The 72,089-nt window shown below is 39.7% G+C and overlaps 2 protein-coding genes across 3 annotated transcripts in view; one reads left to right on the forward strand and one right to left on the reverse strand.

Moving 5' to 3' along the window:
- Positions 1–15,958: 15,958 nt before the first annotated feature.
- On the reverse strand, positions 15,959–53,930 carry CERT1 (ceramide transporter 1). The gene is made up of 17 exons (XM_053447953.1): positions 53,648–53,930; positions 45,490–45,624; positions 38,278–38,394; positions 25,498–25,605; positions 25,191–25,329; positions 24,615–24,698; positions 24,248–24,405; positions 23,924–24,016; positions 22,911–22,994; positions 22,327–22,419; positions 21,100–21,195; positions 20,593–20,725; positions 20,439–20,509; positions 19,312–19,440; positions 18,374–18,503; positions 17,927–18,064; positions 15,959–17,653 (listed from the first exon to the last, which is right to left on the reverse strand). The coding sequence occupies exons 1-16, from the start codon at positions 53,741–53,743 to the stop codon at positions 17,937–17,939; spliced, it is 1,794 nt and encodes a 597-aa protein (XP_053303928.1). The 5' UTR covers positions 53,744–53,930; the 3' UTR covers positions 15,959–17,653; positions 17,927–17,936.
- A 3,542-nt stretch (positions 53,931–57,472) lies between these two features.
- Positions 57,473–72,089, forward strand: part of POLK (DNA polymerase kappa) — a 38,384-nt gene continuing 23,767 nt past the window's right edge. Inside the window, exon 1 of one of the 2 annotated variants that reach the window (XM_053447955.1) lies at positions 57,473–57,570. The gene's annotated coding sequence lies outside the window, so the exon portion shown is untranslated. The remainder of the gene's footprint in view (positions 57,571–72,089) is intronic. The other variant, XM_053447954.1, reaches the window with a different exon arrangement.

Genomic DNA, 72,089 nt, shown 5'->3' on the forward strand with positions numbered 1-72,089 from the left:
ACAATACTAAAATATGAACATTTCTGTGTCATGGCAAACAGTTGAATATGCAATATTTACCTAGCATTCATTTTGATCTTGTTTTTTGTCTTACACATTAAAGAATCCCCAATGTGCATTTGCTGCTTTCCCCGACCCCCAGCTGTTCGTGATATGCTTACATCCTTCAAGCTTCAGTGCTGGCTAAGAGAGGTTTTTGGGGCGAAGGTGTCTCACCATTCCCTGTGCGCACCTGTGCAGAAACCGTTCCCCATTGATTTCAGTAAACGAGTATCGTGATGGACCATAGAGGAGGCATTCTCCTGCGGCTCTGCAGCTGCAGATTCTCCCCAAATGTTAGTGATTTATTTTAGTTTTTTTAATTCTTTTCCCCTGTGAAAGTACTTTTATGCCCATTCATTTTTCAGAAGGCTGCCTGGAACACTGACCTTTAATAAAAGATGACCCTGTTTTTTTTTATACAAAGGGAGTGTTTCTACTGAAAGTTCTACTCTGCTTTACATACCAAGTGTAGCACGGTTTAGGATACATATTATGTGGTTGCGGACTGTGAATTCCACGCAGGTTGAGTTTTGAAACACTATTAGTTTGTTCCTAGCTTGAGACCGTTGAGCTCAGCAGTCACACCACGAGCTGGGCAGATGTGATGTCAGTGAAAGCCATTGGTTCCCAGTGCTCTGGTGAGGAACGTAGTCAGAGAGAGGAGGTCCTGCACATGCTGTACACAGTCTGCAATGAAATGTGTGATTGATACAAAAATAACTATAATCTACGCAAAATAAATGTAAAAGTAGGTGAGGCTACTTTGTATCATTACTTATAATTGTGTTATATATTTATATTTACCTATTGAGAAAATAAAAAACAAAAACAGCAATTAATATGGTTAACATTGTCAGAGTTTAAAACTAAATTTGAAGTGTTAGCCACAGATTTTATGAAGTTTAGGGGTCCTAGAATAACCAAAAGTTTGCCAAAACAGGATCACTTTTAAGGACATTTCAATGTTTTTTTTTTTTCTGGTAAATCTTTACTAACTTTTGTAGGACATTGACAAAAATAGATAAAGGAATGGTCTTTTTAAAATATCAATAATATTACAATTATGTAAATGCACGGATACATAGATGTACTTATAAATAACAGCATAAGAATAGAATAAGTATAATCTGCACATCGATTACAGAATTAAAGGCAGACCGGGATATCCATTAATTATCTCCAGGTCCAACACATCAAGAAAAAAGAAGAACAAAGAAAAAACACATTCATACCAAACACGAATTCCACTCATACACTCGGGGACCTCGACTCTTACAGTTAATAGGTTGGTCTACTATGTATATTAACAAGTAATTGGGTGCTTGGCCAGCCAGGGCTTCCAAATTGTATAAAGTTTGTGTATTCTCTGTTGTGCTTGAAAGAAACGCGTTCCATTAAACATTGATATTTTATTTGAATGATTACGTTCTCTATATTTATTGATGTCTTTTGTTGCCACTTCCTTGCTATGACTATCTTCATGGCCAATAAGCACTGTACGACCAAGGCTCTTTGATTAAAGGATATATTGACTAAGTCCAAGTGTAGAAGTGCTTTATCTGGGGTTGGGAAAATGACTATTTATGAGTTCTGAAATTATCACAGATAGTTCATGCCAGGATTGCTCAATCTTACTACAACCCCACCAAATAGGTCTAAATGTACCTTGGTCCAAGTTGCATCTTCAATTCGCAGGGATTAAGTACCAACGTAACATAATTTTATAATGTAATTCTATCATGTTTAAACAATGGGAAGCTCTGTTTATTTCCAATAGGCTAGTTATCCAGTGAATTTGATAAATTTGAACGCTGAGATTGTATTGCCAAGAATTCAAGGCATTAATACATATTGGGCTTTTTATCTCCTCCAACAATAGATAACATCTCCTCAAGCATTTGGTGATTGTCTCTAAGGAACATTTCATTAATCTGTTGACTCAGTACGGATGTTTTCGGAGTGCTTACATAATACCTAATCATTAATACATTAAAGAATTCCGAGTTGCCAAAAGTAAATTCCTCAGAAAGTTGAAAGAAGGGTTTTATATTTTTTGAGTTCAATATATCACAAATTCTTTTATTTCTAAAATTACTCCAGTTTCTAAGACTTAGCTGGGAGATATTATTGTGAAGAGTTTCTAAAGGGGCTGATGAAATAATTTCATTTTTCATTCCTATATGGTGCTTGAAGGAGTTCCAAAATTCCATAGAACTTTTAAGAGAAATAGGGAGAGACTTCATCATTGTAATAAACCTATCCTGATGCATCCATAATAGACATTCCAGGTTTGACATTCCCGTCAGTTCTTGTTCATTAAGGAACCAATCTTCGTTTTTACTATGTTTATTTTGTATCTTCAGAATATGTGTTAACATGCTAGCCTGAACATATCTCCCCAAAAAGGGCACATTTAAACCTCCCTTACTTTTCCTAGCATAAAGGATTTTCCTGGAAATTCTAGGTTTTTTATCTACCTAGACAAATTTTTGAATATTTTTTTAAATGTTTGTATCCAAGGAATCGGGAGTCTGATAGGTGTCATTCTTAACAGATATAGCCATTTGGGAATTATGTAAAATCTAATAATGTTCATTCTGCTTACCAACATACAAAAATTCCCTTCCACTGAAAAGGGATGAAATTTCGCCCATCAACGCATTTAAATAATTCACTGGATCGTAGAGAGATATCTGGGTATAAACTGATTTTATGGATGCAAAATGTACTATAGTACGAACATATAGTAGGGGTGCCAAAGGGCATCCCTGTCTAGTACCATTAATAACACTGAACAAATCAGAACTAAGTCCCTGGCCTATCACTCTGGCAGTCAGCTTAATATATAGGGACATAACCGAACCAATAAACCCATCACCAAAACAACGTAGAGTCTCCTCAAGAAAGGTCCAGCTGACTGTCAAAAGCTTTTTCTGCATCCAGGGCCAGGAACGCAGAGGGAACTTTATAGGCAGATACATATTCCACGAGATCAATAATTTTACCCGTATTATTGTTGGATTGTCTACCCTTAACGAAACCAGTTTGATCCTTATGAATCGTTCAGCGAGGATGGCAGAATATATCTTCGTGTCAACATTAATTAAAGAAATCGGCCTAAAATTGGACATTTTTGTACAGTCTTTCTCTGGTTTTGGAATTGGGAGGATAGTTGCCTCCAACATACAATTTGGGAAGGTCTTGGTTAATCTAATATCATTAAATATATTTGTTAGTCGAGGTGATAATTGTTTAATAAACTTTTTGTAAGATAATGCTGTATATCCATTGGGTCCTGGGGCCTTGTTTGTTTTCAGTGACTTTATCGCTCTACGTACTTCACACTCTTTAAATGGCATATCTAGCCGTTCAACTAAGTTCCTCGAAATTTTTGGCAAACTAGATTCTAATAGATATTTCCTAATAAGTTCACTGTCTTGACCTTGGACAGAAATATTGTACGAAGTTGAGTAGAATTCACCAAAGGCCCGTCCTATCTCTTCCGGACTATATGAGTGGTCGTTCCCATCTTTAATTTTATATATTCTAGCTTTTGAGTTTCGTTTTTTTAAATTTCATTGGGTTTTTTTAATGCTTTGTTGGATTACATATAAACTTTTGCTAAACTGAGTAATGAATAATTAAGTGAAGTTGATTTTCTTTTTCTTCCATAGCTTTAGATTCAAGGCTAGGTTTTAAAATACATATACAAAGATCTGTATCCTTTGCAATAGCTCTACATAGATCATCTTTGTTATATGCCTTTTGTTCTTTCCTCATCTGTCCTGTTTCTCAGTTTTAGCAGTTTCTCTTTTATTACCGAGTGTCTAAAAGGGATGGAAACGATGACTGTTGGCAAGAATAATGCTGTTATAATCAACTGTGTCTTTCTAAATGTTCTAGTCTGTGTCTTTTTTATTCTTTACCTGTGATTAAGTTCTACTTGGAAAAAAAGCATCAGGCTGCTCCCAGACGATCGTTATCTGCTCCCATGTTTTATTATTTTTACTTTTGATCTAATTAAAGCTATGTCTTAACTTGAAGAATTTCAGCCTCCCTCCCTTCTATGAATGCCAAATTGCTGAACCTCGGCCATTGCTGGTTCTTTTGTGACATTTTTTCATTCCTTATATAGATTTCAAGGTCCAAAAATTCAGTATTAGTTTTGGAAGATTTGTGTGTGACAGATGGTAGGGATTGTTATTGAGTTGATGAATTAATGAATAAATATAAACTATTTTGATCCCCCTTCCAAACAAACGGTCAGTTAACGACCGTTAGCTTCACTTAAACACTCTACATATTGGCATATCTTTGCCTTTCATATCGTAAGGAGCTCACTTAGTATTTATTTCTTCCGCAATTTTTCTTTACATATTAGCCTATATTTGTTACTTTTGTTTTTTTTATTTATGAGTATATTTAGATTCCCTACATCTACTGGAGCAGTCGTATAGAGTTATATTACGTTTTATATATTTTAGCTCATTACTATAAGGGACGCAGGGACTATTTTGGTGTGTTTTGTTTAGGCAATTGTGGAGTTTGTCATTGGTGGTTTTCACTGCACTTTTCTATGTTTTTGTGTTTATATTGGTTTCATTGGGCATCACCTATTTTTGTATTTTTGGTGTTGCTTTAATGCCTCAATGTCAGCAACAATGAGAACTGCAGCACATGTGGCCCCTGCCCCAGGCATCAGGGCCAGCTATATATAATATTGCAGCAGACATCTGATTTAAAAGTGCTTAGGAGGCGATCAACTACAGTAAGCTGAAACTCTGTGGTCTGATTTACATCGCAAATGTCCACCGGCACAGACAACCTCTGCTGCTGCCGGCACTTCCGCCAGGGCTTCTATGGTGGAGCACCGGAAGGTCATGCGATGCCGGTGCTCTGCAATAGAAACCCCAGAGGAAGTGGCATCAGCAGCTGAGGTTGCTTTTGCTTCGGGAAATGTAACCTATTATTCCAGAAAATACATTTGTGCATTGAACACATTGTACCATCTGTAACCCTGTCAAACCTTATACACTGTGTAAGATTTGTATTTAAGCTATTCGGACAAATTAACATACTTGTCTTGGAATGTGCTTTGATACCAATTATTTTATGTGTCCCTACGATGTACGAATCATATGAAAACAAAGCAAAAAGCTAAAATTTCCATCTGAACTTTATGGGCTCACACTCATTTGAGTTCACTCTCTCACGCTCTCTAAATGTTTCTCTACCTCGTCTGACGACCACTTCGCTTCAACATCTATCTTTGCCCACATCTAGAGGCGCCCGCCTTGACATTCTCTCGCCGACCCTACAATAGGAGGAAAGGATGTCACCAAACGCACCCTCATTTTGCCCTAATCTGAACTCAGGGCAATATGGAGGCGCTTGCGGTGATGTCCTCTCCCCCAATTGGAGGATGTTTTTTGGCCCATTTGCACATATCTTGTATACACACAAACGTTTCCCTCTTTATTCATCTTTTGACTTATTCATTACATTGATTGTGGTATTTTATTCAACCCAGGAAGAGTTATAAAACAAATCATACTATGTCCCTGATGACGTGAGCTGGGCTCACGAAACGGCATAGGCAGGGACTTTTATCTCCACACCATCCAGATACTGAGCTGCGACAGCCAGAGTAGCAGTGAGAAGTATTACAGTGGGAGATTTTTGGATATTCATGCAAATATATTTCTCTGTAAGTTTTCTATTAAAAGTTTGTGCAGGAAGCACTTTTATATGGTATACACCAAAGTGGCATCAAAACAATTATAAAAAGCTAAAGCGAACTGGCACTAACATGCCAGAAAAGGCGTTATCACTGTATACAACGGTTTATTACTAAAATGAACTCTATTAAAGTATATTAATTAAAAATAGATTAATACTTGCTTACCCTGAAGGGCAATATCATAGAGCATGTGTTCCTAAGTAATACAAAAACTGTTAAAGCACATAGTGTTCTAGTTGCAAGATTAATCATACTGTCATGTGGCATCTTGTGTAATAAAAGTACTTGTGAAGGTGAACATAACCTTAGATGTCATAATCTTCATTTTCTGGTTCAAAATGGAACAGCCTCTCAGCAGACATGGTAAGGGCTAATACAGCGAGAGAATTTGAAAGCTTCCCATAAGCTAAAACAAGACTGTGACGGACCAACCAGGGACCTCAGGTTGTCCCTCTCAGCCAAGAGCGACTTCTCCCTTCAGGACAATAATTCCCTGCAAACCGTAGGCAATATCCCCAAGCAAAGTAAAGGGATATCGCTATCCAGTACCCAAATAACCAGGCAATACTAGTCTTTAGGTACAACAAGAGGAGATCTGATTTATTTTAGACACAGACGGCTGGATATATCCAGCAAAACACACATTAACATAAAACAAGATACTGGGATACAAACCGCCCCCTTAATCTGCCTCCCAGTAAAGAGATTAACAATACAAAAGTACAAGGGCCAGCCCAAGACATAATGCCGCCTGGGGCGAAGTTTAAAATGCTACCCCCCCATTATCTACCCTTCCTCTCCCTCCCTATTATCTACCCTATCCCCCCATTTGTACTTACCTTTCAGCAGTCCTGCGGCGAGTCTCCCTGCTCGGTCTCGGTGCCGGCTTGTAATGCTGAGCGCCGGAAATTATGTCATCTTCCGCCGCTCAGCATTACCAGCCGGCGCCGAGACCAAGCTAGAGTCTCCTTGCTATCACTCTCAACCGGTTTCTTACTGAAACCTGGATCCCCCTCCCATGACACTACCGCCTCTGCCGCACTCTCCTTCGGAGGACTACACTTCAGCCACACTCCTAGGCCTGATGGCAGAAAGGGTGGTGGTGTAGGCATCCTTCTCTCATCTCACTGCATCTTCCAGAATATACCAAGCCCTCCCTGTCATTCTGTTCCTTTGAAGCTCACACAATCCATCTTTTCTCTCCACTCTCTCTTCAAATTGCTGTCATATATCGCCCTCCAGGCCCTACCTCGCGGTTCTTTGACCACCTTTCTGCCTGGCTCCCTTTCTTCCTCTCTCCTAATATCCCCTGTCTTATTCTGGGTGACTTTAACATTCCTCTAATAACTCTGCTAGCTCCAAACTCCTCTCCCTGACATCCTCCTCTGGTCTCTCTCAATTCCCCTACACACACCGGGGGACACTCACTTGATCTGGTTTTCTCCAGATCATGCTCCCTTTCAGATTTCTCCCTCTACCCCTTCCCTCTGTCTGACCACCACCTTCTATCCTTTTCTCCGGTGCTAACCCCTAACAAAACAAACTTACAGCGCTCACCTCATATTTGTAGGCCATTACCAGAAAATACCATTACCCAACTGTCAGCCTCACTTGAACCTCTCTTACCTTCCATGCTAACCCTTTCCTGCCCAGATACAGCAGCCTCTTTTTATAACAACACACTTGCTTCATCCCTCAACACCATAGCTCCAATTACTACACGTAACCCCCGACAATTTAAAACGCCAACCATGGCATACCAAAACCACACTGTTTCTTCAGAAGTGCTGCCGAACGGCTGAACGCTACTTCAGAAAATCAAAATCCAGCGAAGAGTTTAATCACTATAAATTCATGCTGCGCACCTACAACTCTGCCCTCTCTCTCGCCAAACAGCTCTACTTCTCCACTCTCATATCCTCTTTCCTCCAACCCACGACACCTCTTTTCTACTTTCAACTCCCTTCTCTGTCCCTCCACACCCACACCACAAACCCACACACACTCTCTCACTGCCCAAGATCTTGCTACCCTCTTCAAAGAGAAGATCGAGACTATTAGAAAAGACCTCTCTTCCTTACAACTCCCTCCTACACCACTCACCACCACTCTCTCCACTCCTCCTATACTAACTGCCTTTTCCCCTACAACCGAAGAAGAGATAGCCACTCTTCTTTCCTCCTCTCACCCAACAACCTGTCCCCTTGACCCCATCCCTTCACACCTCATAAAGTATCTATGTCCATCCCTTGGTCCATCACTTACCCACCTATTTAATCTTTCTTTATCATCTGGAACTGTACCATCTGCCTACAAGCATGCGCTAATCACACCCATTCTAAAGAATCCTTCCTCAGATCCCGTCTGTTTGACTAGCTACCGCCCTATTTATCTCCTTCTTTTTACCTCTAAGCTGCTTGAACGGATTGTGTACAATCGCCTTACTAACTTCCTCTCCTCTAATTCCCTCCTTGACCCTCTACAGTCTGGTTTCAAACCCCTTCACTCTACTGAAACAGCTCTAACAAAAGTCTCCAATGACTTGCTCTCTGCCAAAGCAAAAGTTCAATTCTCCATTCTAATACTACTGGATCTCTCTGCTGCTTTCGATACCATTGATCACCACCTTCTTCTAGACTCACTTGCTTCTATAGGCATTCAAGATACAGCTCTCTCCTGGATCTCCTTATATTTGTCTAACCGTTCCTTCTCTGTCAACTTCTCTGGCAAGACATCATCGCCCCTTCCACTTTCGGTTGGTGTCCCCCAAGGTTCAGTCCTTGGCCCTCTGCTGTTCTCTCTTTATACTTCCTCTCTTAGCAAACTAATCAACTCATTCGGCCTCCAGTATCATCTATATGCAGATGATACCTAAATCTACCTGTCTTCTCCTGATCTCGCTCCATCTCTCATGTCCCGTATTACCAATTGCTTGTCTGCTATTTCTTCATGGATGTCACAATGCTACCTGAAACTTAATCTTTCTAAAACTGAACTCATTATCTTCCCTCCCTCCATCTCCACTCCACTACCTGAATTCTCTATCACCATTAACAACACGACTATCTCTCCTACTAACCAGGCCCGATGCCTTGGGGTCATCCTTGACTCAAGCCTCTCCTTCATCCCTCACATTCAGTCCCTTGCCAGATCCTGCCGCTTGCACCTAAAAAACATCTCTCGTATTTGCCCATTCCTCACCCAAGAATCCACAAAAACTCTGGTTCATTCACTTATTTCCCATCTTGACTACTGCAACACTCTTCTGGTTGGGACTCCACTGTCTCGACTCTCTGCTCTACAGTTTATCCTAAATGCCGCTGCTAGGCTCATCTTCCCTGTACGTCACTCCTCTTCTGCTTCCCCCCTCTGTGAAACCCTCCACTGGCTCCCAATTACCTTTAGAATTAAATTTAAAATCCTGATACTGACATATAAGGCCATCCATAATACTGTTCCTCCATACATTTCTGGCCTCATTTGCAAATACTCTCCTACTCGATCCCTACGTTCTTCCCATGGGCTAAGGCGCTCCTCCTCACTTATCACCTCTTCCTTTTCCCGTCTACAAGATTTCACCCGAGCTGCCCCATATCTCTGGAATCTACTCCCAAGGAACCTTCAGCATTCACCCTCCCTCCCGATATTCAAGAAACATCTAAAAACCCACTTCTTCAGAGAAGCATATCATCTTAGCTGCTAGAACTTCCTTGTCATCGATACAACCACCACACTACCTCTCACCCTTTCTCTGTGCCTTATGTTTGTCACCCCATTTCCCTCTACATTGTAAGCTTGCGAGCAGGGCTCTCTCCACCAAATGTATCGGTTTGTCTTAGTCTGTCAATTCTTGTCTTGTCATATCCCTTGAATTTATGTATTGTATTAAGCACTGTGTAAACTGCTGGCGCTATATAAACCAGCAAAATGAAAAAGGCGCTATATAAACAAAAGATAATAATAATTAATAATAATAATAGAGGGCTCGCAGAGGAGAGAGAGGGGCGCCGGGTACTGAAAACCACTCTGCGCCCTCTCTCTCTTCCGCTTTATAAAAAAAAAAAAAAAAAAAAAAAAAAAAAAAAGGGGCTTGGGGCGGCAAAGTGCAATTGCCCCACTCTATGTTAAAGAAAAAAAAAATGTAACAGGCTTCGAGTCTTTGAAACCTACGCTACAGAAAATATTTTCATATATGGGGGATTTATTTTAGACATAAAATGAGAACATCTAGACTTTGCAGGGAGCCTACTGGACTTAAAGGGAAGAAACGGAGAAAAGCTTTGTGTTGGCCATTGTTGCCTCAGTTCTACATGTAGAAAACCCAATTTCTGTCGAACACCACTCAATGGAAATTCTCATGTGGAATGCCAGGGGGATTTAAACTGCTCCTTCTCGTGCCACCTTTATTGTTTAAGTAAAAAAGTAAGTTTTTCCTGTCCTAACTGGCTAGGAAGAAGGGTCGTTTATTACCACCGCCAAGGACAGCAAGACTTACCTAAAAATATGCAGTTATATCTCATTTTATCATAACAAACTATTTGGTTGTTTAGTTGTGTGGAATAAAACCTGATAAATGGATCCAAGCTATGAAATGTTTCAGTGCACTGTTCCATAGACTGCAATTGAGTGTTTCACCACTGTATAATCAAAGTGGTAACGATAACATGGGGTTGTCAGTACAAAAGAATATTTTGTTCTTTGATTGTTAATTAAGGGAAGGGCTCTTAAAACTATCTTTGATTATAGTTTTAATTAAAACATCACTCTGGGGGTAATAAGTTTATGTACCTGTTTAATACTGAAATTATTCATTTGTTAAAGTATTTTAATATAGATGAAAAATGTTTACACCCTTTAAGTGCAATCATTCTAAAATAAGTTAAGCGTCACGTACAGACATCCTCTGTAATAAATATCTTGGTGTACACAACGTGAGGGGCTACAATGGACATTCCCACTGCTACATGCACTCATTGATAGTGATGTCAAATTCACAAACAAATCGTTTTTTTGATCCAATTCTTTTCAATGATCCGGATGAATCGGTTCAGTAGACTGAACGATTCAGTTGTAACAGTTCAGTCTGTGAATCATGAACTGCAGTTGTAACCTGATCCTAGAGTGAGTCATCTGGACAGCACTCAGACACAGACTCTGGGTTCAGAGAATCATTCAGAGCAAACCGACAATACTTTTATAAATAAATGCAGGATTTATCTTCACTGCCCCCAGGATTTAGATTCCCCTTAGTTTGCTCCCCTTTACCTCTAACTGCACCTTAAATTAACCTTATTAAATTAACTCAGTCCTCAGCATTAAATTAACCCTAAAGACCCCATTGACCATAACTGCCTCTAAATTAACCCTAAAAACCCCAGCCATAACTGTCCCTAAATGTACTCACGTTAGATTAGTTGCTGAGCAGTGTGGACGCTATATGGAAAGGGGCGGGGCCAATTGTCAGTGCGACTACAGGGAGAGGAGGGACCGGGAAGTAGTAACTGCTGCGAGTGACACTAAGTGATCTGAAGAATCGGATCATTTCAATGAACAACTCAAAATGAACTGATTCACTTTACTGATCCGAACTTCCCATCACTACTCATCGACAGTAACCTACAAAATGGTATCTTGATTGGTTACATGGTGGCCTCTCTGAGTTAATGACACTTAGTTGCCTAGTCTGTTCAACTGAGAAAGTGGGGGCAGACTCTACACCCATTATCTATTGGACTACTAGTCTGGTTATAGGAAAAAAATTATTATGAAAAGACCCAGTTGACCCCACAGCTGATATTTTCTTTTTATGGTCAAGTTTAGTTTGTGGGCGCCTGCTTGACACATTAGTCCAGAGAAGTTTATTAACATAAAACCAGCCCACCGTACAAATTATCTCACCCAGTTAACCCCTTAAGGACCAGGCTGTTTGTTTTACCCTTCGTGACCAAGGCTTTTGTAACATTTCTGCGGTGCTCGTGTTTAGCTGTAATTTTCTCTCTTCATTTAGTGTACCCACACAAGATATATATTGGGTTTTTTTCCACAATAAGAAGGGCTTTCTTCAGATACATTTATTTGATATCATCTAATTTCCTATAAATGTAATAGAATATGGTTAAATTGCTTTAAAAAAAAAAAAAAAAACCCACTTTTATTTGAAAAATCTTTTACTCATCTACAAAAGCTAATGGAAAAAAAACTGCTAAATAGATTTTACTGTGTCCTGAGCTTAGAAACACCCAATCTTTTTATGTTTGTTTTTTGCAAGTTATAAGCCAATAAGTACAAGTAGCCTTTTTTCCCCCCTTAAAATCTGGTAATTCTGACCCAATGTGCTATTATGGGCACCTTTGAAGTTGGCCAATGCATGTTACCCCATCAATCTATTTATTTATAAGCCCCAAGGTATTTCAAATGCTGGTATTTTAATATTGCTAGAAGTAAAACGTTTGGTATGATCCTAGTGAAAAGCAGCATGAAATCACAGTTTGCAACTTTGAATATAAAGTTTACCCAAGGTCCATTAACATTACAAGCGTGTGAAACTTTGCTGTTGAAGGTTTTGTTGTTTTACTCATTCAATGCAGATACGCCATAGGAGCTTGTGGGGGCCCATTAACCCTTAAAATTCCTCAATCGTGACATTGAAGGGTTAATGCTGAGTGATCAGCAGCAGGGGAGCGTTGGGGCTGGTGTGAGAAAGCCTTTGCCACTGAGCCCCAGCAAGTAGCGTTGACCTTAGGAGTACCCGCTACACTTTACATATATACATCGGCCACACCTGTATGTCCATTGGGTGGCATTTGATCCCTCATCTAGCGCAGGATAAGACATCTGCCTGATTCTTGTGTCCTTGGACACAGTTAACAGGCAACAGTAAAGGGGTACAGTCCTACTGTCAGATCTGCCCAGACCAATTCAGATTAAGAACAAAATTAATTGTATTTCACTAAAAACTTGTTTTCTACTATGCTCCTCCAATGCACTTTTTAATCCAGGCGTAAAGTATTATCCCAATACACTCAAAATAATTAATTTGGAAATGCATGTTACGTCTCTTTAAAACACCATTACTATGGTAACCGTTCAAAGCGAGATACCTGTGGATAAGCAAAAAAAAATTATCCAAGCATTCCATTGCAACGGGAAATACGACCATGGTATTCAAGGAGAAGGCTGTCAGATATCAGGGTTGAGTGGGATCACAATGTAGTGTGGCAGCTCAGATGGTTGTGTTAGTGTGCGGGTATGTTCCATGCCACTAGCACATTGTTTACAGTGTGACCACCTTTCCAAACACTATGGTTCCACCTTCGGTACACCAACTTAAATGAAGTATTAGGATGATTTTTCCTTTCTACAATGTTATTTCTTTTTGTCCAGTAGTTCCTTCTTTTTGTGAGATCAAAAAGGGAACCGATACGCTATTTCTCCCACCTTTTATGACAGAAATATTCCATAAGGTACAAAAAAAAAAAAAAAACCCACTGTAAGTAACGCAAACAATGTTTAAAAAATAAGAGGGCTCCCCCCGACAGTGTATATGGGGACAGGACATCTGATGTATAACGATTGTGAAAACATCCACCCAAATTAATAAAGGAACAGCTACACCTAGTGGATCTATTTTTTTATGCTACTCATGAGCCACAAACTTTTACAGGATTAGGTTTTATTGCGCAGGTACAGCAGTGGATACTATTGCAATGCCAGCCCACAATATCTCTCTGCCTGCTAAACCCCCACCGCACTAGACACACAAATGGTTAAACCGGAACAAGGCTTAGAGCAGTACAGAAGTATTTTATTCATAGCACTTCCCAATTCTATCATACTACTGAATTACAAACGGTACATCAAAGTTTGATTCCGTATGATATTTTAACTCCGCCATCCAACCTACAGACCAAGATTGCTGCCTTGGTGTGACACTAGACTCTGCGCTCTCTCCTTCATCCATCACATCCAGTCCCTCTCCAAATTCAGTCTCTTTCTCCTAAAAGACATCTCCCGAATTCGCCCAATCCTCACACAAGACACTACCAAAATACTAATCCGCTCCCTTTTGATATCCCTCCTGGATTATTACAACTCCCTACTAATTGATCTACTCCCATGCCTGCTTTCCATCGCTCCAATCCATGCGCAGAATAATCTCTCATCGCTCATCTGCTGCTCCGCTGGCTCCCCATACTCTTCAGAGTCAAATTCAAACCTGTGAGCTACAGAGACCTTAACAACTCTGCACCCATTCTTATGTCTACCCTCCTATCCAAATACAACCCCTTTACCACCCTACCATCATTACCTGTTTCCACTCCCGCATCTAGGATTTTACTCATGCTGTACCCCTTTCTCTGGAATTCCCTTACCCGTTCTGTCAGATTATCTCCCTCATAGGCCAAAAACCTCTCTGAAAACTCCCCCTTTTCAAGAAGTGTACAACCTTTCCTTCTCAACACTCTCAGCCAGCATCCTGTCTAAGCCATCTGAACAACAACCTCGACAGCTCCTCCTGACTCTACCAACTCATCCTTATCCAAGCATTCCTCTCATGCGATTTCACTTTCTCCTCAACTGACTAGATTGTAAGCTCACAAGAGCAGGACATTTCCATTTGTACCAGATTTTTATTGTGTGATTTTATATTTAAAAACTGATTGTAAGGTGCTTTGGAATCTGCTGGCGCTATATAAATAAATGTAATGTAACACTCAAACCCAAAATCGATTACTGTAAGGTCATACTGGTTTTATTTTGGACAAAAAAAAAAAGTAAAATACTGAAACATGTAGTTTGCATGAGTCAATCCTCACATCCTTAATACTGGTTTAAACCACTTTTTGATGTATTAACTTTTTTGGGTCAGGATGTACCAGCGTTTCAGTGTCAGTGATTTTGTCCCATTATACTTAGTTTTCTTCTCTTTAACCTTACAATATACAGAGACAGAAAGTATTTCTTTTTGCAGCATCCATTTTTTAAACTAATGTGTCACTGTGAAATAGTAGAAGTTTATTTTCATTAAGAGCTTTTAGAATAGGAGAGTTTAATAGTTTAAGACTTCGAAATACAGCATTTGTGGCAACTAAAGCATTGTTCCACTAATCGTTATTCCAGAGGTACTTATACGGCATCACTATAAAGGACGGTGGGTTGTGTATCTTCCCTGGTGCAAAACAGTGAGACAGACAGACAGACAGAGCGAGAGACAAAGAAAGAGGGTGGGACACACACAGAGACAGAGAGAGAGAGGGAGAGACACGCACAGAGAGAGAGAGGGAGAGGGAGAGACACGCACAGAGACAAGGAGAGAGAGGGAGAGACACGCACAGAGACAGAGAGAGAGAGGGAGAGACGCGCACAGAGACAGAGAGAGACACGCACAGAGACAGAGAGAGAGAGACACGCACAGAGAGAGAGAGAGAGGGAGAGACGCACAGAGACAGAGAGAGAGAGGGAGAGACACGCACAGAGACAGAGAGAGAGAGGGAGAGACACGCACAGAGAGAGAGAGAGAGGGAGAGACACGCACAGAGACAAGGAGAGAGAGGGAGAGACACGCACAGAGACAGAGAGAGAGAGGGAGAGACACGCACAGAGACAGAGAGAGACACGCACAGAGAGAGAGAGAGGGAGAGACACGCACAGAGAGAGAGAGAGAGAGAGGGAGAGACACGCACAGAGACAGAGAGAGAGAGAGAGGGAGAGACACGCACAGAGACAGAGAGAGAGAGGGAGAGACACGCACAGAGACAAGGAGAGAGAGGGAGGGAGAGACACGCACAGAGACAAGGAGAGAGAGGGAGAGACACGCACAGAGACAAAGAGAGAGAGAGTCACAGGCTCCATTCCAGAACACTGGGTTGGACATGCTTTTAGACATTTTGGATTAAAAAAAAAAATGTCTAAGAGAACATTAAACCATGGGGAAGGCTGCTATGGGAGATGCTACTCAAAGGCATAAAAAGCTTTACTGCAATGGCATCACAGTTTTCATACTTACACATTTATTACCATTTTTCCATCCAACAACAAACCAGAACAGTCTGTTTTGTGATCAGGCAAGCGCCTTTTTCATGTGGGCCATCAAGGTCATAGATCATTAAGCAGGTTTAAACGTTCTAAAATCTGTGTATATCGAAGAGCAGAGCTTTAAAGTCCCTAGACAGTGGATCAGTAGGTAGTAGTTTATTTTGCAAAGTTGTCTTTTTTTTTTTTTTTTACACGAAAAACATTATATACATCTGTTTCAATATATTTGTTGTAACCCAGTTCATAAAAAAAATTAACATAACTGGCAGGTATGCAACACAGATATATATATATTTGTGAATCTTTGATAATAGATGCACAAGACTGATATGAATCAATTAAAGGGTTAAGAAATCATCCAGGATTCTTAGCTGCACTTACATCAATAAGGAAGAAAGACTATGGACGGCAACAACTATTAAAGCAGACTTTTGTGACACGTGAGGGATGTAGCAAGACTTGTATAACTAATTACCTGGTCAATCAGCATTTTTAGGGGTTGTCAAAATTTCACACTCTTTAATATCTAGAGTTCACAGTTTTTGTTTTAAATGAATGCGCCGACTGCTTTTCAAAAAACAAACAAAAAAGGAATTCTTAACACACAGAACTGTGTACAGTAATAAAATAAAACTTAAATCCAACACTGATAATGTGATGATGAAGACAGACTGAACCATGATTTAAACACCATATACGCTAAGCTTAAACCAAATATAAAACATTTTTCGCCTTTAAAAATAGACAATTCTACTTAGTGACGCAGGTAATGTCAGGAGTGGCCAAGCACAATCTTCATGCTGGTAACCTACGATGCGGCAGGCCAACAGCAATCCAATGGTCAAAAGAGACGTTACCCGCCACAATTAAATTGGCCGCAGCATACAAAATAATTTGACCGTATTTTAAACCTCTTTTGTGAAAGCCAATACCTCGACAAACATATTTCAACAATCTATTTAACTGAATAACGCAAAAGGGTTTGGACCTTTTGAACACCAAAGCATGGCAAGAAGGAATTAGGCAAAAAGACCATAGTGACCATCACCGTATTATGTCCTCTTTGAGAAAGAATATAGACCTTTCTGGATCATGTTCAAGAAGATTGTAAGCAACATTATTCACACAAACTAAAAATACAATAGAAATATATAGATTTCTGGAAAAAATAAAGCTTTTTTTTTTAATTTTGCAGTACTCCATCAGACAAAGTCTTCATAGGAGACTCACAAGGAAAGGCAAAGCCATAGAATATTAAGAGCCCTCTGATAATATCTGTGAAATTTTACAGAGCCACTGCAAACATTAGCATTTGGCTAGCAAAATATATATATATACGTATGTATAAAGAGGAGAAAAAAAAAAAAAAAAAAAAGTACCCAACTTCCCACTAACCTCTTTCTAATGACCTGAAAAATTAAATAACGGGTTCGGTTGTGCAAAGATCATGCTTCTTATCAATTTTTGCATCTGCTTTTTATGCACAAAACACACCCCACTTATGCCTTTTCTGTTTCTGTTGTTGTTGTTATTTTTGTGGTATGGCAGACAAGCAGTTTGTGAATCAGAGAAATTTAAAGCCCCAGTCCAAGTAATTGGTGATTTAAAAAAAATTCTCCTGTTATCCTTCAAAGCAAGCCGGCAAATAAAGACAGACCTGTACTTGGTTTAGTACATGTGGTTATAATAACACACTGCTAAAATACAACTAATATGAAGTCTTTGTAGGATCCACTTTTGTTAAATGCAGTAACGTGGAAAATGACTGCAGATCTTGTGTTGATTGAATTAACTTTCTCTCATCCAAGGTGGAATGTTCATACGGCCTTCGTTACACTGTGGGGGGCAAAACAGGACTTAGTTACCATCCACAATATATTCATAATATCCATACGCACGTATTTATAAAGAAAATCTCCAAATTCAATAAGTAGTAGCAGTATTTCACAGCATGAAAGGTCTGCTCTGACGTGATGGATGCACCGACACTGTGACAATACACCGAAGCACCGATTCATGGAAAGTCCTGCGACTGCTCGTTTAAGAACTTTACAAGGATACAGTTTGTTTTTACAACAATATTTATCTAAAGGATGGCGTTGACCTCACCTGGTGATTGTTAGAAAAATATAGGTTTGCCTGATGTTTTCTCTTGCACGTATGAAGTAAATCGTTTGAGAAATTTGGGATACTCTCGTTTGGCTACAGCTCTAAGTACTGATGCAGGAGCCCATCCTCCCGGGTTCACTGGAAGAAGAAGAAAGAGGCAATGGAAATAGTACGCAAACATGAACTAATAGCATAACTCATAAACAAGGAAGAACACTCAAACAGTTAATTATATCAATGCTAAATTTATCTAGACTTTAAGATTATTGGTTTTCCCTCTACATATTAAATTTCATTGTCCTAAAACCACCACTCTTGTGTTTCCTCCAACTTTTGAGGTTTAAGAAGTAGATGATGTCAAAGGGGAGAAATAATTAAGTTCTACTCTCTCTTGCTTAAAAGTCACTGTCATTTGCCATTAAATATGAATATAAGAGAAATTCTTACCATTAGCCACATATGTAATCTTGCACTGAATATTGTCTCTGCTTATTTCTTTGTTTCCTTCAGGAGGGCTGACCAGTGTTTGACAGATCATGGCAATATTAATTTTGGCACGAACACACCGATTATTAAGCTGAAGAAACACAAGTACAAAAGATGTCAGAAAAAAAAAACACATCACTTTAAATTTTCATATCCAAAACCTCAGATACTGCAGAGTTGGCGAACCCCGTTCAGGTAGGACTGGAAATCAATAAAACCAGCTTCTCCCAACTGTCCCCTCAGTGTAATAAAACCCCCAAAGTATTACGCAAAAGAAAAAAAATGAATCGGGAGGGAACAAAATACACAAGGAAAAAAAATCCCAGGTAAGAATATCCTTGTGATCCTAAGCAGGCTAAAGTGTATGTATGTATGTATATATGTATATATGTATATATATATATATATATATCTATGCTCAAAGGTTTGGGGAGACTTAGCTGTTATTATGGAAACAAAGACATTTCTAACTGTGTAATATAACAGTGAAAGGGTTTTCTAATGATAAATTGGCCTTTTAAACTTAAACGTGGATTAACAAAACAACGTGCCATTGGAACACCGCAGTGATAGGAGTGATGGAGATATTCCATTAAAATCAACTGTTTCCAGCTATAATAGTAATTTACAACATCAATATCTGCACTGTATTTCCGATCCATCTGATATTTTAATGGACAAAATTTGCTCTTCTTTCAAAAACAAGAGCATTTCTAAGCGACCCAAAACTTTTGAGCAGTAGTCTACATTAGCATTGCATTAGCACTTTTTAGTGATGTTGAGGGGGTTCACAAAGGAAAAGTGGGCAAACATTTGCAAGGAAGCACTAAAGTACTCGTAAATCAATCGAAGTTCTCAAAGCATCAGAAAACATCACAGAGTATAGTAAAGATACTCACAGGAGCGCCATCATGATCCACTGAGAAGTTGCAAACAATCCAAGTGTCCGTTTCATTCTCACTAGCAGCTGGTACTACTCGGATTGCCGATAAATACAGGACATCTCTTTGAGAGGCAGGCCACACTCTCTACCAGAAATATTGACAAAAAAATTATATTAGACATTCTTAGTTAATCAGTAAAATATTTACCCTGACTATGATACATCAAATTATTTTAAACATGCATCCTTCATGTACGCTCACTTTATTATCGAAATCACATATTGTAACACTCGGCCATCTATTACGGGCATTGTTTGTGATATTAAACAGAGTTGTAAAGATTAAAACATGAAACTCCCCTTTTATTGTAGCCCCAAATTTATGTATTATGAAAGAAAAATATTGCGTCTTATTTTCTAAATTTGCCTCCAATCAAAAGTAACAAAAAACAAAAATAATCAAACCATACAGAACTTCCCAAAATGCCCAAGGGTGTCTACCCAGGCAGAAATTAATGATATGAATATTGTCAGGTTTTATCAAACTGTTAGATTGTACTCAGATTGGGATGGATTGCGTTAACTCAAAAGTATACTTGCTGCTGTAAGACCTGGTCTAACATTAACGTGTGGGGGCTGCCAAATTCTGAAAGAAGCTTTTTTGTTCGCTTATCCTTGACCATTGTTTCTTTTTTTTTTAAACTCCAAGCAATACTAAATTATACGCAACCTTAGATGCCTTTCAGTTTGACATCTTACATAAGATGAACGGGTTTTTGGTTTGTTTATTTTTACACCACAAAAACTATTTGCACACATGACGTAGGTTAAAGCGGGACAATAGATTCCCAAACCCTCCATTCACATTTAAATGTCATTCTATTGTGCAGTGAAACCCCTGCAGACTCTGAAGTATTTAACCCTTTCAGTCCCATATGGATGTGGCCACACCTAAGTCATGAAGCAGCGGTACATCTAAAAGGGGCGTCTTGGTGCAGCTTTTAACCCCTTCACGACAAAGCCTGTAACATATACGGGCTCACAACACATTGTCATTAATGGGTTTAAGGACCACCCGTTGTCCTTAAGGGGTTAAGGGGCACAAGTAAGTTAAACATAAAACAAGCTCAGTGATATAAATACCTTGTGTGTTTGATATACGATGAGTGCATTCGGAGATAACTTCTCCACAACATGGAAGTTTTCAATGGTTGCTGTGTAAACAAACAAAAAAGTAAATACACAATAAACTATATTAAACTAGAAGCCATAAAGAAAAATACATAGAAATTCTTACTCTCCCAATCGTTGCGAACGTCAACATTCCAGAAGTATTGACAAACTTCATGACCAGTTACGCCTTTCACCGAATGAGTGGCTTTCAGGGGGTCCAAGACAATTCCGTTTTCCTCGACTTCTCTTCTATAAACCTTTAAACGCATATTGAAAATTATGAGGCTGTTCTACTGGTCAAAAACAATATTTCTGTAAAGCAAGACCCACGATAAGACTAGATAAGAACCTGGTAAACCTTTGGGTCTGTAGAGAATGCACCACAATAAGCAAGGTTAAAATATTATATATATATATAAATAATACATAGCTCCAACTTTTGGAGTTCTGGTACTCTACTGTTCTGACGGGCTGCAACCGGGAGGTCAATCGATAGGACCTCCTAAGCTTCCGTGTTCTTATTGAAACCATTAGCACTGTGGAGAACCCGGGAGTTGGCAAGAAAATGCCTGCATTTCTAAACATTAATATCCATTTAAAGTAATTTCTATTGAAGGTCTGCTGTCATTACCTTCATTTCACCTTCTTCTACAACAAGCTGCCAGTTGGCATCACCTCCCACATCTTGTAGTGAGTATGTTATGTGATTCTGTACCATCTCCTCCACCTACAAAAAAACCATACAAAAAGTTTATTTTTAAACTAAAAACCCAATTATATTAGTTTTAAATCACGCATTCATTGTACGTGCACATTAAACCTATAAATAAGAGATAAACAGGCACTGCCACGAGTATTTAGACCTTAAAACATGTAACATGCAGCCTGACATCTTACCCATCTTATATATACACACACTAAATGTTCTTAAACATCTCCACATTATATAAAAAATAAAAAATCTGCTAATAAAGTACTGAAGAAAACCAAACAGTTAGGTTAGTATTGTTACTAGTTAGAAACCATCACGTTATAATTAGTCCAATGACTTAGTAGGATGGGTGAGATATAAATATCATCAGTCTCACTCTAGAATATAGTACCTGGCTCCTGAATCTGTGGTCATCAGAGCCACTCACTACATCACTGGGAAAACTAGCAACAAACTACCGAGAGGAGGAAAAAGAGCGAGTGAACAGATGAGATGAGCAGCACAGAATGTGGGAACACCTCGCCACCATACTACACTCTACAGTCATTACCAATGTTGGAACAGCTATAGACCTACCTTCTACTGGTTGCTATGGTGATAAGACAACCTCTTTCAAACGATGTAAAATATTCACTTTAAATAACCTTCATGTCTCTGGGCTCACACGATTTATCCCGTACACATATCCCCTTTCTGACATTTTTTAGTTGCGTTTAAATGTTTTATTTTTTCCAGGCATTTTATTTATCATAAAATTAGCCAGTGTGTCCAATTATGGAATTAGCGGTTATGAAATAGATTTATAAATAATATTCTCAAAGTATTATGGGGCAGCTTCCTCCTGTGTGTTTGTCAATTCAAGAGCTTATTTATATTTTTATATTAGCCACTTGGAAAGTCTTAACGCTGCCACCTCGGATTACCATGATGGAATATAGTTTTGCATTACATTTTTGCTGGGTATTCTAAATATTCCTTTAAAGAAAAAAAGAGGGTTGTGACTAGTTGTATTAAAGGAATTTTTTTTTAATATGGCCAATAAAAATTAACTGATAAAAATTTAATTTATTGTGGTTTATGAGGATATTGCTTCCGCTTGAAGGAAGGAAGGAAGGAAGGAAGGAAGGAAAAGAAAGAAAGCCTTACCGTCTTCACAAATCTGTGGTTGCCTTTGCCATTGTATGCATCACTTGTTGGAAGAGTTGACAACAACTGTGATCGGACCTTTTCAGACTGAGACTTGGAAAAGAATGAAAGTCAGTTAGATTACAGTTCTCTATTGGAATAAGTGTACTTCTGTTGTAAAAAAAAATACTACAAATGTCTGAAATACTACAAATTAACGGGAAACTGGACTGGTGTGAAAATACGGTCCTGATCTGATTAAAGTCCGTACTCTTGCGAATGCACGAATTAGTGCAAAATGCATTTTTTATTCCCCCAGCCCCATTTCAAGTATGGAGCAGTAAAGAGACAAAGACACAGTCCTCAGGACTTCTGAATAACACGTATGAAAGGTCAAATGATGGGCTACATGGTAAAGTTACAGGAGTTAAATATAGTTCAGACCATACTAATAAGCAGTATGGAAAACGGAAAACATCAATTTGCAACACCTTCCAAACTTAAAATCTCGGAACGAGCGGGTTCATGACTGATTGTATGAGCAGATCCATAAAAGGCGGCAACCCAGGAGGCTTGCACATGTGAGGTCCTGTGAGAACAATTACCTGTTCAATTTTGTCCTGTCTGTCAAGAGCAGCTTCAACCGCATCAAAGAATTCTTCTTCATTTATCAGGCTATTGGGCCCTTCCTATTACAAAGTGAGAGAAACTGTAAATGTTTCCTGTTGGTTTTACTAAAAATTAAAAATACATCTCATAAGTTCATACCCATCGTGTAAATATTTAAAACAGTTTCGCTGTAGCAGAGAACAAGCTAAAGATGTTGCTATTTTTCTAACTAGAAGGTTGAAGCTATATAATTAACCCTATGGGATATTTATGGAGCCTGACAAATGTACTAAGGCACAGCTACCTGTTACAGTGACCAAAGGTGCTGCAGTGTAGCCGACCTTGTACACTTTTTTTTTATCTCTAAAACCCAAGAGCTATTTTTATTGTCTAAAACTACTTTCACATCATGTCACAATCCCTTGATTCACTGTTGCTAATAATTCTGCCACTTTAAAGATCTCTGGTCAGACCTCACCTGGAGTATTGTGTATAATCTTAATATGTATAGGTTTGAGGAAAGCAGAGAAGCAATGTTTACAGAAGCATTGGACAAGACCAAGGACTGATTTAGGCCTGAGTCTTTCCATCAGGATGATGGGCAGACTAGATGAGCTGAATGGTTTTTATCTGCCCTCAAATTCTGCTTTATCGCCACAGTAAGAAAAAAAGAATTTCACAGCAGTTACCGTATCAATTAAACCAACCAATTTTTTCCCCTCTGTAAAAACCTAAATCTTATGTGGCCCTTGGCCTTATGTCCACCCCATGTATGTTTAAGGTCTCTCTTTTATTAATAATTTTTGCTGGGAAGCTGTTCCATTTAGCTACCACCATCAAAATGAATTCCTTACATTAAATCTAAGCCTTTGATGTTCTCAGCTTAACATTTATCTTCCTTCGAAATACATTCACTCCAACACTTTGTTACCCATTTATGTATTTAAAGGTTTCGATCACATCACTTCTCTCCTTTGCCCCAAACTACATATTTTAGTCACTAACTGACCTCGTAATCTGGTCCTCCAAAGTGTGCTTTCTTCTTCAGTTCGGTCATTGCATTCTTGTATGCTTCCTCCACACGTCTCCTCTTTTCTATTTCCTAAAATAGAATGTGGTAAATTTTATTTTGTATATGAGGAAGAAGACTTTCAAGAAATCTCACCAATTTAATTATCCATTATGAAGCTCTTCTTGCAGCAGGAGCTCACTTTGGTTAGCGCTCCATAACATCAAAGGAAGGTGACTTTATACTACTAATACTGTTGGTAGTAAGCAAGAGTGTGGTGTTTGACACAAATTTTTTTTCTGCAAACATGAAACCCAAGCTTACCTTATCTAGCCTTTTTTGCCAACTGTCCTCTCGCTTCACCATAAGCTCAATACAATGTGACAGCGTAGCAAGGATGCCTGCTGTAGTAGCTTTGAAGGTAATGGCTTCTCCTTTAAAATCAATACCATTTATTCCTTTCGGAGTCACATGTTGGAACACTAAAAAAGGAGAATTATTGTCACAATACAAAGGAAGGTCACATCCCATAATTATTAAAATAAAATTTACTGAATAATGCCGTCGGAAGTACATATTTAACTCAAGTAGCACATGCTGATTTATCTAAAAAGGATAGGTGAAATGGCGGAGAACAGAGATGTAATTTTAAAGAACAAATTATATTAAAATAGCTAAAGAAATAACTTACATTTATCTTTATTGCCGTTACTGTTGTGAATGTACTCTCCATCAGCATGGTTATGGAGAAAATCTTCTTCGTCATCTTCAACAACTAGACAAAGAGCAGAATGGGATTAGAGTGAATTTAGAGCCTTGCTTCAGAAGCTTTCAAACACAGCAACTACACAAAGTACCCTATATATGACACAACTGTACAGAAGTAACTAGCAAACAAACAAGCCATTATACTGTGTTTAAGCAATCATTCTAAACTAGTCATTAGTCTGAGTTACCTAGCAAGTCAAATTACTAATACTATATTAAAATGCTGAGTAACATTTAGGCATGCACCCCATACTGAGACAACAATAGGCAATACCATTTTCAGATTTAACAAATTTGGCAGGCCTCTAGAGACAAAATATCACCAAGACCACACGGGGGGAGGGCGCTACACAAATGCGGCATTAATATGCATTCTTTATTGGTTTGGCTGCACTATATAAAACAATAATAATTTCCAATTTAAAATTTCCCCAAATATCATCAAAGGTGAGTTATTAAATACAATGATTTGGCAATTTTATTAATGATCTAATATTACCTTTATCCCTCTCAAGCTCATCTTTACAGACAGCATCTGCACATGCATCAAAGTACTTCTGCAGAGTGTCAACTTGTCTACATAAGATGTCCCTAAAGGTCTCCATTTCAGCAAGTTTCTCTCGCAGGCTGTGTCCTTTCTGCAAGCAAAAAAAAAAAAAAAAAGCGCCAAAAGCGTTGTATATAAACACACACTTTATAAAACAGATTGTCTAAAGATCACGATGCGAATATACTGTAGGTTAATGTGCAGTCAGTCACATTCCCAAAAGGTTATAGGTTATTACTTTAAGAATTGAAGCACCCACCTTGAATGATGATGTGGAAGTAGCTGAATAGCCACTGGCACCAGAAACAAGGGACACCATGGAGCCATGTCGCCGTAAACTGGACTCTGATCCATATCCAGATTCAGACTAAAATGAAGAGATAGAAGGGGAAATTAATATTTATATTTCAAGCTTATTGCATTTACAAATTAAACACATTAGTAGAATTTACACTTATATAAATAACCATTCCGACTTCAGAAATATGCGGTTATCTCCAAAAATCTATATACGTTTGTATTGTCACATCTTAATTGTTTCTTGCGAGCATCAAAGTCCTCTGAAACCAAAATGGAGGAATGGATTGTATTTAGGAAGAACTTAGGAGCAACTATACGGAAAAAGACAATTTACACAAGATTAAGGTGCCAGTAGTAAAACATTAGCCTTTGTGGCTATCCGGTTCCAGCTGCCTCTGAATGCAATAAGCTCTTCCAGAATTAGAAATGTAGTTAGCGATTGTAATGGCATCTGCTAAACAAAAAATTAGTTTATTAGTGTCCAGTCGCCTACGCAAGTGGCAGTCCTTTCAGTTAATGGAGAGATGTAGAACTTTTCTGCTTGCTTGTTATGGCGCCTGCTACAGGACATGGCACAGTATGGACCCGGCATGTATCGATGGCCAATTCTCAGTAGATGGAGACAACTACATCACCTAAATAGCACAGTGCCCTTTCCTTAGGAGAAAAACACTGGGAAGTATGTGCATGTTTTGGACACATCTGTGTGTACCTGCATTTGTATAACTCGTTTTATAATTATGGACCTTATAAGGTGTTATTGCCTCTTTTTTTCTCCTTGGATGAAGTCTTCCAATGTCTACAAGTGTCCCTTGCCCTTCATTTGCAACAGGAATCCCATCTGATGAGCAGCTAATACAAGACTGTATATGAAATAAAGCCATTAAGCAGCAACATGCACCCTGTTGCTCTAAAACCATTGGAAAAGCCTGATGGGAGTTGCTCTGCATTTTCCATGCTTTCCAAGATGCCGTTTATTACAGGCACCATCACCGAGCCAGCGTTCTTACTCCAGAGCATCCCTGGGAGCAGTCAGTGATGTCAATGCTATAATAAGAAGCTGAAGTCAGCAAGTGCTGCACGATGGACAGCAGTAAGCCATCACCACTAAACACAGGACACTCCTAGTATCCCGGAACGTGAACCTCAAGCATAAAACTCAACATTCTCTAAAAGCTTACATATGTAAACAGGCAGTATCTGAAATACTCAGACCAGCCCGTCAGACACCAACAACCATGCCACGTTTAAAGTCACTTAAGTTAAATCCCCTCTCTTTTTTCATTCTGAAGCTTAGTTTCAACTTCAGCAAGTTGTCTTGACCACATCTACATGCTTAAATGCATTGAGTTGCTGCCATGCGATTGGCTGATTTAGCCATTTGTGGTATCAAGCAATTGAACAGATATACCTAGTAAAGTGACCGGTGAGTGTATAAGCCAACTAGTTTATTTATAGAGTTAGAACAATTGTCAATACATGTGACCAAAAGGCATGAAACCAATCAAAAATAGAAAAGGGGCTTGCACACAACAACCAAAAAGGGAAAGAGCACAAGCAATATATGTATGCTAAAATATATTGCTTTAACGTTACAAAAAGTAGAGAGACTTTCATACAATATATATGACATAAGAGCACATACATACATACACATATATATATATATATATATATATATATATATATATATATATATATATATATATATATACACACACACATATATATATATATATATACATATATAATGTATGTGGCAGAACAGCGTAAACAGCTGGGATCACCCTTGGGAAAGACTCTTTAATTGGGGGCCTCTTCTGCCACACATGCATCTTATCTATATTGTATGCAAGTCTTTACATTTTGTCAGGTTTTATAAATTTGCTGCGAATATTTTTTTTTTTTTAGAGCATATATATATTGGTTGTGCTCCTTCCTTTTTTCATTTCGGTGCGCAGTCCTTTTTCTATAATAATATAGAAATGCATAAGCAATGGACTTGTGCACACTGTCCAAATTTTGCATCAGACACACTAGGCAATATAAAACTAGAAAAATCATTGAAGCCGAGCATATACAGATCCTATAAATAGTCTTAAGTGCTTCTATCAGACTGTAAAATGTAACGTAAAACAGACTATTTTCCTGCATGAAAACATCCCAATCACTGCCAACCTGGTAATAAAGCAAAGCCTGGCAAAAAGGTAGCTGAACATAAAACAGATGCTTTTACTATCATGAGTTTAATTCCTTCACAGTTTTACTGTAGAATATTTTTTTATTTTTTTTTTAGCCAAATAGACAAGTCCTTTGGCATGCTGGAGGGACAGCTGCTAGGGCAGGTTCAATTTTGATAAGAATATTCTAAAACTTATCAAAATAATTTTGTACCAATTAGTTACAGACACAGAATTCCTTTCTTACCCTAAAAAGATCTTGCAGCAGATAGACATCCGCACTCCTCAAAACAGATCTACTAAATAAGAACAGGAACTGCAGACATATAGACTGAGATTAAACAGCAAACATGGCTAGCTAAAGAAAATACAATTAGCCAGAACATGGACCGCAGCGTGTAAGCCAGGCCGAGCTGCACATATACCGAAAAGCAGGACCTCATCAGCAACTCCCTGCAGAAAAGCAAGTGAGACGATCAGTGATGAAGACTCGCCTCCACCAGAATACACTGCCTTCTATTAACACTTTAAATGCCAAGAGACAACACACATCTCCCGCCTCAACACCACTGTATGGGGGCAGGGTTGGGGTAGTGCCAGCTGTTAGCTGGCCAGTGACTAGTGCTCGTGGCACACAGATAATAGAGTGATGTCACCCCCAGACTAAGAAACATGCTTCACTGCGTCACCTTCTCCAGCACTTTTGATAAACGTGCAAGATCCATGTTCTTCCGAGAATGTTTTCCAGACAGATGAGAAGATGCATCCGAGTCCCACCCGACCTCGCCTGTTCTTCAGCAGCTTAAGAGGAAGCCAGCTCTATCCCCGACTGACTCAGAGGACACGAGTGAAAACACTTAACGCTCGCTCAGTCTGTCAGTAAGCTCAACCAGGTCAATAATGGCGACTCAGAGAATCATGGGAAAAGCATCTACTGCATTCATTGCCTCCATTTAGATGCTTTTTCATCTGAAATATGTACACATTTTGCTTTCGCCAATTTAAGAGCCATCTTTCAGATGATAGATGTATTGTGCCTGGGTATGATCTATGTGAAATTTAGGAGCCAGACGGTAAGTCACTTAAATCTGTTTTTAATGATTAGTTTGGGCCCAACGGAAAAATGCATTTTTTAACACGTTACCTATAGACTCTTTCCAAGACATTTAAAGTTCATTGCAGGGAAGTCTAGGTCAGTGTGTTAGAGCAGCAGGGCCCGCATTACCTAAGAATTTCCCTGATCTTACCATTAATGCCTGCTCCTTACTCACCCTTACAAATGCTGCTTGATCAGAAACTTGAGTGTACAGTGTGAAAAGCCGGTAGAGCAAACGTTAAAACAGCTCCCCTCATCTTATCTGTAAATACCGATATGTAAATTTAGAATGCAGAACTCAATAAGCTGGAAAAAGGGGACTGATCTACTTTAAAGTATATTTTTACAGCTTTTTTTTGTTTTCTTACCTGTACATTTAATCAGGAAGCACATATATGCGAATACAAGACCGAAGATATGCTAAGCATGCCCTGTACGCCTGGCTACCAGACAATTATGATGGTGTAACCTTAACTCCACAAAACATCCCCTTGTTTGTGCAAATATCTCAACAGCTATAATCATTCTTAACAGGAACACAATACATATAAGGTCTTAGAGGCACAGCTGAGACAAGGACACAACTTCCCACAGCAACCTAACACAAACGTAACAGCAGGAGGCACAATCCCCAGGCCACCTTCCGTAATCGCATACAATTTCAGCACTCGTTTCTCCAGTATTTAAATGCTGACGTTGTCTTGGACCCCTAACATTAACCTTAACAGCTTATTTCTAAGATACTGCCTCAGATGTATCACAGTAAAGAGGACCTGTTGATTTCCAAAATAAGCATAATCTACAAGCCTATATCATTGTCTCTTTAACTGCTTTGAATTCCAACACTCTTTGATAAAAATATATAAAAAAAACTGTAAACCAACTTCAGATCTGGAATATCTGGATATCGATTTTATATATTTTACAAACATACACAGAAACACATGCACACACAATAAAATAAAAAGAAAATCCTAGAAAAAAAAACAAAAAAAACATTGCTATCAACACCACAGTGCATTACCTGCTTCTGCTGCTAGAGGGCCCACCAAACTCACAGAAGAACAGTACGGGGTAGGTTCAAAACGCCAAGCCAAGAAAAAGCAGCAAAGGCTGTCTCCGTATGTGATTCCCATCCCATCACAACCCTACCACAGCAATGTGCTCCAACAGCTGGGAATCTCTTGGCAGCCTCTGCAAACGCCACACCCAGACAAAGCAGATGTCAAGAGGCTAAATCCATTCTGGCAGGAGCTTGAACACGCAACGCAATGCTAATATGCTTTTCTGTGAGCGGCGCAGTATTTTACACACAAGGGTGACATGGTGTTTTTCTTTATGATAAATTTGCTGATCCACTTTATAAAGAAAATTAGAACAATAGCTGCCATTCAGAAACAACACTCAAGAACATAGCCTGGTACTCCATCACTGTATACTGAGCCAGACATTGATGGTGATACAGCACAACTCCCATCTACCATGGTCACAATTAACACACTCTCACAATGTCCCCATGCCTTCTCAGTCAACCATTTCCACATCCCTGTATACTGAGCCAGACATTGATGGTGATACAGCACAACTCCCATCTACCATGGTCACAATTAACACACTCTCACAATGTCCCCATGCCTTCTCAGTCAACCATTTCCACATCCCTGTCTTTCACACAGCTCCGCTTCTTCTCTTGCCTCTTGTTCTTCTGTCTGCTTTTATCGTGCACTTCTCCAGGTGTTTTTCTTCTTTTGCTTCTCAGTTAATCAGGCCTCCCAGAGCACAGCTGAAAAAAGGCAGAGCTTCTCCCCCAATTGGAGCCATGGAAGTACTGCAAGAGGCCAGAACAACGGACACAACTTTGTGGAGAAAGAGGTGCAGAAACGTAGAAAAGGACGAAGAAAGAAGGCACAAGAACAAGACCCAAAAGAAGCAGAGCTGTGAGAACGAAGACAAGGATACATCAGCAGCACACATTACACGTGAATGGAACAGTGTTAATTGTAAGTATAAAAGAAGTCTTGTGTGATTACTTATTGAGCAAGACTTCTTGCCTGGAGAGGGTGAATTACAGTTCCCAAGGGCTGCATCTGGAAACGTTGGGTAGCCGTGTGCACAGGAGTGCGGTACTGGTACAGATAGCCTTTGTAGGGAAATGGACTAAACTATTTCCCCGATGCTACACATGAATCTTCTACACTATATAGATAAATAAAATCCTTGGTTGCAATAGCAAGAAGTTATTAAAATGGATAAGAAATTCGATTTAAGTGCAAAATATTTTGGAGACTGAGCAAATAAATATTGCGTAAAAAAAGATGAGGTGTGTGTTCTTTCATGGATAGTCTTAGCTCTCTGCAATATTATGAACAAAGTCTAATATACAATAATATTAAACTTCTACAAGCAGAAAAAAAAATCCTTAATGAAACAAGGAATTGCAACTGACTGAAGGAGTGCCGATTAATCATTAATTGCAATTAACACACACCACCTCTAAACAACAAGATTATACAACACTAGATGGCGCTAGAAAGAAGGCCAACGTTCATACACTTCGGGTTACTATAGGGCAAAGACCAAAAGTAACCTGGTTCTGATATATTGTAAAATCCTGGCTACTGGCATTTATTTTGCAGACTCCGTTATTGTTTAAACACTTAAACTACATTTGATTTAATCCGACTGCCATCCCAACTCTTATATGTAAAGTAAAAATGCCCAGATGCCCTGGTACAGAGATTTTTAAGATTTATAAATGTTACCCTGGAACATTATTGTCTGGGATAATTAAAATCTGCTAACGTTCCTAGAGCAATACATCTGCAGTAGAAAAGGAATAGGCATCCACTGATCTATGGATGACAAGGTCTGTTTCAAGTCTAAAACTGTATCAATGAGCTGTGCCATAAAAAGCAGGAGCGCAGTACAAAGTGTTCTACTTCCCCGAGGTTTAGGTCTACTGATGCGGCCCAACTGCTTTCACAGAGATGCAAGCTAAAGAAATACCTCAGTAACATTTCATCTATTAACAAACCAGCTGCATCATTATGCAGGCAAGATATAGAGTACAAAGCGTCCCCACATTCAAAGACAGGTGCGATCCCAAAATCCAATTTGGATACACAATTCACGAACAAGTCAATTTACTCAAAGATTGCAAGTTTACGGTTTACTCTTAAGATTGCCTCTTCTACGTTAAGATTCATCCCAGGAACAAGTCCTCCTTTTTCAGGTAGCAATGTCCACTCCTGACCTTTTTTTTGTTTTTGTTTTTATAGTTACAATGGGAAGAGGTGATCTGGATCGCTGATTCACCAAAATGATTGCAATAAAGTGACGGCTGAGTGATCCTATTCTTATCTAATATGATATCAGAGGTCACTAGCCCAGTGCGGCAGCTGTTAGTTTCAGGTATTCTCACTGCAGAGCGTTAAGTTGGCTCCATTATGATCATCGAGAAGGCATGCAGCCCCCGACAGGTGGAGCCATAAAAACCATAAAATCGGCTCCGTCCCGACAGTTTCACGGAGCGCAGGTTGGCTGTGAACATTTCAAGACAGAACAGGTTCCCGCATACGATGTCCTGAGTAAGGTGAAATAGATGCCTCCTACCATACATGGCAACAAACCCTGCTAAACTATATACGGTATATGAAAATATGTTACATATAATCTCTTATACAGCATGGCATAGGGTAAAGATTTGTATGCTGTTTAGTGGAGCTAAATGGTAAAACGGTACCGCACTAGAAACGGTAAAAGTTTCTAGTGCAGAGTCCTAGATTTTAATATCTTTTTCAGCCCCACAATACACCTGTGTGCAGAATTTGTAATATGTTAGGACGTCTTTGATGAATTATTGGTGGGGAATTGGAGACATTTATGTCAAGTGGCTATGTACTGTCAAATTCCTGGGCATCATTAGCCAGACCTGGCAGGCACTCGCTAGCTTTGCTCGTTAGCACCTGAGTGTTAAAGCAAAAAGAAAGTCATGATCAGATGCTCAGGGCAGAAAGTGGATTTAGGTCAGCAGTGCGCAGAACAGCGCATGCACAAAACTTAAGACTTTACTAGTGTATCTGAAAAAGCACGGCTGGAACTGGAGTCCAGACATGTCATGCAAGAGATTTCACAGACTGAATGCAAGACACGCACAGGGTGGATTTATTTACGGCAGAAGACATTATATCGTTATTGATAGACTTTACTCGCTAGAGGTTTAAGCTCTATAGAACATCTGGTAGCTCCTTGGACTCTATCTAGGAAACATGACTTATTAATTGCACTTTCGGCTAGCAAAGTAACGCAATGGTGTTCGGGACAATGTCGATGTGAGTTTGTAACACACTGCAGCCAACACCAAGCCTTGTGTTATAAACGGTATGCTATATACATATTTTATTTGGCAAAAACAAGCATCCTTCAGCTCGGCTTCAAACAATAAAATGTTTGTATTCAGAAATAGTTGTATGGAGATCAAATGAGCATAATAATAATTCTATGAAAACGCTCTGCCGTGAACACTAAACCAATCCACAAATACACACCACGATGTACACCAAGCAAGCAGAAAGTGGCAATAAATAAAAGCTCTATTCCATATGAGTTTAGCCCTAATACTGTTTTTTACAAGTAGTGTAAATAACTTCCTTATGGGGAATACCATGGTGGCTCATCCTGACATAACAAACCCAAAGTACCAACGTATTCCTTAACCACAGGAACATGGAAACAGAATGACAGCAGATCAGTCTCTGGTCTTGTTTTATATCTTGCTTAATAGAGCTGGTTCAATTTGACCATGGAGGAGCGTGCCCAAACTATACATGGTGCCACATATCCTTCTAAAGTCACATGCCGGCATGACGACTGAGGATACTAGCGAGCAGTTCTGTTCTAGCACGGATTCAGGACAATGTCTCACCTAATTACATTACAAGCTATGCAGGCGAAATAATCCAAAAGACCATTTTTCAGATGTTTTAAGGAGCGGTTCTCAAAACCTGTGCCAAGCACCAAACCCTAAGAGGAGAAATCAAGGGGTCAAACCGCAGTGAGTCAGTTTACAACCGGAGCGCTGCAGTTATGAGTAGAGGAAGGATGGGAAATAGAGACACGATTGCTTAATATACACCACTCCCCGATCACACGCTAATGTTCATTCATCACATGGACAGCATAACCTCAAACAATTGGAGACCAATGACTACATGTGCAAGAATGTGCGTTACTCATACACAAGGCGTTTCCCTTACGTTATCCAATTAACCACTTAAACGTAAAAGTGATATTTCCCTGTATACATCAAACCCACTTGCGACATTATAAACACCCAGGTCTCAATTGTGATAAATTTTCCTTACTGGCACACAGAGGACCAAGCAAGGCAATTAAACACGGATTAGCTGATTTAGCCTACGGCACTGTGTTCACCAATCTGCCAGCTCCAGTAGACATGACTAACCTGGATTAATTGGATTGTCTGTGGTCCAGATTATACAGATGACAGAGATTAGCATATCATTAAATCAGTTACATGTGTAACACGAATGGAACCTAGAACACCACAAAGCAAAAGCTGAAGACAAATATATACAATCAGAATGCTTATATCTCATGACTTGAGAGATCGCATCCTCTGCTCCCTGCGCTTGGAAACATGACATGAATTATAATTTATCAGGACATTACTTTCTCTTTATTGCATCAGGAAGAATCAACAGAAGTTTGATGCCTGAAGAATTCCTGAAAAGAATAACTGTGTGCAAGTTTCACACGCGCCTGATTTGCTATTTTCACATTCAGAAATGGAAACAGAAAGCCGCCATCACAACACACACAGTCGTATTGTATCGATCACTGACCTTTTACAAACAATGTGTGCCATTTCAGAATATCCAGACTGTATTCTGTTCATACAACATGAGAGTTCTCTGATCAATGCTGTTCATTTATTTACTTGGACCACATTAAGCCAAAAAGAGGATTGTGTAAATGCCAGAGGGTAATTAAAATGAAGCGAGGGATCTAAAGCATTTCTGAGCCAGTAAAGGCATTTTGTAATCATTTGGGAGGGATGGCCAAGTTTAGTTTTATGGTTTTTAGACTAATGGCTGATGACGCTGTTTTTTGAATAGAAAAAAAAAACAAAAAACTGTGCATTGGACTGTAGATACCGCCAAAGCTGGGGAAGAAGACCGGTAGATCTCTATCTTCCATGATATGTCATTACCCAGCTCCTTCGCATGCTAGCCGCACAGTATGTGAAGCTGTTGTGTCCCTTTTGGCTACAAATTGGTGTACCTGCTTTAAAAATGTCATCGAATACTGTGTCTATCACCAGAGTGCTTTTTAACAAATGTCAAGTTTTTTTCATTGTTACCATTGTTTAATTTCTTCTAGGGCTGAAACAACTAATTGATAAAATCGATAATAATCGATAATGAATATCGTTGACAGCGATTTTCATTATCAATTAGTCGAATCGATTATAAAAAGATTATAATACTAGAATCCAGATCCCCTGCAATGCTGCAGGGGACCGTGATTCCCCTCACTGTCAGCCGGTGGGTGTCCGTGCGATGCGCACAGACAACTTCCTCCTCTCCCCTCCACTTCCGCTTCTACGATGCAGTGGCAGCATCACATGATATAGAAGCCCCAGCGTAAGTGAAGGGGAGTAACGGAGGCTGTCTATGCGCATCATGCAGACCCCCTCCGGCTGACAGAATAGAGGTCTCCTGCAGAGGATCATCCTCTCTGTCAGCTGGTGGGGGTCTGCACGATGCTCACAGACAGCCTCTGTTACTGCCCTTCACTTACGCTGAGGCTTCTATGAAGCTGCAGTGAAAGTGCCTGTCAGCAATGGAGGTTCACAAAACCCCAGGGAGTCGGGAGAGGCAGAGTGGTGTATGGGAGGGTGGAGGAGGCAGAGTGGTGTATGGGAGGGTGGAGGAGGCAAAGCGGTGTATGGGAGGGTGGAGGAGGCAAAGCGGTGTATGGGACGGTGGAGGAGGCAGAGTGGTGTATGGGAGGGGGGAGGAGGCAGAGTGGTGTATGGGAGGGGGGAGGAGGCAGAGTGGTGTATGGGTGAGTTATAGTGGTGTTTGGGGGTATAATGAATTTCAGGGTAGCAGAGTGGTGTATGGGGGGTATAATGAATTTCAGGGAGGCAGAATGGCATATCTGGGGGAGTTAGAGTGGTGTATAGGGGGAGGTAGAGTGGTGTATGGGGGTATAATTAATTTCAGAGTGGGGGAGGCAAAGTGGTGAATCAGGGAATATAATGAATTTCAGGGTGGTGCAGGGCATTTATGGGGGGCGGAGTGGCATATCAGGGTGCACAGTGGCATATTGGGAGGTATAAGGCATAAATGGGGGCGAGTGGCATATTGGAAGTTATAAGGCATATCAGGGGGCACAGTGGCATATAGGGGGTATAAGGCATATCAGGGGGCACAGTGGCATATAGGGGGTATAAGGCATATCAGGGGGGCATAAGACATATCTGGGGGTAAAAGGTATATCGGGGGCTCAGTTGCATATCACTGGCATATAAGTAGTATAAGGCATATTGGGGGCACAGTGGCATATCAGGGGGTCAGATGTGCATAACTGGGGGCAGTTTGGTAAATAAAAGAAAATATAAACAAGGCTTTTTTCTCAGTTTTTATTAAATATGAAAAATAGTTACCATATGAATTAATATTTACTAATAACTTTGTATTAAAACCTAGTTTGAGAAACACTGTGTTTGGGTTCTTGTAGCTTTTATTATTATGTCAGTAAAATAAGAAGGTGAATAGAGAGGCCATTGCAATAAAGAGATGAAAGTGTAAATTGTACGTTTTTTATTACATTATTTAAAAAATTACATTACTACATTACATTATTTATTTATTACATAATTTAAAAAAATTGCATTTTTTCATCCAATTAATCTAAAAAATAAAAAAAATCGGCCAACTAATAGATTATTAAAATAATAATTAGTTGCAGCCCTAATTTCTTCCCATCTGAAAAATAATTTATTTTAGGCTAATAGTCTACACCTCTTCAACTCTAGAGGGTAAGCTCATCTGAGCAGGGCCCTCATCACCAGTTTCTGCAGGTCATCTTGTTATGTTGTCTACCAATTGTTATATTGTTCACAACATGACAAGCTCAAGTTACATTTTGTCTATACGAAACAGCATCTGCCTTTTATACAATTCAGAAAGCAGACTCTCTTGAAAAATAATCCACACGGCATTGGGCCTGAATAATGAAGCCAGCAAATGACAATTTCATGAGTATGTGCAATGTATTGACAAGTCCCACAAAAATCCACACATCCATTGTTGGGCAGTTTCATTGACTTAATTTGCATTAATAGGGATGTGACTGGCTATTGGCCTAACCAGCTAAAGCTGCTGTCAAGCAACACAGAGGCCTATGATTAAATACACTGTTACACCATGGAGGGCTAAACATCTCTTGCTTATAGATGATGCAAGTTGTCTAGCATAAGAGGACACATAGCTGAGGTTTCCTCTCCACAGTAAGTGATGGACATGTCCTGAATGCAATAGCAATGGTGTGATTGGAAACACGGCCTCAATGTGGACACAGCTTTGATGGACTTCTTTTCATGAGCATGGTGTAAAGTATTGTATTTAAAGAAGGTAGCGTTCTGGCTTAGCTCACAAAGCTTTGTGAACAGGATTAACAGGAAAGTTTAGCGGATGGTGCTACGCAAGAACAAATAAGTCTGTAGGCAAGTGCAGAGGAGCCTGTTATGCCAGGGTCAACAAGGATTCCACGCTTGGTTTAGGGAGCTATGTATGAGCTGCGCTGAAAGCGCTACAAACTGAAAGAAATTCGGCACACATCTGCATGGGCACTCCCAGGGACTAAAAACCCAACGAGAACAGACTTTGAGCCAAGTCGGCCCTTACTTCTACCTCTCACTTCACAATTTAAAACCTTGGCCTTGGGACAATGATGCGTGCCCAACTGTAGATACAAAACTAGTAATTTCTGAAATCATTCAGAATAGGATGCCACTCAGGATATAACCAACACCTCCTTCAAACCCATCTTCATGAGAAAACACAGGCTAATTCTAGGTTTCTATGTAAATATCCAAAATATAACATTGCAATTACTTCAATTAACCACTTGGCTGCAAACACCATTACCTAAGCTTTTACTCTTTTAAATCTGTATTCATGAAACAGAATCTAGTGTTATGAGGAAATAGTGGATTTTTTTGTTTTATTTACATTGTGTTCAGTGCTTAACAAAGGATGCGCAGCATTTATTGTGGAAAGACTGGAAATGAAACCCAATTCTATTAAACATTCGAAGACCTCACATGTCCAAAGCGTTAAATTATATATACATATATATTCACTCTCTCCTAACTCGTTTTACCTATTATGTCCTTTTGTTAATAGATAACAGCATCTTGGTTTTTACTTACCTTGTGTTGTTCAATCGCATCTATCCACCGCTGTCGGTGGTCTGGATCTTGAGCACGCAGGTACCATACACTGTCATTAACACTGATATCAAAGCGACACTCATCGAACTCATGGGGCTAAGAAAGAAGAGAAAAATAAAGTCAAGCAAAAGGCAGGTAACATGTCTGTGCAATAAATCTGTCTGCTAGATGCAGATACTCCCTGGCACAGAGTTGGCGAACCATAGTTCCCATAGTCCCGTGAAACGAGGCTTGTGGTGTAAGTGAAGACAAAGCGCACAGCAAGTGTCGTCCCAGTAGTTGCATCTTACATGATTGTAACTTAGTGCAACATTACCATGTTCATTCCTAGTAGTGTTTAATGACCAACACATTCCGCAGAACTACACTTTAACTTATTTGGAGTTTCGGCCAAGTACACTGTTTTCTGCTTAGGATACCTGTGTGTGTTACATACATATATGTATACACACACATACATACATCGAAAGCCAGGGTCATGTCAGGAGTGTGAACTTGACGCCGAGACCCTTATAGATGCCCAGTTCCTATGCAGCACCGGCCTGCTGTGCGCTGCCAAGATGAGCTATTAAATATACTGGAGCCCATGCTCACAAACTTGGCACAGTTTTCCTCTCTTGGAGTCGCAATAAAGGAATGTTGTCAAGCTTTTGGAGGATTGGCAGCTACAGCTTTGTATTCCATGGTACAAAGGAACAATATTTCTTCTGCTCCCTCAAGAAGCCAGAACAAGCACCTACATCCAACACATATGCAAACTGTGCTTGGCATCAAAAGTTATACAGACCATTGTAATATAAAGATTATACAGAGTGTGAAATCACCACACGTTTGGCAGCATACCGCTTACATATATTTTACATACAGATTCAATTTTAAAATTTATATAGTCACAGCCGAGGGGACTATTATGTTTTGTGACCTGTGTTTGTGATATTTTACTCACCATTAATGTTTGTTCGATGTGAACGTCAATCAATTTAGTCTTATTAAAATTGGAAAAAAATATAGCATTGCTTTTTCTTTGCATAAAAGTACAGTTGTTACAACACAAAAGTACGTTGAAAAAATAGGTGGGTTATACAATCTTATCGCTCAGGAGACTAGCTATGAGCTCCAGACTTCATCGAGATTGATCTTAGTTGCCACAGACCAGGATGGGCAATTCTTTCCTTCTGGCAAAGCTCTCCTCCTGCTTGAGAAATGCCCTATAGTGGCAAAGTCAGACATCAACCACTGGAGGGGCAAGGAAAAGCCAATACAAGCTTAAAACTGACCAGAATATGGGACAGTCCAAACACATTATCACCGAGGAGACGCTAGCACATATCAAGTCCAAGGATGCACTCAATTAGCATTTTTAACTGTTCTCTATAGTCCAAGGTCTACCTTGGCTGTGAGCCTGATGGAAAAACTAATGGATTAAAAATAAAAAAACACAAAAACAAAAACAGTATAACAGCACTCATGCAGTTTGAACCACAGGAATAATGAATTCCATTCCTTTCAATGGAGACTCTGGACAACTTTCAACTGCTCTGCGCTGCCAAATACAGCTTTAATGAAAGATTTAATGATTATGTAAGGACTTCTTGCATCTCTATCACGTAACAGAGGACATTCATTTGTGTTAAAGAAACATACGCTACCATTCAAGAGTTTGTGATCACTAAGAAAGTTTACCAGTTTTTGAAGTAAAAGGAAATTTTGTCCATAAAACACAATGTAATGGACAAGAAACACAATGCAGAAGTTAATGTTGTAAATGACTATTTCAATACGTATTTATACATAAATGCTGGTAATGCCAAAGGATTCACTTACTTTTTATTGCCAATGTACATATACACACACATCTGAATTATACAAGTCAATACATCACATTATCCATTAAAACCTCATTAAAATTTTAGATAGATGTTTTGAATGTTTTACTGTTCAAATCCTCCAGTGTGGTTAAAGTCAAATGGCTCTAAATGAGAGATGTAATTGCATAATTAGAATAATGTGCTGGAATTCTCTGTGTGCAAATCCAGGAATTTAACAAATTAAGGAATTTGTAGGCTACATTCCCCTCCTACAGCACCATCGATAGAAGCAAATCAGCAGCTGTCAGATATTACATCTACAGATGGGACTTGTGTGGTCTTCAATGCTTACTTGAGGAATATGCTGGCCAGCTGAAAGATCACACCATTAGGTTAATTATCCTGTACAGGTTCTAAAGATCTGTAAAAGGTTATGTCATTGAGTCAAGTGCATTAGGCCTGCCCAAAACGCTGCTGCTAGGCTTCTCGCCCTTCTGCTTTCCCACACAGTAAAGCCCTCCATTGGCTCCCTATTAGCTAACAAATTAAATTTGTACTATTAGTACTATCATAAAAAGCCTCCCCATAAGACTGATCCTCCATTCATTTCTGACCTTATAAAAACCTTTACTTTCTTCCCACATGCTAAGGCTTTCCGCCTCGCTTATCACATCTTGTAAGCAGGACCCTCTCTACTCAATGTATCCGTTTATCTTAGTCTGTGAATTCTAGTCTTGTCATATACCCTGAAGAAGTGCTGCGTAAATTGTTAGCACTATAGAAAATGTTATTAGTATTATTATGTGCAGTCAAAAAGTGTTGAAGAACTACACTCATTAATGCTAGCCCAGCCACATAACTAACCTAGGGCTCGTCAAGTATTGCAAGAGCCAAGCTGCACAACAGCGGAATAGTAACTTGTTGGTGTATATGCTTATACAATGGGCTACCATGTACAATGAGCAGTCGATACAGATAGCCTCAAGTGAACCCAGTTAAAGGACAGCACCTGCAAGGACTAGGAATGCTTACAAGCCTGGTGCATAAACCCCTTAAGGTTGGGTTTGTGAATTAACTCAGTGGAATTAGATTCATGGCATGAAAGGTCTTGGGGGGGGGGGGCTAGGGCCCGTGCTAGCAAATGAACCACGACGTGTGGTGTTCCTGATGGAAACAATTTTGAGGCACAGGAAAAGCTGGGTAGGACTTTGCACCCATTCTAGGGAAGGAGAACAAATGCATCTGCAAAACATTTGTGCACACAAAGCCAATACAGTAATTATTATTTAAAATCTAGGACTTTGAGGGATGTCATTTTAGCTTTTTATTTTTTCCATTAAAAACCAGCCAAAAAAATAAAAAATAGGAATGCTTGAAACGATTGTAAACATATGGAAATGGATGAATGACATATTACACAGATGGAGAAGAAGAAGATCTACACACTGGAGCAGCGTGCCTCGACACATGATTATAATTATGAAATTAAACCTCACTTCCCGTTGGAGGACCTTGTGACATTTCCAAGCACATGTGAGGATATCAGCAATTAAACAAATCAAGACAACTCTGCAAAGTGAAGACCAGGACCATGATACCAGGACCAAGCCCAGCCATGTCCTGTAATAGAGCACTTCAACACTCAAACAACCTGAAGAGAAAAGGCAGCTCCGGACCCTCCTTGCCACAGGACCCTAGGGCAGGCTGTTTCACATACACAATCTGTAAAGTAACAGAGAATGGTACCACAGGGAGGTTTTTTAGTGTACCCACTGTTTGTCTTGTGCAGGCAATTCTGCTTACAGGAATTTTTATGCATAACTTATTTATGCAACATTACAGTATATGCTTGGCTGTCATGCCCCTTCCAAAAGACTTCTGCTCCAAGAGCGCCAAAGAAACGCAGGTGGATTTATTACTGCAGCAAACGCACCAGGCGTTAGTACCTGGATGGAGATGAGTGACTTTTTATCAAGAGACAGCCCCAAGTTCCGTAACCTGAGTACCATCTCTGTGAGCAATGCTGCTGCCCCCACGCTGGCAGAGAGAAAAATGTTGATTGTTTACCCTTAAAAATTTTTTTAAAAAAGGGGGAATCAAGTTACAGACCTTCTCACCCCGCTCCAGATCTCTCATTTAAGCCTACAGGTGAGCTTATCTACCATGAGCTTGTAAGGTGAGAAAACTCACTGTACATTGCCTCAAAACGACAAAGATTAGTTAAAGGGACACCCACCATCCCCCTAGCGTAATCTGCACTGTGTTCACTCTGTGGGGTAATAGGTTTTAACTGCACCTCTGGTTTATCATATACAAGGTAAAGGGATACAGTCATAAGGGTGCAAAGAAAGAGAGTCAAAGGCGATATGGCTTATTGGGCCAACATAGAAAAAGCCACCAAAACTATGCTACGTTCAGAAGATAGAGAGAAATATGCTTATCTCATCATTAATATTTTACAAGAAGGACAACCATGTGTAAATGAAGTACTTGCTGTCTCCAATTAACTGCGGCAATAACTTCATTCACTATTGTAAAAGACTCAGGCAGCTGTGTTAACCACATCGCTGCCAAGTCATCTGCTCTGTAGTTCCAACATGCTGTCTACATACCACTATATAGTACCAATGGCGTTGTTTCCAATACCGTTAAATGCTTATCTCTTTATTAACTCATGCAGTATTGCTGTCACAAGACTTGCCTGTTTCTATTTGTAATAATTAGTAGCAGTCTATGGTAATGACAATGTTACATGGTTAAATAAAAGGAGTAGGAGAGAACGCACTGGTAAGAATTCCTGAAAGTCCAGAGTTATTCGCTAGTTTAAGAAGGTGGTATGGAGGGGGAGAATAGAGAGGCATTGTTTGAGTTATATGCAAGGTCAGGAAAACAAACTCTAGTATATGCTGTGCCTGGCAGAGACGTCGCTCTTTACATGCACAACGAATATCGAGTTTGTCTGCGGAAAATTCTGCTGCCGGAAACGCTGGATGTGAAGACTGAACTTCCACTGGAAAAACATCGAAAGTATAGTCCAGCTGCCCATTTGAACTGCACGTTAAGGACCATTTTGCATGGACCACATTTTACTGCATGCAATAATCAAAGCTTTTTTTTATTATTATTAGAATGGGAAATCGACCCATGGCCCCTTTGTCTTTAGGTCTAGTGCTTCATTTTTTAAATCATTTTATATTGTTCTCTATGGGTAACATAGAACCAAGAAAATATCAAGCAGACTTCCCAATTTGTCTCTTTGGCTCTTAACTTCAGAATTGATTTGCGGTTTATATGGACCAGCCTCCATTCTCTTAAAAGACCTACTCATACTTTAGTCTAAATAATTCATAGAAATTAAGTTCAATCTTACTAAGTGACAGTCAAGAGTCCTTCACATCCATCCCAAGTAATTGATCCACAAAGCATTTATGTTGCCCAAGGAGCCCCTTAAGTCATTCTTGTGCATCACCAAACACCTCTGACCTAGGGTGGCATAAGTCTTTAAAGTCAATCAACAGACTTAATTCTATCGAGAAGCCACCTGGACTACCAACACTGAAATCTGGGTGCGGGTGTTCATGACGACAGGTTCAAGAACCACTGCCTTACACACATTATTTCAAATGCAAGGAGCTCCATGCTGCAACAGCCACAGACCTTTTACCTTTTATTCAGTCAATATCCCCAAAAACACAAACCCTAGTACAGGGGTGTCCAAGTTTTTTCTGCAGTGGGCCACTTTATCAGAATTGTATAGGTGCGAGGGCCGCACTCATTTTTCACTGCGTGAAAATATGGCCTTTAATAAAATATGCAGATTAAAATAAAGTAAATGACACAAAACCTTTACTTTTCCTCTCACTGATTTCTGGGCCTAGAAAGTTTTGTGACTACAAATTCAGGATTCTGTATAAGTTAAAATGCAATAGTTCTATTTATTTTAGGGATACACCGAAATGAAAATTCTTGACCAAAACCGAAAATTCAGGGTTGACCCTGAATGACCCCCCACACACACTTTTAATAAAAGTAAGTTGCACACCAAAATTGTACAAAAAAAAATAATATATTATGATTGTTAATAGCAATCTCGGGCATACCCAGATCCCAGTATGTACTGGTTGGCTGGGCATTGTACCAGTAATTTATGTCCAGTTTTAGTGTGTAACCACACTTTTATTAAAAGTAACACCACAATTGGACAAAAAAAAAAATCAACAATATGACTTGGCATGATAGGAGTGCGATTGCTAACAGCAAAACACACTCTTTTCATACCCAGGCAACCAGTAAATGCTGGAACCTAGGCATGATGGGACTGTGATTGCTGTTAGCAGATTGCTGTTAGCAATCACACTCCTATCATGCCAAGTCAGCCAGTACATGCTAGTACAGGGTGGCTGTAAGTGCAGACCCCATACTGCTGGCAGCATCAATACACCAGGTTTCAGCATGTACTGGCTGACTTGGCATGATAGGAGTGTGATTGCTAACAGCAATCACAGTCCCATCATGCCTAGGTTCCAGCACTTACACATCCATGCTATCTCACACACTCATTCATTCACACACTCATTCCCTCACAGGCATACTCAAACAACCTCCCCCACCCCCTTACCTACTACAGCTCTCGATGCCGCTCACAGACTTCAGCAGAGGGCGCGGCCTCCCTCGTTCTCCCCACAGAGGAGGCAGGACTGAAGCAGAGAATAGACCCTCCCACAAGTAAGCGGCAGGGCTTGTGATCCTGGCTGCCGATCTCATGCGGGCCGCACCTCGAGGTCACGCGGGCCGCACCTTGAGGTCACGCGGGCCGCATGCTGGACGCCCCTGCCCTAGTAGCTTAACTATTAAATGCAACTATAACAAGCATTTTCAATGTAAAAATCTGCTAGAACAGTTGATGTATTAAAAATAGGCACCTGTCGGGTTGCAGAAGCATAGTATACCACAGAACCCTACGGCAATTATTTCTCCAGAAAAGGTGAGAGCATTCCAATTTTTTAAAATATAAGGGTGCAAGAACAAAGTAGAACTAATGTGCGTTAACTGACAATGTGACAAAGTGTTCCAGGATCAGGTCTGATTCAGGTTACTGTCCATCAACAAGATAAACAGTTCTTTCAAGTGAGATGTTTTGATGCAAAATGACAGAGCTTACTGCGCTACAACTGCCCACTAGCAAATAACCCCACCACATTATATGTCCGTGCACATAAACAACAGCATCACATTTCAGAGACACTCCCATTGTTTTACATTTTAAGTCCGTCTATAAGAGACACATCAAAAGGGAAATAGGCAAGATAAAATTGCAATTTCAAGCCAGCTCTGTAATAAAAATGCATATCATATGACAGTCATTAGGAGAAACCAGGCTTACCGTGATGACAGCCTTGCTGAGGCAGATGGAGCCCCTGCAGCCATATTCAGTCTCATCCTCAGATTTGTAGTAACTTAAAGTGTTGTTCTTCAGGACAACCCATCGGTCCTGCCAACCATGAATATAGTTTGTCCACTGCAAGAAAAACAATATACAGTTAGTTACCACTACTACTAAAGAAATAAGACTAATATTTAGCTATATTGGCACTAAGAAAAAAAAACACTGGAGGTTACCATAAAAAAAAAAAGCATAGAATTTGACAGCTGATAAGAATCATTCAACCCATTTGTATGGGACCTCGATGCAAGGGATTTAAACCCCCATCAGTCCTTGGCCTGGTCTCATAGCGAGGATACCTCTAAGTCTATCACATGCCCATTTAGACATAAAGCTATCCTCACACCACGAGTGTGGTTTTATGAGCACTTTGACGTGGCCAACAAAACAAATAACCCAAAGTCTTCTTTCTCTAAGCATACACCTCATTCTAAAGCACAGAAAGAAATCGGAACCAATATCTTGTCTTTATACAGCAAGTTAGAGCGATGGGTTCCACGACCACAAGATCAGAATGAAATGTGTTCTGATGTATGCAAAGACGCTGTCTGCATATCAAAAATAAAAACCCTGACCAACAAATTACATTTCTATTGCCACAATCTGATAAACTAAACCATGTGACTCGCCGAGTTTACTTTAACAACCACGTACTGGACAGGGGGAACGTGTGTCACATTAATATGAAGAATGGGGAAGTCACATCTACCTCAAGGGCTATGCAGTCCTAGACATACAACTTGGGGTGGCCAGAGATTACATCAAACAAACTACCTGGGCTAGCGGCCAGAGCAAGAACAATCTCATTACTTTTCTGCTCTAACAGCAATGGATGAATACATGAGAATTTAAGGAGCACTGTGTAGAAATACACATCTTGACTTTACATTGAAACAATACATTACTACAGACCTGTTGTTCTGTCCTCTTTTCTTTATAACCTCAACTACAATGCGGGGTTGGGCTCAGATATCAACTTAATCACAAATGCTCACACACACTTTGTGTTTGCAGTTTTAGTTGTAGCCACCCTCCGTTTCCTGTCCAGACTCACAAAGCCACGCCAACTACTATCACAACCAAAATAAATACACAGTATTTGTTGATGGAGGGAGCATACGTGGGTTTAAACTTTGGCAGGAACAAAAAAAAAAAAAATTGGTTCCCCTGCTAATACATAAAAATAATATTTTTTTTTCACTTACTAAACCAAATATTTACATCGTACACAATGACACTAACACCTGATGACATGTTGACTTCTGAGACTTTGGAGAAGATTCTAATATTTTATCCAGTAGCCAGACCACTTGAATTCTATTTCTGATTAAATATATGGTTTTGAACAGTTTTTTTTTTTTTTTTTACATTTCATGTGTGGTTAATACAGTTGTTCATCCTACTGTGTTGCAAAGAACAAAAAAGCTATTCAAATATATAATTAGCCATACACAACAGATAAAAGTGCCTTAATGCAAACAGGAAACTGGAGTACAAGTATTGACAAGCGGAGACACCTTCAGCAGATAAAAGGACAGGATTCTTCCAGACTTCTGAAAATACTTTTCAGTACAAAACAAGAATCCTGCGTAACATAATGCTGAAGGTTACCCCAGATGTTGTATACCACGATTAGATATGAACGCGCTTTTTATGGCAATTGCGTCTAATTCAGGGAAATCATTTCTTGGTGTGTATAGAGATATACATATATAGATGTCTGCGGATGCTAGGGAATGTGTTTTTCTAGAATCGCCCCTCTAACACATCCTTTCAGCACTGCCTGGGAGTCCATAGCAGCTCATAAAGATTATCAACGTAAACAGGTGCAAAGCTAGCAGGCATTGTCTATACAGCTCAAAAGATTAGGGTTAAGACTGTAACGCTATATACACAACTATGAGAACAGCCTTTTAATAATGGATTAAGAATATCTGTTCCAGGCATCGGTTTGTAATGAACTCCCACCATGATCTGATAATAGGTGGGGGGGGGGGACTGCACCTTTCTGTTATCAGACACCCGCTACCAACTGCCCACTAAATACCCCCTCCTTCAGACTGTTTTGAGCATTTTATTGAGTCTTCCCAATCCCAACCGGCTGGTCTTGTCACATTCCAGCACTATCTTGACCTTGATCCTACAGTGACCCGTCATTTACCGTATTTGCTCGATTATAAGACGAGGTTTTTTTCAGAGCAAATGCTCTGAAAAATACCCCTTTCTAATCGGGGTCGTCTTCTAATCAGACCTCAAATAGAGGTCTGATTAGAAGACTAAGATCCAGATCCCCCGCACCGCTGCAGGGGACCTGGATCCTCCTGTCGTCGCCCCCCCCCCACACACACACACTTACCGGTGCTTCCGGAGGTGAAGTTGGCAGCGGGGGTTTGTATGCGTCCGTCGCAAATACCTTCCCCGACTATCAGAGTTCCAGAGTTCCTGATCTCTGACAGCCGGGGAAGGTATTTGCGACGGACGCATACAAACCCCCGCTGCCAACTCCACCTCCTTCCGGCTGCCGCGGAATGAGACGTCAACCCGCTGCCCCGGCAATACAGCAGGAAATTGGAAGCACCGGTAAGTAAGTAAGTGTGTGTGTGTGTGTGTGTGTGTGTGTGTGTGTGTGTGTGTGTGTGTGTGTGTGTGTAGGGCATTTCTGGAATGCCTTACACCCCTATATGCCACTCTGGCACTTAGGGGGTTAAAAGGCATATTATGGGGCAGAGTGGCATATAGGGAGGTATAAGGCATTTCAGGAGGCAGAGTGGCGTTAAGGGGGCATTTAATAGAGCACTCTGCCTCCTGAAATGCCTTATACCTCCCTATATGCCACTCTGCCCCATAATATGCCTTTTAACCCCCTAAATGCCAGAGTGGCATATAGGGGTATAAGGCATTTCTGGAGGCAGAGTGCTCTATATAATGCCTTTTAACTCCCTTAATGCCACTCTGCCTCCTGGAATGCCTTATACCTCCCTATATGCCACTCTGCCCCATAATATGCATTTTAACCCCCTAAATGCCAGAATGGGATATAGGGGTATAAGGCATTTCTGGAGGCAGAGTGGCACATAGGGGGTCAAAAGGCATACCATGGGGCACAGTGGCATATAGAGGGTTAAAAGGCATATCATGGGCCACAGTGCCATATTGGTGTGGCAAGCCTGGGGGCAGATGTGCGTAACTGGGGGACAGGTTGGAAAATACAAGAAATAAAAACAAAAAAAAAATATTTTTCTCAATCATAGCTTTTATTAAAAAAAATAGTTTACATGAATTAACATTTACTGGTAAAACTTTTTTCCTTTAGGGTCGTCTTATATTCAGGCTTTTTCTTTTTTTCCTAAGTTAATATTCAGATTTTGGGGGGTCGTCTTATAATCGAGCAAATACGGTACTTGACTGTAGATGATGTTTTTGTGCAAAACAGAGCATATAGAGGAAAACTAGTAGCGGGGAAGAAAACAAACACATTGTATATGAACAATTAGTTATTAAATAGTCAGTATTTACATGTTGGGAGCAGAATTGTAATTGGTAATCCTGCCGGTAAACATGATGGAGCTGTTCCCAACAGACTTATGTATTTTAAAATAAAATACGGATATATCCCCACTCTGGCCACCAAGAAAATAGCGTTGGATGATAAAAAGAGCGTCTGGCTCTAGAATTGTGGCAACATCTGTCAAGCACCGTCATATCTTGGTCTCTCAGAAAGGAAAGTCGTAGTATTGGTTTATTTTGCTTAAATGGGGCAAAATGATTTAGCAAACCAAAAATCCCAAACTAAAGCTGATGATGATATCAGTTGGGTTGCATTGTCTCCTGCAGTTATTAACACGCAGCAGACCACAAAGGCTCATACAACTAAACCAAATGTTTAACAAGCTTTTGGAGTTGCTTCGGCAACAGAGCTGACAAAACCTAAACTCGTCTTTCAATATGACCATGTACAAGCACATCCATCTAATCAAAATATATATTATATATACACACACACACATTTGATTAGCACAATGCCCAGAATTTAGAGGCACCATGAACCTAAAAAAACATACAAGTTGTTAATATTAAATTTAATAGCAAAACTCAAGCGTACTCAGGAAAGCTTTGGGTGATCATACTGCTGTCCAAAAGAATTATTGAGTACTAAGTGATTCATAAAGGGCAGCATGGATGGACCAGTTGGTTCTTTTCCAACACTATGTATCTAAGATGCCTATAATGTTTTCTGGGTATGTCCTAAAAACAGGTGAATAGCAAATACAGTAAAATCACAGGTATAATAAGCATTGATTACATCCTTTTCAAGGGTACTTAATACAAACCATGACAGGCCGATAGCTTTGCTGGCGGCTGTGCTCGCCGCTATCTGTATCAGAGTTCCCCAAGTCCCAGCATGCTGGTTAAGCGCCGGCATATGATGTCATTCCCCAGGGCTCTGACACAAGTAGCATGAGAACCGCAAGGGAGCAGGAGACCAGACCTGTCACCTGCTGGACCACAAGCAAAGAACCTGCCCTGAGCTTACAAAGCTAGGTAATCTGGGAGGGGGTCCTGAATGTAGATGTGTCCAACGCTTGGAGCGAGTTTGCATATATAAGCGTGTACATGTATAAGTGTCGGTATATGTAAATGCATGTATGGGAAGCGTATGGTAGCTCGCAAAAATAAATAAATAAAAACAATAGACAGGAAACCAAAGTGATATTTCTCTGGCATTAGCACTATTTTAAATGAATCAGCAGGTTTTCTTAGCACGCGTTACGCATTTGTGTGGTTAGAATTGTTAAGTAAAGCATAAACCTGGATTCCATTATTTCCACTTTGATGCCCATCAATAAACCATTGCAAAAGCAAATGTGCAGATAAGGACTAGATAGTTAATTATCTAAATTGCACTTGGGTTTAGTCTGTTGCAGAGATGGCAGGGAGGGGCAAGAAGACTGTAATGCCATACAAATACAGTAAAGCACACTGACAAGGGACAGACAAACGTCTGGCCTGGACATGCCAGGAGGTAAGCTGTCAGACTCCTAGGTGGGCCCAGTTGGCGAGATCAGCCATCTTCATTGTAATGGCACATTCCCCCCGAGGATTCATTGTATCCTTGCTGTTGGACTAAATACGCGCAAAGGCTGGGCATGAGATTTGAAATGTAGCATTAATTATCTGATGTGCGTTGGGTTACGTTCTATTTACAGAGCGCCAGCAGATCCGGCATCACTGTTACAATAGGAATACAGGCTTTTTATACAGTCCTTGATACAGCAACAATTAGAAAATATAAAAAGGATTGAGAATTGGAAAATCTAATGACCGCAGGAAACAGATAAATAGGAACGCTGGCTGTTGGACAGGAAGGAAGTTACCACTTCCTGATCGCAAGCAGTTCTGGGTTATAATAAGAGAATTCCTCCCATGTGAAATGTGATATTTAGAGGACAGCACATGGGTCTGTGGGGTTATTACTAAAACAAAGAAATTTATTTCAAATGACACGATATGGAACGCTGTGAGATTGGAATACAGGGTAAAGGTCGTGGACTCCAGCCACGGATATAATTCCTTCCATAGTCGCAAAAAAAAACAGGCTCATCACAAATAAAGCTCTTCCGTGTAAATGCAGACAAGTCACTTTTTCTTAAAGTTATATATATAAAAAAAAAGTGACAGATCTGCTATTGTTAAGAGCAGCACAAATATATTGACAATGCAATAGTACAGTAATCATCTTTGGCTATAAGACACAAATATTTTGAAACTTACCATAAAATTACAACACACTCTGATTTAAGGATCAGTTAAAACCCGGAAGTCAAAAAACAGAATTTGGTCTAAGTTTTGGGGCAGTTTTTTTAAAACTGCGAAGTAACACTTCGAGTGACCTTTGGTAGTAAGCTTCAGAACAACTCCAGAATTATGTTTCAATATCAATGAGAAAGCATAAAGTTCAAGGTGCAGCGATAACATCGGAAATAAAAATTCCTGGAGCTTATGGCAGGACGGTATACTCCGTACATATACTGTACAGCAGATGTCTGCATTGGAGAACTCAATAATAAAACTGCTACATTCCGACACTAACTTCACCCGTGGGTATTGGGCTCGGACCGCTGCGTTTGGCTTTTATGAATACTAGAAATCTACCATAATCACGTACCGCATTTAGTAGTATTGTTAGGAATTTGCTTCAGTGTTTCGTTTCGCCGCAAATTAAATGCACATAAAAAGTCTTGTGTTGGATTACTTAACCATTTACACACGTCTCAACGGTCACATGATTAATTCTTCCGCTAACAAGGAGGCAGCAAGATCACAACTTTCTTCACTGTATTGCAAAACGTCAATTATCACATGCGATATTACGACATACAAAGTACAAAAAGTCAATTGATACAGCTATATATTCCCAGCATACGCATCAAGTAGCACCATTATGCTTCATCAGGGCTATTTCCAGCATCTCAATCATCCAAACGGTTCCCATGGATGTTCATGAAGCAGCATTTTAGGACTCACTTAACTGAAAGGCATAACGTTCTGAACACAGAGAAGGAAAAAAACAGACACACAAACAGCCTACGAGTGCCAACTCCCCACACCCTACACATAGGGGCTTCATTACTGTACAGATTGCACGCTACTCATTGTGGTCGTTACTCACCTGAGCCCTTACACGCCAAGAACGGCCGGGGCAGAGCAGTGGCTCAGCCAACATTTAAGCAGAGATGACAGAATACAAAACCTATGACGACATTATACCGGACTACATCCAAAATGAACAACACGCATGAGAGGCCCCTGCTGCCAACATACAGACCGAACAAGACATCAGGGGGCCCCACTTTAGCCACCGTATAAGAACTTCCCTTCATACATGCGTGTTTTATGCTGGCGTATTGAGTCATCTTCTTCTCTAACCTCAAACACGGAGCGCTACAACATACAGATGTTTCTTCAGATACCCAAAGCAACACTTTGGGCAAATGCCTGGAAAAAACAATGCCTACTACATGTAGCGCTAAACAAAATCTCTAGAGGCTGCTTCTGAGTTCTAAAAAATGTAACTCAAAATCAGCCAAATCATCGATCCTCTGCACCAAAATCAGCCCTCAGTCTATTGCTAAGTTAAGGCAGAAACCAGATGACACACACGGACCCGAAGCTGCACCGGAAAGGAATCCGAAGCTTTAAATCATGTTATTAAATATTAAGATACCCTCATGTCACATTCCATTAGCGGAATGATAGCGCTGCACAGGCTCCGGCAAAGCAGAGTACACTCGCAGCTGCGATAACATATATTACTCATATATTCGAATTAATCAGCCTGATGCAGAAATAGTGTACCATCAATGACACGCAGATCACGCCATTCACCCCATTAAACAATTTTTATGCATTTATTCATTTAGCAACAATTTATCGCTGTACATATTAGCAGTCCGCAAAAGATGACATACATAACGTATATACACACACACATATATATACACAAAGCATAAAATAGAATATAAACAATCCATGTAAATGTAGAACCTAGATAGATATATATATATACACACACACACACACACACACACACACACACACACACACACACACACACATGTATAGGGAGACAGTCTTAAGAAGAGTTTATGAGAAGGCTCTTATAATGAAAGGTACGGGGTGAGGGAAGGTTCAAATTAGATAATAAGAAAATGCACGGGGCGTTTCCTGCACCTTTCCCCAGAACTACATGTAAACCCCAGAAGGCCGGGCAGCTCCAAAGGACAGATGTCACCATCAAGGAGCCGCAGCCTGCGGGGATCAAATGACTGCAGCTTAAACGGCAGTTTAATGCCCAATGGCTGATTGCTATCAGGCAGACGCCACTAAAGTCTGGGAGACACCGCAGTTTGCAGCGTGTGGCACCGGCCGCCGTGAAGTCACACAGGGGAGACGGGTTTTCTATTGACTGCTTAACATAGCGCCTTCATAGTCCACAGCACTGTACAACGGGTAAAGACTTGGCGAACCAAAAAGTGGAAGAGCCCTACAATCTCAGAGGAGTGCCCTCTATGAAAAGCAAAACGGAAACCGGGCTCACCTTAGAGAGGACCCCGCAGAGCTCCACGGGCGGCCCCGGTTCGGTCTCCAGGTCTTCCTCTGAGCCTGAGGAGTTCCAGCTCTGATTATCCGACATCGGCGGGAGCCCGGAAACGGGCGCGTATTCAGGAGCCTCGTCCAATCGTACCTTCTTGTCCAGATTGTACTGCGTGTCTGCCGACCAGACCAATCGCGAAGGAACTGGATCTAAATAAACAGAGCACGGAGCAGTGTCACTAACTACCACAGAACCAGAGCAGCCATCTTCATTCTGCAATGAAGCCTCCCACAAAATGGGCGGGCTGCCCAGGCAACCGCCGTGGGACTCCGTCCCGCCCATTATTGCTGCTCCTCCTATTATGACAGCTCCGCCCACTCAACCTGCCTCAGTTCATTACTGTTACAATCTACGCACGTTAGTACGTGGCAGCGGTGCTTCCGTCACCGCCATTTTTTTTACGGGCAGTATGGCTTTCGAGGCGTTTCCGTGCCTGTCAGAGATTTGGCTTATGAGTTACAAAATAAATATATATAACACACACACACACACACACACACACACACACACACACACACACACACACACACACACACACACACACACACACACACACACACACACACACACACACACACACACACACACACACACACACACACACACACACACACACACACACACACACACACACACACACACGTTAGAAATGTAACATTATACAGAAAACAAACGCATGTTGTTTGGCTGCACATCATAACTGCCCAAATCCCTTGATGTAACACCAAGGAGCGTGTGACTCCAGGTATGCCCACAACATGCCGGCAAAATGATGATCTCACAGCGCATTACATCCACGGACTTCAATCTGTTTACACAGTGTGCATTTTGGAATTGAGACACTTTGGTGAATGCTCCACCTGCCTGAAGCCACCAAATAATTCGGTAGCTACAATTGTCATTATTTGAATGCAGTGTTGCATGCATACAGTATTTTCCTTATGCCTCTAAGGTTAAAGCAGGATGGATATCTGATCACCATACCTATTGCTGGGTGAGCACTGGTTCTCCGGGTCAAGACCTGAATCCTCCGGGTCAGGGGAGCGCGGTCTGGACACGCCCCGCTTCCCACCCATTTTTCCTTAAAATGGAGGTGTTTCCTGCTGCCATCAGCGGGAACTCCCACCGACGTCAGCTGGAATGCCCGGACGTCAGCGGGAACTCCCACCGACGTCAGTGTGCAGTCCTGGCCGCGTCCCGCAAGGGAAGGCTCCGGGTAGCCTGAGCTCAGAAGTTCCCAGGTATGCTGATCACCATATGGTGTATTTTTCTGGCAACTAAGAGCTGTCTTGTCGCACAAGGAGGCCACCCTGACTCCTGAGAGTTACGTTTCCCTGTTCAAATACCACCATACCATGGAATTCTTTGAGTTTTGTTTGGGCGATTCCAGTTGAAGTGCTGCTTCTCTGGGTCTCCGGTTCATCATTTAGAAACTCCAATTTGTTGGAGCTCTGTTGCAGCACTCCTCGCTTCTCTTCCAGCCACAGCGTCAGTGGCGTAACTACAGCTGTGACAGGGCCCATGCCTCTAGGGAGCCCGGTGCGACCCCTTGTACCGATTCAAAATAGTCAGGAAAGGACCCTTCCAACCTGGACTGCAACGGTCCAGGTCGGGAGGGCCCTTTCCAAACAATTTTGAACCAGCTGAGGTAGGAACATCTTAGGGTCACGTTACGTCATATGACCCCACGGTAAAGTGAGGTGATATGGAGTGATTGTTTATGAGCATGTGTAAGTTGTGTGTATGTGTATACATTGTGTGTGCCAGAGTTATGTTAGAAGACAGGGCAAAGAAAGCACAGACAACTTATTTGGGGGCAACGATGGCACAGACAAGCTCTTTGAGGGTTAGGATGGCACTGATTACCTGCTTGGGGCAAAGGTGGCACTGTGGGACATGTTGCTTGGTGAAGTTGGGGGCCCTGTAGTTTCTACACAGCGGTTTCCTGCATGTGTGGCTACCCTGCACACAATGCCAAGGGGACCGTCCAAACACATCAGCAGGACCACCCACTGACATCAGCGGATGTTTACCACATACAGTATGATAAGGAGTCAGGGTACTTGTCTAGTACACTGATGGTGAACCTATGGCACATGTGCTACAACAGGCACACCAAAGGCTCTGTTGTGGCACATGCCAGGTTGCCAACTGGCTGGGTAATTTTTTAAAACGGCCCAAAATGAAGGGAGCGCTAACTCTGTTCATACAGGCTTTTGTTTCAGAGGTATGGTTGTGAAGAGTGCAAGCCATTGGGGAAATGATGTCATATCTGAAGCTTCAGTACAGATGCCGCACGTACTGCGATCGAGCACTGATTGGCAGTGATCTTGCACAGCAGCACTGTGTTTGCTGTCGGTGAATTTTTAGGGTTTTTTTTTTTATGTGATTTATTTTGATTTAATTGATTATTAAATTATTACATTTTTTATTAAATTCTTTCTATTATATATATGTGTGTATTATATAGTATTTATATGCATATTTGTATATATATATTATGCATATATTAAAAAATAACAATACATTTATTTAAATTAAAAAAATCAGTATTTTTTTTTAAATTCAAATCAATTAAATAACTAATTTCAGGTGCACATTTAAGTTTTTCAACTTGGCATTTTGACATTTTGTCATCCTGTGCCCATGTTCTATTTGGAATTACTTTGCAGTCGGCCAGACGTCAAAATTCCAAATTGAACAAAGTGTCCTTCCCAAACCTGACAAACCTATACATGGGTGGTATCACTATACTCATACTGTTGCTGAACATGTATCTGTTACATCTAAACACTTAGTAAATGTATACCTTAATTGCAATCTATGTGTAAAACCACCAAACATTTTACCTTTACAAGTTTAATACCCTGGGTTGTCATTGTCTAGTTTTGAAAAATATTTACTGTACATGTGGAGGATTCAGGGATATCACTGTTAAAATGTCAATAATTTTGAAGAAAAAAAAAATTGAAAGAGCAATATGCCTAATATTTGTCCTGACTTTAGAAATACTCAAGACAAATATTAAAATTTATTTAGGAGGTTTTTTCATTTTTTTCTGGAAGAGTAAAATATTTTTTAAATAAAAGTTGGAAAATCATGTTTTTTATTTTTTTACTTACATTTTATTATTATTTTTTTTTATAGTAAATTAGATGATATGATCAAAATAATGGTATCTAAAGATATATGAAAAAACACTTATTGCCCTGAAAAAAAAAACATATAATTTGTGTGGATACACTAAACGAGAAAGAAAATTACAGCTAAACACCAGCATCACAAACAGCCATTGTCACAAAGGGTACAAAAATAAAAAAAACAGCCCAGTCCCAAACCGGGACACCGTATTGCACTAGAAACAATAAATTGTTTCTTTTTATTTTTACATGTAGAAGTCATATTGTGAATGTACCCCCCAAGAGACCAGTAGGCTTCAAGACCCCCAGTGAGTCACATGATTTGCTGGCGCCAGATCCCACTTGTGCTTCAAATATTATTTAATTTTTACATGACAGCCCCTTCTGCTTCCCACTCAGTGAGCTACCAACCCAAAGTGAAAGGGTTAAAGTTACTAATTAAAGGCATTAAATTAAGCATGTATGCAAATTGCTGTTCTAGAAAATTACAGAGTAATACAGCCTTTTGATAAGCCCTAAAACACCATTCAACACGTCACGGATCGTAGAGGATTGGCATTTCCCTTAACAAAGATGGCGGCACTGTGCCGGGGCTGGCTCGAGTTTCCTGTGGTTTTTTTTCTTGTTTCAGGAAGCGGGTTATATTCATATATTTTGAATGGAGGGGGAGGGAAAGCGAAAGTGAGAGAATTGTGTAACTGGCGATCGCCTATCTGACGGTTACTGGTAGGTGATTATAGTTAATATGAAACGTAATCTGAGTAAATTCAAGTCCAATCTGGGCAAACCTCAGCAGCCCAAACTATATATAAGTATTAAATATATTAAATGCATACAAATATATTACATGCACGGGTCTCTCTCTCCGCTGATTGTGTTTTCTGTGGTAAATGGGAATGATGTGGGTCGTAGACTGTCCTTACTGTGGGCATTAATCACTTTATGATGGGGTTGCCGGGTGTTTTCTCATTAGTTTGAAGCAAAGGTTTATGTGTTTGTGAATGAGCTGAGTGTGCTGTGTCCAGACATGTTTCTGTATTGTGCTGTAGCACAGTTGTGTCTGTGCGCCTGGACCACGGATGGTGCCAGCAGACCACCAAAAGAATGTTCCCAGTTCCAGAAGTCTAGTCCCTGTGTCTAAATGTAAAAAGAGAATGTGGGTGCGTCGGGTGACACTTCTTGTCTGAGGTGCTATGCGGTCAATGAGCGGCCCTGGTTAACATGTTTGCTCATCTACATTTATTACCGATTCAAATGTGATCTTAATCTGTTTAGCGATTGGCGTTTGTATTTGTATTGGGGTTTTTGGGTTGTTTAGTGTGATTCGCAAACACTCCCATGTTTTTTAGCCTTCAGACTACAATAATGTATTCTACTTACAGGGAAGTTTAGCATTTACAATGTTCCTGGAATCTTTGATGCTATATATATAATAATGTGAATAAAACAAAGCAAGAATTCAGCACATACCCAGCGAATCATTCAGAAAAACCCGTCTAAGGTATAAATATTGTGGATTCCGTCACACTATACGGCCATGTGTTTCTTAGGAGTCCAGCAGCCCCTCCGGCCACCCAGATGCCTCATTAATGGTTTCCAATAGAAGGCTTTACATTGGATGAGAGTCTCTTTGGGTTGAAATGCAGTCCCACTGATTCAGCCCCTTGGTAACCAATATAGCTATGAAAAGTTAGGTAGGACTCGCCAGAGCTGGGGTACTGCGACGTAGTTGTGGGCTAAACAATATATAGCCATATAGTGTGACTGAGCCCCCAATACTTAGATGTTTTTTGAATGATATTCGCTGGGTATGCACTGATTTCATACTTTGTTTTGTGGATTTATTGGTCATTATTATTCTAGCACCAGCCCGGGAATCTGAATTTTTATGCCTTTTATGCTTTTTTAGGTTCTGCGTGCCTCTCTTTTTTTAAATTAGCCTTGAAGAAAAGTTGGTTTTATTTCTTCTTGTATATTGGGCTAAAATAGCACATCTAAAACACATACTAATGGATACAATAAAGCTGTCTGCTAACACCATTTGACCGCCATGGATTTTTCTGTTATTAATGAATTAAAGCCATATTTAATTCCCTGATACACATCTAATCTCCACGTTTGGCCACTTTGGGACATTAAGTATGTGCCACCACCTTTTGAGGTTTATCATTTTCCTTCAATAGTTCCACAATTATTGTCATGTGATTATGAGGGTGGGTGATCTAATATGCTTTTGACCAGTTTTGGGAGGGTATGGGCCAATACTTGCCACCTCTGGTGCAAACAATAATATCATTTAGGATCAAGATAAATAGAGCAGCATTTTTTGAGTTGTATGCAAAATACTCAAAAATATAGGTTGTTGTAATATTTAATGTATTTAATACATTAAGCTACCAAAGGCAGTATTACCAGGGGCCAGTGAATTAAATTGCATGAGTCTATGTAATCCTACCTTTTGTCACTAAATCAAATAGAACAAATAAAAAAAAAAAAAAAAGTTTTATCCAGGTTGAAGATTTTTTTCTCTGAACCTCTATTAGTATCCATTGCGTGCGGTTATGTGTTAGACTGACCTTGAATTGGTGATAAACAATTGATTAAAAAAGTGAACCCTTTATGATTTTATGGCACTTTTTCAATGGTATTGGATTCATACATATTAAATAATGCTTTTCCAGTAAAAGTTTTCTTTTATTCCTTTACTTAAGCAAATAATCATGTTTTCTTTTTTTGGTCTTTATTGTGGAAGACCAGGTTCTAGGGCAAAATAAAAATGCTTTTTCATATTAAATACAGCGCTGTAGGTAGTAAAATAGTGTATTCACCATTGTAATGGTATACTTTGCGTGACTACTCATCAAACACCACATTGAACCGATTCTTTGTGGCGATGCTAATGAAGTCCTCTTTATCGGATGAAGTCTTTTCCTCCATAGACTTTCATGAGCCAGAGAGTCCACTTGGGTAATTAAGACTGATGTATAGCATTATCTACCAAAAGCAGCATGACGAGTAGTCAGGGAATTTGTCTTGTGAATTGGACTTAAGTAACCAATGTAGAACACAAACATGTACCTGTCTTAAACATTATATTATATGAAAAATAGATTTTTAGTTTTAAAACAAACCTTTAAAAAAAAAAAATCTAAAGTGACACTAGTAACATAGTAATTTATTTTTAAAACAAAACCTAATCCATCAAGTTCAACCCTTCAATGTATTCTTCCAGCTTTTGATCCAAAAGAAGGCAAAAAAACAAACAAATTTAGCGATTTTTGAGATGTTGCGCAAGGGAAAAAAGTTTGGTGGAAATTCCCCTTTAGATATTGTTTTGATGCTTTTGACATGAGCCTATAGTGCGAGCGATATATAGTGTAACAGAGTGAGGGAAGATGGACAGAAGGGAGAGGGAGAGAGACCTAAACTGGTTAATAAGTCATGTCCGTTGAGTGCTTCTACTTTCCAGTCTCCGATCTCTGCTTATATGGAAAAGATGGTTTTGAGAGCAAAATAGTTTTACTTCTTTTATTTACTCGTTACGTCACCCTGTGTCTGGATCTGATTAGGAGTAGGAGGTGAGAATGCATAGAAAATGCCTTAGCTCACATTTCCATGTCATTGGTATAATGTATGGCATCAATGCTGTGATTGGTGTTGCTTGAAAACCTATTACAATGTAGTCCCAGCATGCAGTGTTATATCACAACGTCCAGGGCTGCACCCCAGGCAATGCTATGTGTGCATGTCTGCAGTAGGAGACCGGGGATGAATATAAGAGAGAGCGAAGGAGAAGAAAAAAAGCTAAAATGTTTCGGCACGTCATAAGTCAGCTATACGTATAATAGTGTTCTTTTTATTACACAGATAGGAGCCCACATGAACACCCGCGTTGACTAGCTCAGCGTAAGAAAACTATCACTTCCTACATATTGCACAATGCAGCCCCGTATGACATCACGGACCTCCTAGGTGTGGGTTGATTGACATTTTATCTACTGTAGCATGGAACTAATGGCTTGGAGTAGGAGGAAGAAAACCTATAAATTATCAAGGTTGAGAAAAAAAATCAACATTGTTATATTGAATAAAGAATCAAGCTGTGCACACGTGATTCTATTCACTTTGTGATGATTCAGTGCTAGCAAAAGGCTAGTCTGTTCTGAAGCATTCTTTAGAAGACTAGTCTTAGAACTCAGAGGGAGTCTGGTTATTATAACTACAGCGAGTCAAAGCCAGGATTATTCTAATACATTAAGCACCCCGTCTGTTACGAAACTGAATTTGCAATAGCGCAGGTTCTTGATGCAATTATAATGACGTTAGTGAGTCGGTTAGGCGTGGGAGATTGAGTCATTATAGAGCCTATAAAAATGGCATATTGGGGGATGTTTAAAATTGTTTATTGGGAATTATAAAGCTGCACCTCTTATATCTGTTTATGCGTCCAAGTGGGTGAAAATTTGTGGCATCATGGTTAATTAGAAATAATTTAGCTCATAGAGATTAGGATAATGTTTTAATAAACTATTATAACTACTGTTATTTGCAGCTCTGTTGGTTGCCGTTGTAGGCAATCATGTGTTAGTTGGGTGTCATGCAAACGCCACCACAGGTTGATTGTTTATGGCAGTGCTAAAAATGTCCTACTTATTTTATAATGTCCTAATGCATTTAACCTTTAATTAAGAAGAAGAAGTCTGATTAACCCCTTAGGGGACCACGATTTCCCTCTGACTCATTTAGAGTGCCCCTATGCAAATTATATTTCATTTTTCTAGGAGAATCGGGGTGTTCATTTGAGACCACAGTCAAACATATACATTAATCTGGTTACGGTCAGTCACTCGCTGCTTCTACAGAGGGTAATGTGATTTTTGCTTAGATCGGTACAAGGGTCCTTAACTAGATTTTTTTTTTTTTTTTTTTTTACTTCAATGAGTACATTAATGGATGGAAAAGCCTTCCAACGGAAGTGGTAGAGGCTAATACAGTGAGGGAATTTAAACATGCATGGTATACGCCGAAAGATTAATGTCTGAGTCTTTATGTCAAGGTTATTGGGCATATTAGATGAGCCAAATTATTCTTATCTTCCATCAAATTCTATGTTTACATAAGGTTTGTAAGCCAAAATTAGCGATTCTCACTGTGTAAGAAATGAGAGAAGATGACTTCATCGGTACTGTGCCTCAGCTGATTGGCGGAGACACTCGCTGACATCATCAGCAAACATCTATAGCCCATCATCTGTCAGTTGGACAGCCGCAGAAAATGAGGTCTATCTCTGCAGATACTTCTCGCTTTCTTAAAATTACAACAGCAAGTGAAAAATAACAAGTTTCTGTCAGAAAAGCCGGTTATTTTTAAAATGTACTGGCAAAAAAAATGTTTAAAGAATGAAACTGATGCTCTTGGTGTTTCACCTGTATATGTTACTAGCATTCATTTGTAGGAGAATAACACCTTTATTGTAGGAGTATGCTATGAACAGGTATGAGTTATTACTCTTTCCCTGAGAACTCGTATGGTGCCAAGTGTGTTGTGATTGCATCTATATATTACTTAGTAAGATGTACCAATTAAATCTTAGCCTCTCCCAAGAATCTGACAGGTTTATTAGGATGGTGCATATGATGCTAACCTGCTAATTCTGTTGGATTTTAGTTTTCTAATTTCCATCCCTTTGACAGAGATTTGGACTTGCGATTCGTTTGGAAATCAGCCCCTAAGAGTCATAAGTTTGTTGCCTTCTTTTAGGTCAACAGATTTGCATTTCAATCCAAGCAACTTTGTAACTAGGAATTTCATCCCAATATCGCTTCAAATGTTATAGAGCTTGGGAATTTTGGGTTTTATTGCAGACCATTTATCATAACTTGCTAACATTTATGTCCTGGTTGTCTGAGACAGAATGTGGTGGAGACATACAGTGCCCTCCACTATTGGAACCCGGGGAAAATATGAGCAAAGAAGGCTGCTATTGTTTAAGCTTTAAATCTTTCCTTAAAAAAATAATAATACACAAGAATACTCTGCTCTCATGGATATCAAACAATTGCAAGGAACACAGGTTTATCCCGAAAAAAAAAGTTAAATATATCTGTGGCACAATTATTGGCAGCCCTATGAATTCATATGAGAAAAATATTTCAAGTATATTGCCATTGATAGTTTACATTTTTAGTGCTAGGAACAGGAAAATGTTGGCCAAAAAAAATCCAAGGATCACAGTTCCAAAAACAAACTCAACCGTCTTCAGTTTGCCAGACACTACTAGAAATTCAAATGTGATCAGCTTCTATGGTCAGATAAAACCAAAATAGAGCTTTTTGGCAATAAAGACCAGAGGTGTGTTTGGGGCACACAGAGAAGGTAGCCTTATGGAAGGGCACCTCATGCCCACGGTTAAATATGGTGGTGGCTCTGTTTTTCTGCCATACGACCTGGATATTTTGTTAGAGACCATGATGTCATGTATCCTATCAAATATCAACACATATTAAATGAACACCTGATTGCCTCTGCCAGAAAGCTTAAAATGGACCCTGGTTGGATCTTCTAGCAGGACAATGATCAAAAACATACATCAAAATAAACACAAAAATGGTTTACCGACCATAATATCAAGGTCCTACCATGGCCATCCCAGAGCCTAGAACCTCATAGAAAACCTGTGTAGAGGAGAGACCACCTGTGTCAGCCTCAAAATTTGAAGGATCTGTAGAGATTCTGTATGAATGAATGATCTCAGATCCCTTGCCATGTATTCTCCAATTTCATCAGGCATTATAATGGACTCAGAGCTGTTATCTTGGCAAAAGGAGGTAGCACAAAGTATTGACTAAAAGAGTGCCAATCATGCTACACATGTATTTAACATTTTTACCAAGGGTGTCGCTAATACTGTAGGGCACTGAACAACATTTCTCTCAGCTCATTTAATGCCCAGGAGGGATATATACACACTATATTTGTTAACAAATAGTGCATATTATGTACTCAGCAAACCCCAGGTCACTTTGCATAACTGAGGCCCTATGCCCGGTACTGCGCATCCCCACCCACCCAACATGCTGCTGGTCTATGCTCCCTCGGTTTGAGACACAATAATTTAACTTAACCCATTTTTATGTGTGCCCAATCTGCCATATACTGTATAGTGTAACCTACATGGGCTGTATGTGTAAGTTACATATATGTACAATCACATTTGTTGGATAAAGTGAGGAGGATGGAAGATTTTGTTTTGGCTTTTGGAGAAAAATTGCAAAATTATGTTTTGTGTTTGTTTTTTTTTATTGTTATATATTATGTGATGCAAAGTTTGCTCTAAGCTTGGTGTCTACAAGTAGTGCAACTTGTGAAAAACATACCGTATTGGCTCGGATATAGGCCGCCCCCGTATATAGGCCGCACCCTAAAAGTTTGGTGCTTTTTTTAAAGAAAAAGTTTTTTTCTTTAAAAAAGCACCAAAAAAACATGCTGCCACTCTGTCTCCCCCCCCCGAGATATGCTGCCACTCCCCCCCAGATATGCTGCCACTGTCCTCCTCCCCCCACCCCGAGATATGCTGCCATTGTCCTCCTCCCCCCACCCCGAGATATGCTGCCACTGTCCTCCTCCTCCCCCCCCCGAGATATGCTGCCACTGTCCTCCTCCTCCCCTCCCCGAGATATGCTGCCACTATGCCCCCCCGACTTACCAGAGCAGACTCCCGGGTGTCTTGCGGGGCCGGCGGGGGACATCTACGCAATACGCGTATACAACTTCTGGTGCCGGCACCGGAAGCTGTATACGCGTATTGCGTAGATGTCCACCGCCGACCCGCAAGACACCCGAGAGTCTTCTCTGGTAAGTCTTGGGGGCAGAGGTAAAACGCATCGTGCGGACTGTCAGGCGGTGACCGTCCGCACGATGCGCTTAGACAACCTCCCGTGCCGGCACCCCCCCCCCGTGGAAAGTGCTGGCAGGGGAGGCTGTCTGAGCGTATCAGAGAGTAGGATACAGGTCCCCTGCACCGCTGCAGGGGATCTGTATCCTAACCCTGCTGCCTGCCCGGGACATGCAGTCCTGGGCGTCGGGCACACCCCCACTTTAAAGACTTAAAGTGGGGGGAAAAAGTGCGGCCTATATTCGAGCCAATACGGTATATAGGTTTTCTTAGTTGTGTATGCTCTTTCTGTTGCGAAAATATGGAAATTGGCCAAACCTCTCGAGGGCAACAATTTGTCCAGACCTCCAGCACTCAAATGTTTAATAGTTACTAGCACCTAAAACATAATCACAAAATCTAAAATGCAACTTCAAACAATACGGATTGCAGCACTTATTCTGCAAAAGGGTAAATATTTAACCTGCTGAGATGCTATCCCCTATCGTGACCACAAAAGCTGATCATTTCAGAACAACCCAAGTGAGTCATTAATCCCTTCAAGTGCAAACACTGACCGCTCAGATTCCCTGTTTGTTTTAGAAGCCATTAACTATTACTTAGGGATTGTTCACCTGTTGCTCACCCGTCCATAGTTCAGAGGTTCTCGCTAGCTGTTTTGAATCATTTATTAACTAAGTATACTATAAATTATTATTTTTTTTAATCATTCAGTATAATGAAAAATACTAAATTCTAAAGAGGAGCAAACTGAAATTTGATTTTTTAATCTGGATTTTGCCCGTAGTCCCAGTATATGTATTGATTGTTTGAAGTAGCAGGCCAACCATGACTGCATCCTGGGATAGAAGTAAAAACCTTTTAAACTTGTGGCTGAACTCCAGGGGTTCCTTTGGTATAATTTGTGATCGGTATCCAAGGGGAAACAAATGTTTCGTTTGTTTCTTATTAAATCTATTTGAAGGTCAGGGTTTGTTGGAGTCAAGTACTGGGCATGTTTTAGCCATGTCACTTTCCTGGCATTCAGGCATAGGATATGTCTGTTTATGAAACTGCACAGGACAAGCACTTACGCCTGATGGTTTGTTTAAAACTCTACCTAGGGTTGGCTTTTACTCAATTAGATGTTTTATTGCTCTGTTGTTGCTATTGATGGATAGCTTCTATTTTTAAAAGCCATCTTGTGTTCCCATCTGGGTGTTACTGTTTATGATCTTCGTCAATTTTCCCTGTGTGTTTGTAACAATCTTCCACAATTGTTGTAAAATGATATTTTCCACTGTTGACCAAGGACACTCAGCGGGCATGCTCGGGAACAATTGTTTTCAGAGTTATCGCTTACAACCAAATGTAAGCAAACTGCTTTTGCAAAGTGTATAAGTTCATTTATATTATTCGACAGTTTGGAAAACTCGTGGAAAATTTAACTCCACTGAAAAAACTTGATTTTTTGCAGGCATTAGATTGTCAGAAGTCTTGCTTTACTATTGTATGCCATGCAAAATCATCACAAATAAATGCGAAAGTGCAAATTTAGGTCAGACCCTAATATTACAAAGTGCCATTGTGATGCAGAATTTTTCTTTGTGTACAAACACACACACTTTGTTTTTGTGATTAGACGGGATTTAAACCCAAATAAATCCTATTGCACAATAGAAATAAACCACAAAAATTTTTCAAGACTTCTACAGTAATGTTTTCAGGTGACTCTTAACCCAAACTACTAAACAGACACTTTAGTCCCCCTGATACGTTTTTACTGTGTTATATAATACTGTATATAAGATCTTTAACTTAGGCATCCAACAAAAGAGAAATCAAATCCTACTCCATTTTGGAGGCTAACTAAACAAACATTTTCCTTTCTAGAACACTGGCCAGCTACTCCCGATCCCATTTGCAAGAACTGAACAAATATCCCAAACCGGTTTTAACTCAACACTTTCTATAGGGTGTCTGGAGACACGGCTCACAGCCTCCTCTGTCTCCCACAGCCAGACACCCAAATGCCTTTAGAGCTGTCTTTGTATACCTTAGCATGTGTGTGTGCATGAACATTGTAGTAGCATGTATGACTGTAAGTTGTTAGTGTTGATATGATGTTGGTATGAGTGTGGCTGTTACTGTATGGTGTTACATATTTGTGTGTTACAATTTATTTAACAATTTCAGATTTATCAATTATTAACTAATAATTTATTGTATATCATATTGTTAAATTGATATTTTCGATAATTTATCAGTTCAGTATTATCAATATTACATATTTGCTTAATATTTAATTATTGATCTATACTTACTATTATTTATTACATATATTTGCTAAGATATATTATTTTTAGAATGGGACATATTTTCTAAAGACTATTAATATAATATTCTATATTACAGGGAACATATAGTGATGGAGAATCACTTTAGAAGAGAGAGGGGAGATATGACTGAAATTTAAATATATGAAAATCAAAACATAATAGGGAACTAAAAAAAATAAAACAAAAAAACCCTGTCTCCTAGATCCAAACCAAATTTGTCAAGCTCTATATATATATATGTGTGTGTATATACACTATATGGACAAAAGTATTGCACCAACAGGGACTTTTATGGCATTGCATTAATGGGTAGTTGTCCCCTTTTGCAGCTATAACAGCTTCCACTCTTCTGGGAAGCCTTTCCGCAAGAGTTGTTCCCTTCAGCATACCCAGACATTTTGGACAATGCTATGCTTCCAACTTTGCAGAAACAGTTTGGGGAAGGCCCTTTTCTATTCCAGCATGACTGTGCCCCAGTGCACAAGGCAAGGTCCAAAAAGACATTGGTGTGGAAGAACTTGACTGGCCTGCACAGTCCAACATCAGTGCCTGACCTCACAAATGCTCTACTGGAAAATTCCCACAGGAATGCTCCAAAATAATGTGAAAAGGCTTCCAAGAAGAGTGGAAGCTGTTACAGCGCAACATACATATTAATGTCTATGTATTCATGTACTTTTTCTCTTGTGTATTTTTCTCTTATAGTAGAGACAATACTGGAGATTGGTCCATGGAGCTGGTAGTCTTATATGGCTGCTTGCTACCATGATAAAAGTAGAAGTGTTAACATGCTGCCAGATCTATTGTTAGATCAGCTGGCTAGAAACAATCCTTGCTGAAAGGCAGGGATCAGTGATTCTTGTGTCGCAGGCAATCCCTACTCTAAAAACTCCTCTCTCCATAAAAAATAAAAACACCAAAAGGCACAAGAATTTATTTAAGAATGTTTGGGTTTTTTCAGGCAAAAAATGGACTGAGGTGCTTTTGTGAACTACGACTCCCAGCACCATCAATCATAATTGACCAGAGGTGGCAAAAAGTTGGAATACTTGCGGGCGGGCGTACGTACGTATTCTGACCTAGAGCCTGTTTCTTTAGCATGATTACAGATGGGCTCGCTTCCAACTTCTGCTTTAGTAAATAAAGCCTTATGTATTTGGAGTTTACCAGAGAATGGAATATTACTTTATTCCAGGAATGTACTGAGAAAGCATATATATAAATATTCTTTTGACAGTAGTACCTGGTTATAGTGGATCTGTGCTCCTGTAACAGTCTGCTTATAAAATGCACACAATGTCTGGAGGATGAAGCATGTCTCAATTTTTCTGACATATAATTCTGCTTCAAAAACTTGTCTCCCTGCAGTGCATCTACATATTTCCCTTTGAAAGGACAACCAGATTGAATTGTATTTTTGTGTTTTTGGTACAAGAATCCTGCAGAGGTAGGAAGTATGTAACTCAAATTCCATTAAAAAAAGATATTGAGATATACACGATAACCCTTATTTAAAGGGCCTCCCTTCATCTCTTGCTTTTAGTGAGGGAGAGAGACAGATCTTGTTCTAAAGCAAGTATTCCACTTTTACCAAAAACCCTTACGGTTGATCACTGTATAGGAAGTGATATTGCACTTTTTTGCTGTTTGTGCAGTTTTATCCACATTTTTTTATACTTTATATTTTATATTATTTTATATTATTTTTAGGTACCATTAACCCCTCCTTTGCTGTAGATCAGTCCTAAGGGATTGATCCCATAGCAGCAGCACCTTTTTGCTTACTGGGTTTTTTTTGTTCTTTTATAGCCTTTTACCAGCTAAACAATCTGACAAACCCATGCATGTGGGGTATCGCTGTACTCAGGAGATGTTCCTGAACACATATTGGGGTGCTGTTTGACAGTGACATATACCAGGACCTGTATATTTATAACTAAAGTACAATTTATGTGGTACAAAGTGTGGTTGTATAATTAGTGCATGGAAAGGGTTAAAATACCAGCGTTTGAAATACCCTGGGGTGACTAGTTTTCAAAAATATGTGGTTTGGTGGTGATAAATTGAGTTAACCAAAGAGGAGATGGAGGCAGACTAACCAGATTTGGAAAAAAGGTTTGGAAATCATAAAACGCTACTTGTACTTATTGCCTTATAACTTACAAAAAACAGCAAAATAAACATAAAAACATCGGGTATTTCTAAACTCAGGACAAATGGTAGGATTTTTTAGCTAGTTTTTTTACTTGCTTTTGTGGGTGAGTAAAAGATTTTTCAAATAAAAGTCATAAAAGCAGTTTTTTTCAAATTTTCACCATGTTTTATTATTTTTTTTATATATATATAGTAAATAAGATGATATGATCATGAAGAAAGCCCATCTTGTCCTGAAAAAAAAACCAATATATAACTTGTGTGGGTACACTAGATGGGTGAGGAGAATATTACAGCTGAACACTGTAGTACCGCAAAAGTGTTAAAACAGCCTCGTTCCTAAAGGGTACAAAAAGAAAAAATAAGCCCGGTCCTTAAGGGGTTAATGTAAGGTAGACTTGATAGAACTAATTTGTTGAATGTTGTGTTTTTTTGTATCCACTGATCTTAAGCCTTCAATTTGCCCTAGGCTTAGGCATGGAGATAAGGACATATTTCTTTTCTTTTGTTTCAATGGCTGTAGTAATCACTGTTTGATTGTATCCTCTTTTAAACATTATATTCATATTCCTGCTTGTTTTATGTATCCTGTTTAGCCTTCATCTCTTCTTTGAAGTATCTTTAAGAGTCTTCTTTTGCTTTGAAGTGTCTGGCTTAGAAGAAGAGAGAAAAGAAATGTACAGTTTTATTTCGGTCTGGCACTAATACGGAACATTCTCTTTTATTTGCAAACAAACTGTGAAACCAAAATGTATTAGAAATAATTGGCCTATGATGGTGCAATACCCAACGTTATCGTGATTTTTTTCCCATTCTTATAAAACAGGTTAAACCAGGGGTTGACAAATCTGCAAATTTGTTTTGGATATAGGAGCCAGTTTTTTTTTCTCCCAATCATTTTTTTTACTTTCAAAATTATCCCGTCTTGGACCGTTTTTATATATTTTAAGTTTCAGTGGTATTTCCCCCCTCCCTTCTCAGGTAAAAGCTTCAGGTTAAGTTAATATATTATAATTAAAAATATGTCCCAGTTATCTAACAAATTATATGTAATAATATATTTTTTTAATATTGTATTGATCAACAAATTAAATAATTTGCAAATAAATATAAATTATTCTTTTAAGACTGTTGATAAATCAGTGAAAACATTATTCCATTTAAGCTGATAAGTTAATACGTATTGGTTAATGACAGATATCAAATCTGTGAATAAATTCATACATGAAATAATTGAAAAAAAATCAGTCCAGTGTTTATTGAAATAAAGTTGAACAAAGGAAACTCTCTGAAGCCACATACACACTAATGTACCTCAACATATACAGTAACACACATGAAGGCAGTCACTCACAGTAACATACACTAACACAGCCATACACTCAAACCCAGACACACACACACACACATATTCTCTAACCTACCTCGACACACATGCGACTCACCTACCCTGTGAAGCCTCAGCCTGTCCTCCATGCAAGCCGTACATGGCGCAAGCTACTCTGCTACTCCTGTGGGGTCATACAACGTTATGTGACCCAGTTCAACCCTGTCTCCTCCTTGAAATCATAGACATAAAGAGGTTAGTCTTAGACTATTCCCAGAGTATGTCCTGCAAAACCCTAGACACCAGGAAGTGATGTTTGTTGCCATGGTGACCTGGGGTTTGTCGGTTCCTTGGTTAAACATGGAAACAAATGACAAGTTTATATTAAATATAGAATATGGGTATGTTTACTACCCAGAGTTAAAAAGTGAGTTAAACATTTCAACTGTGTATTATGAATGTTCAACTCCAGTGAGATTCTCGTGCTAGAATGACTGTGTGGGACCTGTATAGTACATGGTTAAAAGGACAGTCTAATCCCGTTGGCAGCGTAGAGCCTGTTTGTGCCCCCTCACCCCTTATCTTCCCGGCGGCGTAAGGGTGTATAATATCTAGCAATTAACATTTGAGAACCACGGACACCTTGTGTACCTCGCCCTTTGCCTCATGCCATGGACACATAGAGCGTAGAGTGGCCAGACTTCTAAATTCCACTTGGGCAGAACAAGATTAGATTAAATGGAATAAACCCATTTTTCTCAGAGCACAAAGGCCCTCAAATCTCCACATTGGCTTTGATAAAGCTACAGCTTCACTTGGTTGCTAATTTAGTAGCCCTCTGTAGACTTAACAGTGGACTCTGCATTACTTACCCTACTGAGATACCTTGCTAAAGTAAAGATGACCATTTAATAAGTCCTGAATATGATATGCATGTAGTCAGAGTGCCCTTTTGTACAAAACAGTTTCAGCTTAGATAAATCATTGCCAATTTTTGGCTGTCAAAGAAAGTACTGTGTATTGTATGTAGTTCACCAATAGCAGGTAGAGCTGAGATTCTTCCTAGGCAAGGAATATAAACCTGTTGCCTGCACCCTTACAATTAAATCACAGTATAACAGGTTCACAGTGAGTAAGTGTGACCCTTTTAATACTAGCAGAGGTCCATGGCATGGTCATACACTTTGCCGTAAACCCTAGAAAACTCTCTAGACTGTATTATTGTTAATCTGTCTTTGGCTGCATGATTGTAAATTTTTTTTGGATATCCTGAGCATTTTAACCAGTGGTCTTTTGGTGCTTTGGTCCTTGCAATGTTTCAACATAATAGAAACTTTAGTACAAAAATATGGGAAACACTGCCCAAGCCCAATATAAGCACCTTCCATCAAGTGACCAAGAGCAACCATTTTCACTTATTTTAGAATCCACTTTAAAAACAGTCTGTATCAAACTGTCTTATTAGCATTTATAATACCGATAAGACCTTCATCCACTTCCTTAACAATTCGTTATTTTTAACATTCCTTCCTGTTTGACAGCTAAAGCATTA

The sequence above is a fragment of the Spea bombifrons genome, chromosome 1 (genome assembly GCF_027358695.1).
Source record: "Spea bombifrons isolate aSpeBom1 chromosome 1, aSpeBom1.2.pri, whole genome shotgun sequence".
Lineage (NCBI taxonomy): Eukaryota > Metazoa > Chordata > Amphibia > Anura > Pelobatidae > Spea > Spea bombifrons.

Excerpts from the sequence above, each read along its gene's own strand:
- CERT1 (XM_053447953.1), bottom strand. The coding sequence starts at position 53,743 with ATGTCGGATAATCAGAGCTGGAACTCCTCAGGCTCAGAGGAAGACCTG. Across the intron at positions 38,395-45,489 it reads TCAGCAAGGCTGTCATCACG|CCCCATGAGTTCGATGAGTG; the intron begins GTAAGCCTGGTT and ends CTTCTTTCTTAG. Across the intron at positions 20,510-20,592 it reads CGTTCGCAACGATTGGGAGA|CAACCATTGAAAACTTCCAT; the intron begins GTAAGAATTTCT and ends TTGTTTACACAG.